General features: G+C 40.2%; 1 long non-coding RNA gene and 1 pseudogene across 2 annotated transcripts; one reads left to right on the forward strand and one right to left on the reverse strand.

The window, feature by feature from the left end:
• The first annotated feature begins 4,918 nt into the window (after window positions 1-4,918).
• LOC132481478 (transcription factor 7-like 1) lies at window positions 4,919-5,463 on the forward strand (annotated as a pseudogene).
• Window positions 5,464-21,446: 15,983 nt separating this feature from the next.
• Window positions 21,447-52,026, reverse strand: LOC132482130 (uncharacterized). Of its 2 annotated transcripts, XR_009530875.1 has the most exons (4): window positions 51,545-52,026; window positions 51,271-51,413; window positions 29,087-29,184; window positions 21,447-23,260 (listed from the first exon to the last, which is right to left on the reverse strand). It is a non-coding gene; the product is annotated as an uncharacterized LOC132482130 (long non-coding RNA). The 2 variants fall into 2 exon arrangements; XR_009530874.1 differs by lacking the exon at window positions 29,087-29,184 and having other exon boundaries at window positions 51,156-51,413.
• Window positions 52,027-72,089: the final 20,063 nt, after the last annotated feature.

Genomic DNA, 72,089 nt, shown 5'->3' on the forward strand with positions numbered 1-72,089 from the left:
CTTTAATTGTAAAGCAAACCAACAAATAAAAAATTCTTTGGGCTGTGTAAATAGGTATAATGTCTTTGTACAAATAAACATGAGTGGGTTTTTTTTGAGCATGGAGTAGGTTGTGGAAGGGTATGTATGAGAACGCTTGCCATAAGAACATTGGGGTGCAAACTGCAATCAGAAGGGTAATGAGGGACATCAATAATTTCTCTGAACCTAGTTTTCTACTGTGTCTCTAGCAATAATAACCAGATATCTTGAAAATAAATAAGTGTAAGAGGAAAAGACATGTTTAATAAACATCTTAGGAGAATTACTTTTTTCCAGCATCACTGAGATTTAATTACAAGTAAAAATTTATATCTTTAAAGTGTTCAAAGTGATGCTTTGATATATGTATATATTATGAAATGACTACCACAATCAACCTAATTAACATCGCACTTCACATAATTACCATTTTTTTCTGTGAGAACAATTAAAATCTACTCTCTTAGCAAATTTCAAGTTTACAATATAGTGTTAAGTATACTCACCATGCTGTACATTATATCTTCAGAATTTATTCATCCTGCACAACTGGAACTTTGTATATTGGTAATTCCCTGGTGGTCTAGTGGTTAAGACTCTGCACTTCTACTGCAGGGGGCACGGGTTCCATCCCTGGTCCTGGTCGGGAAACTGAGATCCTGTATGCCACGTGGCACAGCCAAAAAAAACCAACAAAAACAAAAACACAAAAAGATGTTCAACATCATTAGCCATGAGGGAAATGCAAATTAAGACTGCAATAAGATATCATTACATACTATTGGAACAGCTAAATTAAAAAACAGTGATGATACCAAATGTTGGCAAGGATGCAGAGAAACTGGATCTCTCATATGTTGCTGAGGGGAATGTAAAATGGTACACCTTCTCTGGAAAAAGTTTGGTAGATAATTTAAAAACTAAATATACACTTACCACATGACTCTTCAATCTTCCTCCTCAACATTTATCCCACAGAAATAAAAATTTGTCTACAAAAACTGTTGTACATGAATGTTCATAGCAGCTCCATTTATAATAATCAAAAAGTGGAAATAACACAAATGTCCTTCAATGAGTGAATGGTTAAACAAACTGTGGTACATATATACCATGGAGTGTTACTCAGCATTACAAATGAATGAACTATTAATACTCATACAAGTTAGATAGAGCTTAAGGTTATTACACTGGGTAAAAAAATAGAACCTCAAAATATTACATATTTATGATTTCATTTATATAACATTATTTAAATGAAAATAATGTAGAGATGGAAAACAGATTCCCAGGGTTTAGACATGGAGGTGGATGAGGAGTGTGTGACTGTAAAGGGGTGTATGATAGAGTTCCTTTGTGGTGATGGAACAATTATGTATCCTTATTGTGGTAGTGGTTATACAAATCCATATATGTGATAGCATTTCATAGAACTTACAGACGCACACATACACACACACACAGAGAGAGAGAGAGAGAGAGAGAGAGAGAGAGAGAGAGAGAGAGAAATGAGTGCATGCAATAACTAATGAAATCTGAATAAAGTCTGTAATCTAATTGATAGTATTCTACTAAAGTCAATTTCCTGATTTTGATAATGTACTATGGTTACACTACCATAGTACCTACCATATGGTAGTATGCTACCATAAAGGGAAGCTGAATGAAGGATACACAGGAATTCTCTGTACTATTTTCACAATCCATTATGAATGTAAAATTACTTCAACATATAAAGTTAAATAAAAGTAAATAATAATGAAAATAATTAGAACAATAATGATCATTTGTGTTAGTATTAATTGATGGATAATCTCATATGATCCTCACAGCAATCCTATGATTTAGAAAATATTATTAATTCTACATCACAGGATTGCCATGAGGTGTCAATGAGGAAGTCTTCTGGAAAATTAAAAGCAACATAGAATTATAAGCCATTATATTATCACAACACATCTCAAATTTTTGTATACAACCCCTATAAAAGTACGCAGCCATGCACACACACTTATATAGACACATTTACAAATCAAAATGGCCAATTTCACATATCAGAAAGGAGAAAACTCTGTCTTGGAAAGATCTTGCGTTTCCTTTAATTTAGTCATCCTAGAATAAAAGGCTGTCATGAATTTGTCAAATTAACACTTGTTAAGTGGAGCACAGAGTGTTGGATCACAGCAGAATTTGAAATAGAGAAGTTTATTACTCACAGGTCCTGGAGGAATTACTGGGCACCCCTTGAGGGGTCACATAGGGAGGTCAAGGCAGAGTGCAGCCAGAGGGAGAGACAAGACCTAGGGCACATGCCTTTATTAGGGTACATGGGTGGAGTGCTTTGGGGTTTCCAGGTTATGGTGGGATTGATCAATTCAAGTCAAAAGAGTGGAGTTTTGGTAAGCCTCATGGGTGTCTTATCTAAAGGGCACGTAAGAGGGGAGACTGTTGATCACAAGGACTCTTGGGGAAGTTGTATCAGGAACTTATATTTACTTATGACTTTGCCAGCTGCTATGTAGGGCATGTGCTTGCATGAGGGACTAGTGTCTGTATAAGGCCCCCTCAGGCGATTTGGTTGAACAAAATGGATGCCAAGGCAGCAATATCATGGAGTAGCTTAGCTAAACTCTCAACAAAAGCACAAAGTGACACTTTCATAAATATGGAAAGCCAATATTTAGATTAATATCTAAATTTAAAATATTTCATGAAATCCTTAAATAAAGAGGGTATAGCAGGCATTTGAAACACCAGATCCTCAATGGTATTGTAATGCTACAATAATGAAAACCTTGCACTATTGGCTCAATTAATGACAAAGATCAATATACTTAACTGAGAATTGAATTGCTCTTGCATAAAGTAGGTATTTAACAGAAATAAACATCCACAGATATACTGTCAATTTATAACATAGCCAAACTCAGTCCATGTGTGTTAAAATTTAGATTTAAAAAAAATTAGAATTGGGCTTCCCTGGTGGCGCAGTGGTTGAGAGTCCGCCTGCCGATGCAGGGGACACGGGTTTGTGCCCCGGTCCGGGAAGATCCCACATGCAACGGAGCGGCTGGGCCCGTGAGCCATGGCCGCTGAGCCTGCGCGTCCAGAGCCTGTGCTCCACAACAGGAGAGGCCACAACAGTGAGAGGCCTGCGTACCACAAAAAAAAAAAAAAAAAAATTAGAATTAAAAAAAGGCATCATTATTTACAATTGCTAAGACATGAAAGCAACATAAGTGTTCACAGATAGATGAATGGATAAAGAAAATGTGGTACATATCTACAATGAAATATTATGCAGCCATAAGAAAGAAGGAAACCTTGCCATCTGTGACAACATGGATGGATCTTGAGGACATTGTGCTAAGTGAAATAAGTCAGAGAGAAATAATCTCACTTATATGTGGAAGCTAAAAATAAATAAATAAAACCAAATTCATGGAAAAAGAGATCAGATTTGTGGTTACCTGAGGCAGAGGATGGGATTGGGAGAACTGGATGAAGGTGGTAAAAAGTTATACACTTACAGTTATAAAATAAGTATTGGGGATGTAATATAAAACATGATGACTATAGTTAACATTGCTGTGTGGTATATTTGATAGTTGCTAAGAGAGCAAATAATAGAAGTTCTCACAAGGAAAAAACATTTTTTATAACTATATGAGGTGATGAGTGTTAACCAAACCTCTTGTGGTCATCATTTTGCAGTATATGTGTGTCAAGTCATTATGCTGTACCCCTTTAACTTATACAGTGCTCTTTGTTAATTATATCTCAGTAAAACTGGAAAAATAAAATAATTTTCAACACTCCCCCCCAAAAAAAGGCATTACTTACTTTCACCCAGATGGAGGTTCATGGTGAGTTATTTAATGAAAAAGATGGATTATGTAAGATTGATTCTACTTGGTAAAAATGCTATTTTGTTTCAAGGTCTCCAGTAGGTCACCGGATCAAGATGTAGCCTTAGTCAAACTCTATAACCTCCCTTGGAAAATTACTCCAAACTGATTACCTGAAAGCTCAGGTAACAGCCCAGCTAATGGACAGGTGTTGAAGTCAGTGAGAAAAACACACATGATCCTATGTTTTCAGAAGCTACCAAGGCCAAACTTTATGGACTGGCTTTGAAGAGACAGAGAAACATAAATGCTGTTATCATCGCAATATTTGATTCTATACAATGACTTGAATGAATACATGCAATTTTGGAGTATTATATATATTTCTAAATGTGGCAAATGTTGAATAAAATGAACTAGGCAATTAATATTGATTAAAGAAGAAGTATGAAATGAAGGGTAATGGAGAAGGTATTACTTTTGTTTTTTTATGTTCCGTTGCCTGGTATCACTAGCAATGGTGAAAAATAATTTGCAATGTTATTAAGAAAATTATTATGAAAAATAATGAAATAATTGATACCATAGATCAGTTATTTGATATGCTGTTGCAAATGAGAGAAAATGATAATAATGATAATCATTAACACTTGATGCTTACTTACATTTTCTGGCAGAGAGCTTAGTGCTTATATGTAGATTATCACCCTTGACCTTCACAACAATCTTACTCTATAAAAATATTATGAATTGTGTATCACAGAATTTTCACGAGAATTCAGTTTGGCAACATATGTAAAGACCCTTTTGGAATCTGAAGGGTAGTAACAGAAACACAATAGGTTTTATTTATACTATCACAAAATTAAATTTCATTAAAAATACACATTTAATAATCACATTTGAGGGAGTTCCCTGGTGATCCCTGGTTAGGACTCTGCGCTTTCACTGCCACTGGGAAACTAAGATCCCACAAGCCACGCGGCACCACCAAAAAATGTTTTTAAAAATCATATTTTATTTGTTGTTTAGAATTCACCTTGCTATCTATGAGATATGAAGTTGAACTAGCCCGGGACAACTACGGTAAGAAAAAGAAGAGGAAGTGAGAAAAACAGCTGTCCCAGACCCCCTCCCAGCAGCAAGTCCAGGAGGCAGAAGGTGCTCTGGCCTCCAAAAGGAAGAAGCCATGTGTCAGGTACCTGCCCCCGAGAAGCCCTGTGACAGCCCTGCCTCCTCCCACGGCAGCATGCTGGACTCCCCAGCCAGCCCCTCAGCGGTCTTGGCCTCCCCGGCTGCCGCAGCTGCCACCCACTTGGAGCAAGCCCAGCCCCTCTCCCTCACCACCAAGCCAGAGACCCGGGCCCAGCTGGCTCTCCACTCAGCTGCCTTCCTGTCAGCGAAGGCTGCTGCCACCTCCTCTGGCCAGATGGGCAGCCAGCAGCCCCTCCTGTCCCGGCCCCTCCCCCTGGGGTCCGTGCCCACAGCTCTGCTGACGTCCCCCACTTCCTTCCCAGCCACGCTCCATGCCCACCAGGCCCTCCCTGTGCTCCAGGCCCAGCCTCTTTCCTTGGTCACCAAGCCTGCCCACTAAGCTGCCCCCTGACCTACGCAGGCTGTCATGTGACTCATCGAATAGTAATGATGCAGCAGAAGAAGAAGAAGAAGGAAAAAGGGAACTTTATTGGTCAATATTTGACCACTCCGGACTGTTCTGTAAAGTGACTGGTAACAGCAGCACTTTATGTTTTGTAGATGTAACCAGTAGCTGATCTTAAGGCATTTTTTAAAAAACAAAACAAAACAAAAACGAGAACTGAAAAGTAGTGTGTTATTCTTCCTATATGTGCAGTGGTGGATGGACATGGGCAGAAGGCACCTCTGTCTCTACCTCCTGGACTCTCTGCCCTCCTCTCTTTTCCCATCACCGCCCCCCCGCGTCCCAGCTTCCCCCACCCAGCCTGCATGTTGGCCGTTGCTGCCATTTCTAGCCTGCAGCCTCTTCATCTACATCCCATTCCTGGACATTCCTTTTTACTTGGCCCACGTTTTTCTCCTTTGCTCAGCTTTGTGGGTTCTTGCCTTCATCTTCGTCCTCTGCCCAGTGTAAGGCTGTCACCATGTGAGAAGACACCTCGGCCTCTTTGTCTCCACCCGCGTCCCCTTTCCCTCAGTGGCCTTAATGCCCCAACCTCCAGCTTTTGGTGGGGGAAAGAGGTCCTCTGCAATGGTTCTTCCCCGCATTTAAAGGGACTCAAGGTGCCTGCCACTTCCTCAGCGAAGAAGCCTGTGCTCCACCCGCTTACCAGTCGAGATGTCCCCTCACAGCCCCGGAGTGTCAGACAGGACCTGGCTCTGAGGTCTGGCTCCTGTCACCTGGGTCGGTCCGTGCTAACACAATCTGCCAAAGCTCTAAAGACCCTCCTCCCTCCCCCATCACCTCACACGCTTCTTCTGTATTTCCTTTCATTTTTATGGGGTTTTGGGGAACAATTTAAACTCCCAGTTGTTTATTTTCACAAAAGAAAATAAAATTGCCATTGCAAGAAAAAAAAAGTTTTTTTAAATCTTGTTTGATTTGTTTAGAATTCACTTTGCTATCTATGAGATATGAAGTTGAAGTAGGTTGTTAGTCATAGCCCCTAAAATAAAAGCACTGCTTATCTTGTTTCATATGATTATTCATGAAACATCCTGATTACGATGATGTAGTATGTAGTTTGGTTTTAATATCCCAATGCCCCAAACAAATGAATATTATTAATCACCTTAAAAAACTAAGAAAATCCACTGAAAAATTTTAAAAATCAGTAATATAGTTTGGTGAGAGAAGCAGTATTTACGGAAGTAAATACAACCAGTGGCTTCCCTATGTATCAGCAATAAATTTTTAAAAAATAACAATTCAGAAAAGAATCTATCCGCAGCAGAAAGAAAAAATTAAAAGATGTCAATGAATAAATTTAAGCATACAAAATGTCCTGGTTGTATATAAATACTATCCTCTTGTGTGTGTGTGTGTGTGTGTGTGTGTGTGTGTGTTCCAACATGCAATAGATCCTGGATGGAAAAACAATCTACTGAAAATAGTTAATCAAATTATAATTTGAAAGTGATTTTGTTTTTTAGACATTGGACATAGTATTGTTACAGTCTAAGCAAATGTGAATACCAATAAGAAAACAAATAATGCCAATGAATAATATTTAATACATTAAACTGTACTATAAAGCTATAATCATTAAAACAACCATTAGATCAATAGCTCAAATGGATATGGGGAAATTCAACACTTGCAACTCAATTCTCACTGTTAAATGGATACATTACACACATTTTTAAAGGTTGTATTTGAAAATATCCCCCAAATAAAAATCTACTAACAAGTACATCCTTAATGATTTGTTGAATGAGGAAAACAATTAGCAGATGAGTGTATAAGTTATGACTTCCTTTTTGTGAAATAAAAAAAGTTTAAAAAATGTCTGTCTGTTTACATATTATGGGTGAGTATATATAATTTTATGGGAGGAAAATGATGACGAGAAATTCTTACATGCTATTAGTAATTGTTAAGGCTAGGCTTCCACTAAGTTTGATAATTAAATGGAAGTATCAGGGTATATTCTCCATTGCAACTCAATCCATTCATTATTTATCAAATGTGTAATGTGAAAATAATATAATGACAGAGAAGTTAATTCCAACACTAGCATTTTACTTACTTTAAAATACATATTATACATTATTTCCAAATACCAGAGTTATTTTTCTTAAGTTATATGAAATACTAGTTACCCATACCAATTATGATACCTTTAAAAATTTTCTATTAAAAAAAGCTATCAGGGGCTTCCCTGGTGGCGCAGTGGTTGAGAGTCCGCCTGCCGATGCAGGGGACACAGTTTCGTGCCCTGGTCCGGGAAGATCCCACATGCTGCGGAGCAGCTGGGCCCGTGGGCCATGGCCGCTGAGCCTGCACTTCCAGAGCCTGTGCTCCACAATGGGAGAGGCCACAACAGTGAGAGGCCCACGTACCACACACACACACACACACACAAAAACAAAACAAACAAACAAACAAAAAACTATCAGCACCAAGTTAATTGGTTTCTTGACCCACTAGGTGGGACATTAAAATAGAACAATTTGGTAATTGTGGATTATTAAGATAGAAAATAATGGAGGAAATGTTTAAGAGTAATCCTGTATCTTTAACAGCAAAACAACAAAATAGCAATATATTTGAATGTTTGTTAATATATAGTGTTGTTGCTAAAAACTTAGTTTTGTACTTAAAGTTTTACACTTACTTAAAACTTACCAACATATAAGTAACTTGAGTAAATCTATTAACTAGCTAATACTAAGTCCCACTATTAAGTTGACATCTCAATGTTGTTTGGTTTTCAGGTGGCTGTCAGTGCAACCCTGGGTGAGTTGGCACCAAAGTCTCTACAAACTAGTTTTGTGAGGACCTGGATCCCAAAATACAGAAGAGTATCAAATGTCTAAGAGGCTCATGTTAGGCATAATACCAAAATAAGTACCACCTGAATTGTTTGAGAGAAGAACCTAAGGCACATATTTTGGGGATGATGTGTGTGGAGGATTATTTTAATTGTGATTCATGAAGAGAGCTATTACCATTCACTTAGGAAAACCAAGAAATTCACGTTGAAAAAAATTGAGAACTTATAGATTGCTCTGGAAGGAGGCAGGCAGACAGTAATTGTATAATAACCAATAGCTTTACCAATTATCAAAGTTAATCCATGAGTAATGGAAAAACAAAAACCAAAACAAAATGAAGAGATAATCTAAAATTCTAAAGGATAAACTTATCAGGTATTTTCAAGGACACTTAGGATGAAAAACGTTTTTTTCACAGAAAGATTTAGAAAAGAAGTTTCAAAAATGATAAACATATGGAAAAAGAGGCTCAATATTGTAAAGTTGTTAATATTTCATGAATTAACTTATAGTCATTTTAGAATTAAAAGTCCTAATATAGCCTAATGTAATTTTTGTAAGTTTAATTAAGTGAGGTAATGGTAATCTCCAAAAATAAATTGGTGGTATATGACACAGAAGCAATGGATAAGTAGAATAGGAAAAGCAATTGAATAATGGTTATTCTACTATAAAGCTATAATAATTTAGACAGTTTGCTGCTGGGTCAGTCATTGGTCATTGCAACTTATTTGAGAGGTAGCTGTAGCACAAAGTCAATATGTGTCAGAAAACCACACATAAATCCTCAGTTTAAATCATATGCCTGAATTCAGCCCACATGGGTTAAAATTTAAATTTCATAATTTTCAAACATTTCAGACATTAATTCATGAAGCAATCTGACTTAGACATCTGTGATGTACTTAGTTTTTATAGTGTGATGAAACATGAAAAAATAAATTTATACAATATTTCCCATTGTTAAAAAAATTCGCAAATACCTTAGAGTTTGTGTGTATGTGTGTGTATGTATGTATATATTAGGATTTCTTTTGAGCATACAGAAAGGTATGGAGGAAATACACTAAACAATTTGCATTGCTTATAAAAGGACTGGAGAAATATATAGAGTGTGATGGGAGATCATTGCACTTTCTTTATGTCTTTACATTATTTACTATTTCAAAATGAGCAAATATTTCTCTTTAATTAAGATACAATTTAAAAAGAAAATGCAGTGTGGTTAAAAATGAAAGGAAACTTTGCTTAATTCTTCTATACCTGACAAGAAGTACACTTTGTGCTTTTAAGTGGATTACCTTGCTCAGTCTTTACACACATACAAAAATATAGTATAGTTGTTAGTTCTACATTATAGACTGGTCAGAGTGACTAAAGAGATTGATACATGAGAAAATTATCACTGAAAGAGCTTACAATGTTCAGGTCCATCCTTAAAAATTAAATATAAATAAATATAAAATAGGTAAAAACATTTTCACTGTTGACTTATGAAATGTTATTTAGAATCTATGAATTTTTACTAAAGTTAATCACATTATCAACTTACAATTTTGGAAAGTAATTTACAGTCATCCTCAATTTACAAAAAAAAAAGGCAATAAAAAATCTTGTTTTTCTGGGTATATTTAAATACATACAGGCATATGTATTTTTAAGAGAACACTCAGGAAATATACCACATTGTTAATACTTCTTACTATAGGAGATATGAGGCAGAGAAGGTTGGTGTGGGTGAGAAGGATTGCTAATTTTTATTATATATCCTTAGCTAGTTCCGTTTGTGATAGTGAAAAGGAGCTATTTTGTTATTTAAAATAGTCAATAGAGATAGAGATAAAAATGAAAGGTTCTACAGGCAAATCATTTCATAAGAGAATTTTTAAAGTCACTTACCTTCTAGAAACTATAAGTTTTCTCTTCTGTAAACCAAAGATATTAACCATACTTAATATTAAATTTGGACAAAAGTAGCAGCACTGATGATATTATTAAGATTTACAGACTACTTACACGGCAGGCTGACTGCTTGGTGTGTATTTGTGGATAATCTCACTTGAACCTTGTAAAAGTTCTATGATACAGATGATATTATTAATTCTGATGATTCAGTTCCTCTTGGAAATTGAGAAGAGATAAAAACAAGCTATTAAATTATCACATTTGCTTCAAAGCCAAAATACACATATAATTATGTTCTCTTGATATCCTCTTTAGAAGCCAATTATCTATATATCAGGATGTGATTATCTAGACTACTCCTTCGTATTAGCTAGGCTTAATCACCCCTATTCCATTAATTGTCATTTTATGCCTCAAGATCTCAGATGAAACTGGAGTTCAAGAAACTTGAAACTCAGTTCAAGGAACTGCCACAGGTAAACACTGTGTATTGGCTGCCATGTGACTCCGAACTGACCACGTGAATACCAGAATTTTGGAATAGAGATGAAGATCCCAGGTCTAAAGAACATGGGGTAAGGAGTGGTTAGGAAGACCCAGTCTCTAAAACATGAATACAGTCTGAGTTGCTCTGTACTATTGTACATGTAATTTGCTGATTATAGTAATGCAGTAAACAGTTGGGGCAACACTTAACATTTAGTAAATCCAAGAAAATGCAATAAAGAATGATGGCCTTTGCTAAGATAATTTGGTAGAAGAAACAGTTTTATTGAGATATAATTTACATGTCACAAAATTCACCCATTTTAATGGTGTATAATTTAAAGATTCTTAATACATTTACAGAGCTGGGCAACTATCACCACAACCTAAGGCAACTACTAATCTACATTTTTTTCTTTATGGATTTGGAGTTTCTGGACATTTCATATAAATGCAGTGATATAACATGTGGCCTTTCTGTCTGGCTTTCATCTAACATAATGTTTTTGAGTTTAATCCACTGGCAGCATATACTGATACTTTATTCCTTTTTATTACCAAATAATATTCCAGTGTATGGCTATATCACATTTTGTTCATCCATTCACCACATTGCGTGGACACATGCTTTCACTTTTTGAGGTAAATACCTAGGAGTGAAATTATATGCCAAGTTAATGCTAAATGAACATTTAACATTTTAAGAAGTTGCTATACCATTTTTCCAAGTGGTTGCATCATTTTTCATCCCAACAGCAATGTGTGAGAGTTTCAGTTTCTTTACATCCTTTTCAACACTTGTTATCATCTGACTTTTATATGTAATATTTTGCTAGGTCTGAAGTGGCATCTTATTGTGGTTTTAATTTGCATTTCCCTAACGACTAACGATTTTGAGCATCACTTTATGTACTTCAGGCCATTCCTATGTCCTGTTTGTTAAAATTTCTATTTACATTTTTTGCCTGTTTTTAATGGGATTATTTGCCTTCTAATATATTCTGGGTACAAGTTATTTATTAAATACATCATTTAAAAATATTTTCTCGGGCCTCCCTGGTGGCGCAGTGGTTGAGAGTCCGCCTGCCGATGCAGGGGATACGGGTTCGTGCCCCGGTCTGGGAGGATCCCATATGCCGCGGAGCGGCTGGGCCCGTGAGCCATGGCCGCTGGGCCTGTGCATCCGGAGCCTGTGCTCCGCAACGGGAGAGGCCACAACAGTGAGAGGCCCGCATACCGCAAAAAGAAAAAAAAATATATATATATATTTTCTCCCATTGTATGAATTGTGTTTTCACTTTATTAATGAAGTCATTTGAAGTACAAATGTTTTTTTAATCCTGATGAAGTAAAATATAAAATTTTTAACATCTCTTGTGCTTCTGTGTCATAGCTAAGAAATATATGTCTAACTCAAGGTTTAAAAATTCACCATTAGCTTTTTTCTAAGAGTTTTAGAGTTTTAAGCTCTTAATTTACACCTATGATCCATTTTGAGTTAATTTTTAGGTTTGGTTTTAGGTAAGAGTCCACATTAATCCTCTTATATGTGGTTATCCAGTTGTCTCAGAATAACTTATTGAAAAGGTTATTCTCTTCCAATTGAAAGGTCTTGGTACCCTTGTCAAAAATCAAATAACCATAGATATACACTTTTACATCTGGACTCTCAGTTCTATGCCATTGACCTGTATGTCTATTGTTTTCCCAATACAACACTGCCTAGATTACTATAGCTTTGTAGTAAGTTGTAAAATTGGTCAGTGTAAGTTTTCCAATGTTATTCTTCTTTTAAATATTGTTTTGGACACAAATATAGATCAATGGAACAGGATAGAAAGCCCAGAGATAAACCCACGCACATATGGTCACCTTATCTTTGATAAAGGAGGCAGGAATGTACAGTGGAGAAAGGACAGCCTCTTCAATAAGTGGTGCTGGGAAAACTGGATAGGTACATGTAAAAGTATGAAATTAGAACACTCCCTAACACCATACACAAAAATAAACTCAAAATGGATTAAAGACCTAAATGTAAGGCCAGAAACTATCAAACTCTTAGAGGAAAACATAGGCAGAACACTCTCTGACATAAATCACAGCAAGATCCTTTTTGACCCAACTCCTAGAGAAAGGGAAATAAAAACAAAAATAAACAAATGGGACCTAATGAAACTTAAAAGCTTTTGAACAACAAAGGAAACCATAAACAAAGCAAAAAGACAACCCTCAGAATGGGAGAAAATATTTGCAAATGAAGCAACTGACAAAGGATTAATCTCCAAATTTTATAAGCAGCTCATGCAGCTCAATAACAAAAAAACAAACAACCCAATCCAAAAATGAGCAGAAGACCTAAATAGACATTTCTCCACAGAAGATATACAGACTGCCAACAAACACCTGAAAGGATGCTCAACATCATTAACCATTAGAGAAATGCAAATCAAAACTACAATGAGATATCATCTCACACCAGTCAGAATGGCCATCATCAAAAAATCTAGAAACAATAAATGCTGGAGAGGTTGTGGAGAAATGGGAACACTCTTGCACTGCTGGTGGGAATGTGAATTGGTACAGCCGCTATGGAGAACAGTATGGAGGTTCCTTAAAAAACTACAAATAGAACTACCATATGACCCAGTAATCCCACTACTGGGCATATACCCTGAGAAAACCATAATTCAAAAAGAGTCATGTACCAAAATGTTCATTGCAGCTCTATTTACAATAGCCAGGACATGGAAGCAACCTAAGTGTCCATCAACAGATGAATGGATAAAGAAGATGTGGCACATATATACAAGGGAATATTACTCAGCCATAAAAAGAAATGAAATTGAGCTATTTGTAATGAGGTGGATGGACCTAGAGTGTGTCATACAGAGTGAAGTAAGTCAGAAAGAGAAAGACAAATACTGTATGCTGACACATATATATGGAATTTAAGAAAAAAATGTCATCAAGAACATAGGGGTAAGACAGGAATAAAGACACAGACCTACTAGAGCATGGACTTGAGGATATGGGGAGGGGGAAGGGTAAGCTGTGACAAAGTGAAAGAGCGGCATGGACATATATACACTACCAAACGTAAGGTAGATAGCTAGTGGGAAGCAGCCGCATAGCACAGGGAGATCAGCTCGGTTCTTTGTGACCGCCTGGAGGGGTGGGATAGGGAGGGTGGGAGGGAGACGCAAAAGGGAGGGGATATGGGAACATATGTATATGTATAACTGATTTAATTTGTAAAATAAAATTAAAAAAAAAAAAAACTACAAATAGAACTACCATATGACCCAGTAATCCCACTACTGGGCATATACCCTGAGAAAACAATAATTCAAAAAGAGTCATGGACCAAAATGTTCATTGCAGCTCTATTAACAATAGCCAGGAGATGGAAGCAACCTAAGTGTCCATCATCGGATGAATGGATAAAGAAGATGTGGCACATATATACAATGGAATATTACTCAGCCATAAAGAGAAACGAAATTGAGTTATTTGTAGTGAGGTGGATGGACCTAGAGTGTGTCATACAGAGTGAAGTAAGTCAGAAAGAGAAAGATAAATACCGTATGCTAACACATATATATGGGATTTAAGAAAAAAATGTCATGAAGAACCTAGGGGTAAGACAGGAATAAAGACACAGACCTACTAGAGAATGGACTTGAGGATATGGGGAGGGGGAAGGGTAAGTTGTTACAAAGTGAGAGAGTGGCATGGACATATATACACTACCAAACGTAAAATAGCTAGCTAGTGGGAAGCAGACTCATAGTACAGGGAGATCAGCTCGGTGCTTTGTGACTGCCTAGAGGGGTGGGATAGGGAGGGTGGGAGGGAGGGAGACGCAAGAGGGAAGAGATATGGGAACATATGTATATGTATAACTGATTCATTTTGTTATAAAGCAGAAACTAACACAGCATTGTAAAGCAATTATACTCCAATAAAGATGTTAAAAAAATAAATAAACATACCTTTTGACTTCTAAAAAATATTGTTTTGGCTCTATAGATCCTTTGTGTTGCCATATGAATTTTAGAATGAGCTTGTCAGTAGCTGTGAAAAAGACAGCTGGGCTTTTAGTAGGGTTGTGTTGAATCTATAGATCAATTAGGGAGTATTGCCATCTTAACATTATTGATTCTTCCAATTAATGAGATGTTCCTCCATTTATTTAGATGTCCTTTAATTTCTTTCAGCAATGTTTTATAGTTTTCATTGTACAAGGTGTGGACTTTTTTGTTAAACATATTCTTCAGTATTTTATTCTCTTTGATGATGTTGTGAATGGAATTTCTTCATTTTCATTTTGTTTTTTGTTTTTTTGGCCACGCCACAAGGCTTGTGGTCTCTTTGCTCTCCAGCCAGGGATGGAACCCAGGTCCTAGGCAGTGAAATTGTGGAGTCCTAACCACTGAACCACCAGGGAATTCCCTTCATTTTCTTTTTGGACTGTTAATTGCTAGCATTTACACATACTATGACGTTTGCATGGTGACCTTGGGTGCTGAGACCTTGCTGAGCTTGTTTATTAGTTCTTGGTTTTTGTGTGTGTGGATTCCCTAGGATTTTCTACATACAGGGTCATGTTTTCTGCAAATAAAGACAGTTTTAATATTTCCTTTCCGGTCTGGATTTTGTTTCATCTCTTTTACTTACTTAACTGCACTGGCTAAAACTACCAGTACAATGTTAAATAAAAGTGGTAAGGGTAAATATCTTTCATTTGTTCCCGATCTCAAGTGGAAGGCATTTAGTCTTTCATCATTATACACCATGTTTTTAGTGGTGTTTTCTTGTGAATGTCAATCCCTGCTGTACATGATCTTGCTCACCTTCTATCAGTAGACTTCTGTAGCTTGTTACTTACTGCATGCTAGCCTGATGCTGGGGGTCTTCTCTGTTTCCCTGGTACAAGCTAAATCTTAGGTAGGCGAGATATTAGGTTCTTGTGGTCAGGCCTTTCTCAGCAATGTTGTCCCTCCCCCAACTGTAGGAAACCTCTAATGATCTGAGCCCAGATCATTGTTTTATCTCTCCCCCAGGAGTAAAGAATATTTTACTTTCCTGTACACCCAGTTTCAATGGGTCTTATTCTGTGCCCTGGGTAAAATAAGATTAGCTGCCCTTCTCCTAGAATCTTAAGACATTTGCTCCATAGTAGAGAAGACTTGGGGCAGAGTTTCATGACTTTCTCTCAGCAATGGCTGCTCATTTCCTCTAACACTTACCCACTCTTTCTCATGCATTTCATGGACATTACCTTGCAAAGGTTCACGATCTGTCTCCAAGATTCTTATACTCTCAAGTAGTCAACACTCATTCTTTTGCATTTCACCAAAAAAAAAAGCTAAAATAATTAGTTGAATATTTCTTACCTGCTTACCAACATAGGACTGGAAATTCTATCCAGCACAATAAAACAGAAGAAATAAACAAATATAATACAAATCAGAAAAGAATTATAAAAAGAACTTCATTTATTTACAGAAAGCATGGTTTTCTATGTAGAATATCCCCCCAAAATATTCTGAAATTAATAAGTGAATTTAATTACATTGCAGGATATAAGATCAATATATAAAAATCAGTTGTATTTTTATATACTAGCAATGAGCATGTGGAAATCAATATTTGAAATACAATACCATTATAATCACTCAATATGAAATACTTAGGTGTAAATCTAATAAAACATGTCCAGAACTCATATGCGGAACTTATAAAATGCTGATAAAAAAATTCAAAGATCTAAATAACTGGAGACACATATTCATGAGCTGGAAGAGTCACCATGGCAAAGGTGCTAATTTGCCCCAACTTGATATACAGGTTTTAGGTAATTCCTATTAAATTTCCAGCAAGACTTTCTTTAGATACAGACAAGAGTATTCTAAAATCTGTATTGAAAAGACAAAGAAACTAGAATAGCTAAAAGACATTCTGGAAAAAAATACAGTAGGAGGAAATACTCTAGCCAAATTCAAGACACATTACACGGTTACACTCATCAAGACTATGAGGTATCAGCAGAGAGACAGACACGTTGATAAATGGAACACAATAGACAACCTAGAAGTAGCCCACACACAAGTATGGACAACTGATTTTTGACATATGTGAAAAAGCAATTCAGTAGAGAAAGAATGGTCTCTTTAACAAATGCTAGGCAAATTGGATATCCATAGGAAAAAAGAAGAAAAAAAAAGAACATGGACTTAAAATACATAATTCATACAAAAATTATCTTATTCCAACCAAATAACATAATCCATAACTCATATAGGTTTTAACTAGCTTACTTATTTATGGTCGTTAAGTTACAACATAAACTATGATCCCTGACACTCACTCAGTAAGAAAAACATGACTTTTTAATTACATTTTTAATGAGAAGTTAACTTTTATTTTAATATAAAACATGCAATGGAAATTGTATGTGCCTGTTAATATTTACAAATATATTATATCCTGATAACTTGTTTATATACCAATGTAATTATTTTTATGTATTTATAACAGTTTATGCATAGGTTTGCCTACAATACCAAGTAGATATGTTAATTGTGGTTTCTGCTACTCTAAATAATTTTAATAAAATTTGCTATTTTTCTAATGAAAAAAGACTTCCAAGCCTATATGATAATTTCATGTTATTTTAGAAGATAAATAGCTGTCATATATTGATCTCTGCAGTCCCCATAGTAACCATGAGATATTAATCTCTTTAATATTAAAATATCAGCCAAACTACTGCACATTGTGCAAAGTAAATACAAAAGATATGATTTTATTGAAATAATTTATTAAGAAGGAAATTCTCCATAAGGATTTTTAGGATTTTTGGTTAGAATTATAGTCACAATAATATGGAGTAACTTATTAGAATAATAGGTTTAAAGAACCATGTAAACTCAAAATTACCAGAGTCAGTTTTTTTAAAAAAGGAAAATTATAATGTTCTTCAAGAATATTTATATACTTAAAAAGGCCTTCATAGAAACTAATAATCTCAAATATTTTTGAGTTTGCAGATTGTTATTCATTGACATTGTAATAGTAGTAAATAGAAAATTAAATGTCTAAAGTTTTCTCTAGAGATCTTTTATATCTTCCTCATATTACTGAAAAGAACATATTATATTTATTAATGGGATTATGGGGAAATATCTCAATGTGAAATAATTATGTGACATCAGGCATTACTCAGTGCTCTTGGATTCTTTCAGCATCTGTTTTCACTAATATAAAATTGGGAGATAAATGTGCTGTTAAATAACTTTCTTAAACTTGTATATATAAGGCAGATAGTGGTGTTTAAAATTATAAATAGATATAAATGTTTACTTATTTAACTTGAGGTCATTTTATGCCTGTAAAATATAATAATGAAAATGCTTCCATTGCTATATAAATTATTCATTTTGACTAGATAAAAGGTTTCAGTTGGGTAAATAAGGCTGTAATTCAGCTCCATATTCTTAATGTTTCTGTTTAGATCAAAAGCCTGCACTGAATTAGTAAATATGTTGCACCTATTTCTTTAAGCAAAGCATGCCTACTTTTGTAAAGTTATTGTGGAAAATGATAAGAAAAATTACCATTAGTCAAATATTTCACAGGATATACTTATACATTATACAATATATATTATATAAATATAATTATATATTATTTTGTATTATCTATTATAAAACATAATTATTTTATAAAATATGTAACATACAATATATATAAAATATATATTATACAATAGATACTCTTTTGGCATATCTAAAATTTATATGTAACTGGGTATCCTCTATTATTTTGGGGTAAATATGACAACCCTACCATTGAATAATACAGAATTAGGAAAACACACACTATTGTGAGTCAGCAGCTATATAAAATATTACAGTGAACATGATACTCCCAAATCTTCTTTCCAGTTATATGGCAGAAACTGTTTCTCACCTGTGTCTCTTTGCTCAGAACATATTAGTTAGTATTTAGAATGATTAATTACCAGGTATAGTGAGAGAAAATAGAGACATCATGTTAATAAATATGTAGTCAACTTAGGTAGAAGGGAGAAGAGTGCAAGTTTTGGGAGGATGGTATGAGGCAGATAAAATAAATTCTGGTTCCTCAGGAAATAATATTTTAAAAGTAGTAAATGTCTCAGGGACTACATTGAGATAGAGAGCAAATAAAAGACCATAACTAGTACACATAGAAAAGGTCATTTTTCATAGGGGTTCATGTACAGGAAAACAATTTGTCTTAAGGAGTTAGAGGAGAAATAAGCAATCTGTATTTTCCCCTTGTGTCTTGCTCTGAGTTAAGAGGATTATAAATTTGCTTTCATCATTTTGATACTTGAAATGAAATACCATAATAGAGGATTTTTAGCATGAGCACATTAGTTTAAAGTCACTTATCTTCCTTCTCCTCTTGGAATTCACAAGGAGAATAAGGCAACAGAAATGCATACCTCTTATATGATGCTAGGAGCAGGTGAAACCTTAAATAATAAAATGATGTCTGTGCTGCCATACACAGCAGATATAGGACAGTAGTATGACCTGGAGTAAGTAGAGGATATACCACAAATGCAGATCCCACAGTCATCTGACAATGTACAGTTCTTGAATTTGAAGACAGGAGCCTGAGCTGAAAATAATAGATCCCTGTGTGCAATATTGGGAACAGTGTGCAAAGGCTGGAGGTATGGTTTTGTTCTGAGAAGCTGAGAGCAACCACATAGAGGGGGGGAGGAGGAGGAGCAGGAGGAGGAGCAGGAGGAGGAGGAGCAGGAGGAGGAGGAGGGGCAAGAGGAGGAGCAGGAGGAGGAGGAGGAGCAGGAGGAGAAGGAGGAGGAGGAGCAGGAAGAGGAGGAGGAAGAGGAGAAGGAGGAGGAGGCGGAGCAGGAAGAGAAGGAGGAGGAGCAGGAGGAGGAGCAGGAGGAGGAGCAGGAGGAGGAGGAGGAGGAGGAGGAGCAGGAGGAGCAGGAGGAGGAGAAGGAGTAGGAGGAGCCTGCCACTGTGCCATTGGGTCCTCCCCAGAGTCCTCAGAGCTCCTTCTCCGTCATGCCATGGAGCACATCAGATGGAAGCTCCAGCATCCAAGGAGAAGAGGGTACACGCTCTCTCCAGGCCTCAGCACACACCAAATCCTTGTTCAGAGACCTGATGGATGAAAAGGTGGATGATTTGGTGCATTTCACGGTCCTCAAATATCGACTGAAGGAGCCCTTAACAGAGGCAGAAATGCTGAAGGTTGTCATCAAAAAGTACAAAAACCAATTCCCTGTGATCTTCAAGAAAGCTTCTAAGTGCCTAGAGGTGATCTCTGGCATTGATCTGAAGGAAGTGGACCCCAAAATCCACTCCTATGTACTTGTCAACTCACTGGACCTCACCCATGATGAGATGCATAGTGATTACCAGAGCATGCCTGAAAATAGCCTCCTGGTAATCATCCTGGGTGTGATTTTCATAGAGGGCAACTGCGCCCCTGAGAAAAACATCTGGGATTTCTTGAATATGATAGGCATGTATGCTGGGAGGAAGCACTTCATTTATGGGGATCTCAGGAGGAGGATCAGGAGGAGGAGCAGGAGGATGAGGAGGAGAAGGAGGAGGAGGAAGAGGAGGAGGAGGAGCAGGAGGAGGAGGAGGAGCAAGAGGAGGAGGAGGAGGAGAAGGAGGAGGAGAAGGAGGAGAAGAAGTAGGTCATAGATACAGAGGTGGTGGGTGGGGTGTGGGCAAAATGTGTGAAAGGGGCCAAATGGGACAAACTTCCAGTTATAAAATAAATAAGTCATGGGGAGGTAATGTACAGCATGGTGACTATAGTTAATAATACTGTATTGCATATTGGAAAGTCGCTAAGAAGAGTAAATAATAAAAGTCCTCATTACAAGAAAAAAAATTTTTTGGTAACTGTGTATGGTGATGGATATTAACTAGACTTATTGTGGTGATCATTCTGAAAACCCAAAGGTTTGTTATAATACAAGCTGATGGCTGCTTCTAATATTTATATGGAAATGCAAAAGACCTGGAATAGCCAAAAGAATTTTTATTTTATTTATTTATTTTTAAATTTTATTTATTTATTTATTTATTTTTGGCTGCATTGCGTCTTCATTGTTGCGTGTGGGCTTCCTCTACTTGCAGCGAGCAATAATCAACACAGTGTTGTATTGGTATAATGATAAAAATATATAACTGGAATGTGATACAGATTCCAGTAATAGAACCATACATATATATGCATATATAGACAAATCGATTATCAACAGAGATTCGAGGTAGATTAGAGAGGATAGTCTTTGCAAAATCTGAGTCTGGAGCAATCAATCGCATATCCACATGCAAAAAAATTAATTTTGATCTCTACATTTCACCACATAAAAATGAACTCAGAATAGATCATAGACCTTAATAATGCTTCTATATGAAAACCCAGGGAAAATATTTGTTGCTTTGAAACCATTTCTTATGTACAAAAAACCCAGTCTATTAATGAAAAAAAAGATATATTCGATTTAATTCAAATTACAATCTTTGAAAAACACTGTAAAGAGAATGAAAAGACAAATCACAGATTGTGAGAAAAGGTTTGCCAATCACATACCTGATAAAGGACTTGTGTCAAGAATATATAAAGAATTCTCAAAACTCAATAATAAGAAATCAAACAATCCAATAAAAAAACAAGCAAAAGATTTGAACAGACACTTCATCAAAGAAGATATAGGGGTGGCAAATAAGCACATGAAAAGATGCTTAGTCATTAGGGAAATGCTATATCACAATTAGATTCTACTGTGTACTTATTAGAAGGTCTAAAATTGAAAATACTGCTGATATTGTGTCCGTGAGGATGTAGCTCACTGGAACACTATTACACTTCTGGTCAGAATGTAAATGGCACAATCATTTTGGGAAACAATTTAGCAGATTCGTGAAAAGCTAAACATTTACTACCACATGATCAATCCGTTCTAAACCTTGGTATTTATCCAAGAGACATGAAAACATGTGTGATGCAAAGAACTATACACAAATATTCATAACAGATTTACTCATAATTGCAAAAAATATAGAAACAACCAAAATGTACATCAACAAGGGTATGGATAAAGAAAATCTGGTATATCCATACAGTGGAAAACGTTTCAGCCATAGAAATGAATAAGCAAAAATACACACAGCTACATGGATTAATCGCAAAATAATTACGCTGAGTGAAAGAAAGAAGACAGAAAAGAATGTGTATTGTTTGATTCCATCTATATAAATTTCCAGAATATTTAAACTGATCTATTGTCACAGAAAGCATATCAGTATTTGCCTTGGTTTGAGGTTGGAGAAAGGCAGCAGGGATTAACAGGAAAGACGGGGTTACAAAGTTGCATGAGGAAAATTTGGAGATGATGGATAGGTTCCCATCTGTATATAAATGTCAAAAATTATCATAGTTCACATGTTAAATATGTGCAGTTTATTATATATCCTTTATACCTCAAAAAAGCTGTGAATATATTTTTTAGTTTTTATTTATTTATTTATGGCTGTGTTGGGTCTTCGTTTCTGTGCAAGGGCTTTCTCTAGTTGTGGCAAGTGGGGGCCACTCCTCATCGTGGTGCGCGGGCCTCTCAGTATTGTGGCCTCTCTTGTTGCGGAGCACAGGCTCCAGATGCGCAGGCTCAGTAATGGTGGCTCATGGGGCTAGTTGCTCCGCAGCATGTGGGCTCTTCCCAGACCAGGGCTCGAACCCGTGTCCCCTGCATTGGTAGACAGATTTTCAACCACTGCACCACCAGGGAAGCCCAAGCTGTGAATATTTTTAAAAGCTAGTTAGCAGCAGAAATAAAATGACCCAAGTCAAAAACTCTGCCCTGTTCCATACATAAAGGGATGATGAAAAATATGATTTCTACCAAAAATAAATTAAAATATATATTGTAGGGTCAGGTTTTCCTACTCTGTATTTTTCCATTGTACTCTGTGGTCATAACAATTACTACTTTATTAAAAGTGCATTATGGCTACTAGGTAATTCACATATAATTATGTTTCTATCAAGATGATAAAAGAATTTCTGTTTATGAATTTGTCTGTATTTCAAGTTTTAGTTGTTTCAAATGTACACAATGGTATTTGCCATATACACACAATCCTACAAAAGCAAACTCAAAGACTCATATGATCCATTTGTCTACATTAACCAAGGGTAATTCCTTCTTAAAAATATAACCAAACTGTAGAAATTCAACAAACCGACATTGCGGAAGGACCATGCATTGGCTCCGACCACGCATGCGCTCCACGCGGGCAGCAATAGCAGGTTCGAGCGCCCCCTGCTGGCCGTGTGGGCACAGCGCAGGAAGCTCAAACCTAGTTGTTCATGGGTGGTGGTGTCCCTTCTTGGTGGTCCAGGTGAATCACTGAAATTCAGTTTTCAGATGATTCAGTGCCATGATTTGGGAAGCTCAAGAAGAAATGGAGCCCATTGTTCTGTTAGAGATAACATGAAGCTATGTTCAAAGTCAGTAAACAAAATTCAGTTGATTTTTCTATATACCAGTAATAAATAACTTGAATATGAAGTAAACAATACCATTTACAATACACCAAAAAAGAAAAAATATCCTCAAGTATAAATCCAATAAAATATTTACAAATCTTTGTGGAAAAAAATATGAAACACTCTTGAAAGCAATGAAAAAAATATTGAGATATATTCCTTTTTTTTTTTTTTTGCGGTACGTGAGCCTCTCACTGTTGTGGCCTCTCCCGTTGTGGAGCACAGGCTCCAAACGTGCAGGCTCAGCGGCCATGGCTCACAGGCCTAGCCGCTCCACGGCATGTGGGATGTTCCCGGACCAGGGCAACAACCGGTGTCCCCTGCATCGGCAGGCGGACTCTCAACCACGGCGCCACCAGGGAAGCCCCACTGAAGGGTTTTAAGGGTGAAATTCATAGCATCCTCTGTCATTTTTTACGGATTCAGGATTGTTTCTGGGGAGAAATCCCGATACAGTTTCAGACAGAGGGAAACACATAGAGACGGGAAATTCATATTAAAAAATTGGGGTCAGCCAGCCTTCTGTGGAGCCATAGCATAGCCTGAGGCAAAGGAAAAAATGTTTCACCCCAGTGCGTTCATTCACTCATTTGTATTATTAATTTTTCTACCAGGGACTCAAGCGAGAGCAGCTCTGTGCTTTACCCCCACTGTGTTCCCAAGGCCACCCCCAGTGTTACTTTGTTGAGCATTTCTCCACTCAGAAAGTTGCAGTTCACATTGTCATCAATGCAAGGCCACCTTCCTGAGTAGAGCGCTGCAGGTAGTGTGGCTGAGCATGGCAGCCCTGGTCTTTAAAAAAAATTAGAGGTATAAATTACATACCATAAAATTCACTGGTTTCATGTAGTACAATTCAGTGAGTTTTAGTCAGTTTAGAGGTGTACACCCATCACCACAATCAAATTTACAGCATTGCCTTCAACTCAGAAAGAAACCTAATGCTCAGTTGTATCCCCCCTGGTAACACTTGATTCACTTGGCCTCCAAGGCACTTATTTTCTCTTAGTCTTCTGCTTAAGTCACTGGCTTTTCCTTCTTAGCCTCTTTCGCTGGATTCTCTCTTCCTTGTTGTCATAAGGTTGGAATGCCTTTGGGTTCAGCTCTGGGATCCCACCTCTTTTCTCTCTCCGTACTCACCCTGAATGAACGTTTCCAGTCTCATGGCTTTAAATACCATCTGTATGCTAATGCCACCTAACTTTATATTTCCAGCTTAAGCTTTCCTCCTGAACTCCAGAGGACACACTTGCCTATTCAGCATGTCTGTGTGCATGGCTAACAGTCATATTAAATTTAACTCATCTCCTAACCAGCCCCATATTCTCCTTGAACTGGAGACCTCTCTATCTCAAATACTGGACATTCTATTCATTAGTAAAACCTGTAGGCACTCCTTTTAAAAATATATACAAAATAATTGTTTTAACTGGTAAGTCAGATAAATACTTTGCAGCACCAAACCTGCAGTGGCTCCCCTATTGAACTAGGATTAAAAGCCAGTCAGTGCAGTGGCTTACAGAGCCCTGTTTAACGAGCTTCCCTTTATTTTCCTGAACTTCATCCCTAAAGACTCTCCCAGTGTGCACTCCAGCCACACTGGCCTTGATGTTCTTAGAGCCGAGCAGCCACTCTCCTCAGGGCATTTGCATAGGATGTTCCTTAGGTGCGCTCTTCTATGCTGGCTCATGTTATTCCTCTCTCACATCCTTCACATGTTCTAGATATTTGCTCAGAAATCACCTTCTCATTGAGACTATAGAGGAGGACAAATAATTTTTTCTCTACCCATCTGAGTTCTTGGTGGAGACCCAAGTCATAAAAGACAGATTAACAAGAGAAAAACAAGCAAGTTTATTAACATGTATACCTCCTGTACACATGGGAGATACTCAGGGAGAGTAACTCAGAGGTGCTTAGAATTCAGACTTAAATACCATCTTAATAGGGAAGGCGGAGATGGTATGTAGGCCTCTTAGGGGAGAGTAAATAATTTTTAAGAAAGGTGAAGGGACCTTTAGAAGAATAGATGGGAAGTGTGATGGTTTGTGAGAACACTTGTCTGGCTGTAGTGTTGATGTCTAGCCTCCTATCCTGTGATAAAAGTCCGTCTTACCTGGTTGATGAAACTCCGAGGGAGAGGGTCTATGACAGTTGAGTTCCTTTTGGAGGATCTCTCAATAGGCAGATAAGGGGAGTTCAGAAAAAGCCTCTTCCTAAAGTTGCTATTGTTTTCAAAAGCCTACAGCTCAAAATAATCAAAATATCAAAGTGGCATAGTTTGGAGTGGCATATTCTCTTACCCTTCAAGACTTCCCTTGATCACTTTCCTTCATTTTACAACCAGTCCCCATACCAGAACTCCACATCCCCTTTAACATGGATGCGTATTTTTTCCCCTTGACCTTTATCACTTTCTAATGGTAGATAATTTACTTATATCTGTGCCACCTCCACCCTCCTAGAATGCAAGTTCTCTGAGGACAAGTATTCTTGGTTCTTTTGTTTAATGATGGCATGTAATTGGCACCAACAAATATTTGTTGAATGAATACCAAGTGGCAGGGCATAGCTATCATAATTAAAACAGTTGAGTATCTGGTTCAAGAAGTGACTGAAGGGGAGGGGGAACTGGAGGAAGACAGTCAAAAGGTACAAACTTCCAGTTATAAGATAAATAAGTACTAGGGCTGTAATGTACAATATGATCAATATAATTAGCACTGCTGTACATTATATATGAAAGTTGTTCAGAAAGTAAATCCTAAGGGTCCTCATCACAAGGAAATTTTTTTTTCTATTTCTTTAATTTTGTATGTATATAACATGATGGGTATTCACTAAACTTATTGCAGTAGTCATTTCATGATATATGTAAGTCAAATCAGTATGCTGTACACCTTAAACTTATACAGTGTTGTATGTCAATTATATCTTTTTTTTTTTTTGCGGTACGCGGGCCTCTCATTGTTGTGGCCTCTCCCATTGCGGAGCACAGGCTCCGGACGCGCAGGCTCAGCGGCCATGGTTCAATGGCCCAGCCGCTCCACGGCATGTGGGATCTTCTAGGACCAGGGCTCGAACCTGTGTCCCCTGCATTGGAAGGCGGATTCTCAACCACTGTGCCACCAGGGAAGCCCCAAGCCCATGCATCTTTCATTCTTATTCAGATTATGTAGTTGGAGCTGTTAATGGCACTTTTCATTCATTCTTCTATTTATTTATTTTGTGTAGGATATCTTGGGATAATTTATTGCAAGGACAGAATCCTAAAAATAGCAAGTTTCTGAAGTGAACTTTTATAACATTATGTTAATTATTTTGATTTTTATTCAGCTGTGGAAAACTATTCATCTGTTCTATTCAAGCAATTTTTCTGATTACTGAAAATGAAAATATAATTCTTATATTTTAACTACCATCAGTACTTTTTCTGGGATAAAAATATTGCTGTTTATACAATACAACTTTTGACTAATTAATTAGAATGTATGCCCATATTATCACGAATGTTTATATTTGGAAAGAGGACAAGAACACTTTTAGACTTCTAATTTAACATGTAAATTCTTGGCAGGCCTGGTTCCATAGCTAGTCTGGGCCTTATCAAATCATCTTGAGAGTAAATTGCTTACTGATAATAAATGATGAATAACTCTTAAGTATTTAGTGTCTGGTAACCTGAAATCTTTCTTCCTAAATGATGAATGGTTAGCAGAAAATAAAAGATACACCATGATATCATTAAACAGGTAATCAAATTAGTTGTGATATAGTTTTCAGGAGCCAGGAGAGTATAGCAAGGAGCCTTTCCAACCCTGTGGTTAGTTTTTAGAGTGCTTTGTTGGCTAACGCAGGATCAGGGGTAAGATGATTACAATCAAATTTCAATGATATACAAAGAATCAAGCCAGAAAGCGATGGGAGTCAGAATCAGAGACAGAAGAAAAATGAAAAAAGCAGGCCTTGAGAACAGTAGTCCAGAGACTAAAATCCATAGGGAGAGGCAACATGTGAGATGCAGATAATACCAAAGAGGTCTCAGGAAGAGGGGGAGCAGGTCCAAGTGAGGCTATAATACTGTAAGAGACCACTTTGATTGGGACCAGCATCTATAATTTAGGCTTAAATTTTCCCTTTGCTCACCTACTCATAGGAAAATCCTCAAGAGATCATAGGTTCAGGTCGAAGGATACATAGTAGACACTTACCACTCTGCTCATGCAATTTATTTGTGCTGTCAGTGGCTGGAAGTTAAGTTTGACACTTGGCCATCTGGGGCCCACTAGGCAACCAAGCAAAAAATAGTTTATGGTGTTTGCTGGGTGATTGACATTATGTAGAAGAGTAAAGGTACTGAAACATGGTGCAGCAGAGATGACCATGAAGGGAACTTGGGGAAATCTCCTGGGGTGTTCTGTTGTTCTATAAGTATGCTAATAGGTAAAGCATAATGGTCCATTAATGAAACTATGCAGGTAGGGCAACTGAGAGTTCAGATCCCTCAGGAATGAAAATTGGATCATACCACCCAGGTAAACATCCTAAATAGTAAATAGCTGCCTACCAGCAGTATTGATAGGTACCAGAAAAATGGTGTTTATAAAGTCTTATGAATTATATATTTATGCATATTTAATGCAAACAATATTGAGCATGAAGTATTTAAATATTAATATCCCAAACTACTTTGCCTTGGATGGTGGTCGTCTGTATTTCATTGTGTTACCCAGGAGGTATCAGAGCACTTTACAAAAGGAAACTCTTTTAAATTTGGATTCCAAGTATGAAGACACTTTCAGCCAAAGAGGATATAAATTCCTCTTTCCTCCCTGCCTCTACCCCACTCCCACCTCCTGTCACTGTGTTCAGAACCATGTGGTGTGTTGGAGAAAGAATAGAGTCATCTAAAAGTCTACAAACACAGAATGCTCAGGTTAAGGAAATATAGTTATTCTCACCCCTTAATTCCCACCTTCTATTCCTCTCCTGAGGTCTATTGTTCTTGCTCCCATGGCCTGTAATGAGGTTAGCCTGTGTCCTGAATTTGTCCTATCATATGCTGATGGTAGACATCACTAATCAATTATGGCATGATTTCCTATTGAGCTAGACCGGTTACATAGCTACTACAAATTGTTTGGGTTGGAAGTTGAGATGAAATCTATTTGATGCCTCGGGTATATAGTATCAGAAAAAAGAATTAGAAACAACTATAGGAAGGCCTGATCACCTGCTCACTCATTTCTTAGTAGGCTGACAGCAAAAGTTTAAGGGTAAACAGTTGTGTCTATATAATCTAATGCTAGGAGACAAAAAAATACACGCGGGGTGAAGGCAGTAGACCAGAGAGCAAAATAAGCTATTTACTAAACGAGGGCAGGGTTTTTCTAATTCACCCAGTACTAGGAAGTACTGCTGAATAAGCACCCATAGTATTAAATCAATAGGTTATTATCCCATTTGATAAAAAGTGACCAGTTAAGAAGTGCAAGAAAGTGCAATTATATGGCCACCCAACACCTAGAGGAAAGGTAGGGTGATTACAAGCATAAAATAAAACATACTACAGCATGCTTAGAAAGCCTATTACACTATGGGCTTATAATACAAATAACTGACAATAAAAATATCCTATTAAGAATACCAGGGGGATGTTCAAGATGGCGGAGGAGTAAGATGTGGAGATCACCTTCCTCCCCACAAATACATCAAAAATGCATCTACATGTGGAACAAATCTTACAGAACACTTACTGAATGCTGGCAGAAGACCTCAGACTTCCCAAAAGACGCCCTCAGGCGACCTACACGCAGAGACAGGGAAAAAGCCAAAGCTGAAACCCAGGTGCTGTCTGAAAAAAGAAGAGAAAGGGAAACTTATCCCAGCATCCTCAGGAGCAGTAGATTAAATCTCCACAATCAACTTGATGTACTCTGCATCTCTGGAATAATTGAATAGACAATGAATCATCCCAAAATTGATGTGGTGGACTTTGGAAGCAACTGTAGACTTGGGGTTTGCTTTCTGCATCTAATTTGTTTCTGGTTTTATGTTTATCTTAGTTTAGTATTTAGAGCTTATTATTACTGGTAGATTTGTTTAGTGGTTTGGTTGCTCTCTTCCTTTATTTTACATGTATTTTTTTTCTTTCTTTTTCTCTTTCTGTGAGTGTGTATGTGTATGCTTCTTTGTGTGATTTTGTCTGTATAGCTTTGGTTTTACCATTTGTCCTAGGCTTCTCTGTCCTTTTTTTTTGTTTAGTATAGTTTGTAGCGCTTGTTATCATTGGTGGATTGGATTGGTTGCTCTCTTCTTTCTTTCTTTTTGCTTTTAATTACTTTTTTACATTTAATAATTTTTTATTTTACTAATTTTATTTTATTTTATTTTATTTTTTTCCTTTTTTCCTTCTTTTTTTTTCCCTCCCTTTTTTTCTGAGTTGTGTGGCCGACAGAGTTTTGGTGCTCTGGCTAGATGTCAGGCTTGAGCCTTTGAGGTGGGAGAACCGAGCTCAGGACAGTGCTCCATCAGAGACCTCTGGCCCCACGTATTATCAAATGGTGAAAGCTCTCCCAGAGATCTCCATCTCAGTGCTAAGACCAAGCTCCACTCAATGACCAGCAAGCTACAGTGCTGGACACCCTATGCCAAACAACTAGCAAGACAGGAACACAACCCCACCCATTAGCAGAGAGGCTGCCTAAAATCATAATAAGGTCACAGACACGCCAAAACACACCCCCAGACGTGGTCCTGCCCACCAGAAAGACAAGATCAAGCCTCACACACCAGAACACAGGCACAAGTCTCCTCCACCAGGAAGCCCACACAAAACGCTGAACCAACCTTACCCACTGGGGGCAGACACCAAATACAATAGGAACTAGGAACCTGCAGCCTGTGGAAAGGAGACCCCAAACACAGTAATTTAAGCAAAATGAAAAGACGGAGAAATACATAGCAGGTGAAGGAGCAAGGTAAAAACTCACCAGACCAAACAAATGAAGAGGAAATAGGCAGTCTACCTGAAAAAGAATTCAGAGTAATGATAGCAAAGATGATCCAAAATCATGGAAACAGAATGGAAAAAATACAAGAAATGTTTAACAATGACCTAGAAGAACTAAAGAGCAAACAAACAATGATGAACAATACAACAAATGAAATTAAAAATTCTCTAGAAGGAATCAAGAGCAGAATAACTGAGGAAGAAGAACGGATAAGTGACCTGGACCATAAAATAGCGGAAATGACTACCACAGAGTGGAATAAAGAAAAAAGAATGAAAAGAATTGAGGACAGTCTCAGAGACCTCTGGGACAACATTAAATGCACCAACATTCGAATTATAGGGGTCCTAGAGGAAGAGAAGAAAAAAGGGACTGAGAAAATACTTGAAAAGATTATAGTTGAAAACTTCCCTAATATGGAAAAGGAAATAGTCAATCAAGTCAAGGAAGTGCAGAGTGTCCCATACAGGATAAGTCCAAGGAGAAACACACCAAGACAAATATTAATCAAACGATCAAAAATTAAATACAAAGAAAAAATATTAAAAGCAGCAAGGGAAAAACAACATATAATGCACAAGGGAATCCCCATCAGGTTAACAGCTGATCTTTCAGCAGAAACTCTGCAAGCCAAAAGGGAGTGGCAGGACATACTTAAAGTGATGAAAGGGGAAAACCTACAACCAAGATTACTCTACCCAGCAAGGATCTCATTCAGATTCGACAGAGAAATTAAAAACTTTACAGCCAAGCAAATGCTAAGAGAATTCAGCACCACCAAACCAGCTTTACAACAAATGCTAAAGGAACTTCTCTAGGCAGAAAACACAAGAGAAGGAAAAAACCTACAACAACAAATCCAAAACAATTAAGAAAATGGTAATAGGAACATACATATCAAGAACTACCTTAAATGTAAATGGATTAAATGCTCCAACAAAAAGACACAGACTGGCTAAACGGATACTAAAAAAAAGAACCGCATATATGCTGTCTGCAAGAGGCCCACTTCAGACGTAGGGACACATACGGACTGAAAGTGAGGGGATGGAAAAAGATATTCCATGCAAATGGAAATCAAAAGAAAGCTGGAGTAGCAATCCTCATATCAGACAAAGTAGACTTTAAAATAAAGACTATTACAAGAGACAAAGAAGGACACTATATAATGATCAAGGGATCGATCCAAGAAGAAGATATAACAATTGTAAATATTTAGGCACCCAACATAGGAGCACCTCAATACATAAGGCAAATGCTAACAGCCATAAAAGGGGAAATTGACAGTAACAAAATCATAGTAGGGGACTTTAACACCCCATTTCACCAATGGACACATCATCCAAAATGAAAATAAATAAGAAAACACAAGCTTTAAAAGATACATTAAACAAGATGGACTTAATTGATATTTATAGGACATTCCATCCAAAAACAACAGAATACACTTTCTTCTCAAGTGCTCATGGAACATTCTCCAGGATAGATCATATCTTGGGTCACAAATCAAGCCTTGGTAAATTTAAGAAAATTGAAATCGTATCAAGTATCTTTTCTGACCACAATGCTATGAGACTAGATATCAATTACTGGAAAAAATCTGTACACATGGAGGCATATTCTAATACAAACACATGGAGGCTAAACAATACACTACTAAATAAACAAGAGATCACTGAAGAAATCAAAGAGGAAATCAAAAGATACCTAGAAACAAATGAATGAGAAGGAAAACATGACAACCCAAAACCTATGGGATGCAACAAAAGCAGTTCTAAGAGGAAAGTTTATAGCAATACAATCCCACCTTAAGAAACAGGAAACATCTCGAATAAACAACCTAACCTTGCACCTAAAGCAATTAGAGAAAGAAGAACAAGAAAACTCCACAGTTAGCAGTAGAAAAGAAATCATAAAGATCAGACTAGAAATAAATGAAAAAGAAATGAAGGAAAAGATAAAAAAGATCAATAAAACTAAAAGTTGGTTCTTTGAGAAGATAAACAAAATTGATAAACCATTAGCCAGATTCATCAAGAAAAAAAGGGAGAAGACTCAAATCAACAGAATTAGAAATGAAAAAGGAGAAGTAACACCTGACACTGCAGAAATACAAAGAATCATGAGAGATTACTACAAGCAAATATATACCAATAAAATGGACAACCTGGAAGAAATGCACAAATTCTTAGAAAAGCACAATCTTCTGAGACTGAACAAGGAAGAAATAGAAAATATAAACAGACTAATCACAAGCACTGCAATTGAAACTGTGATTAAAAATCTTCCAACAAACAAAAGCCCAGGACCAGATGGCTTCACAGGCGGATTCTATCAAACCTTTAAAGAAGAGCTAACACCTGTCCTTCTCAAACTCTTCCAAAATATAGCAGAGGGAGAAACACTCCCAAACTCATTCAATGAGGCCACCATCACCTTGATACCAAAACCAGACAGGAATGTCACAAAGAAAGAAAACTACAGGCCAATATCACTGATGAACATAGATGCAAAAATCCTCAACAAAATACTAGCAAACAGAATCCAACAGGACATTAAAATGATCATACCCCATGATTAAGTGGGGTTTATCCCAGGAATATTCTTCAATATATGCAAATCAATGAATGTGATACACCATATTAACAAATTGAAGGATAAAAACCATATGATCATCTCAATAGATGCAGAAAAAGATTTCAACAAACTTCAACACCCATTTATGATAAAACCCTCCAGAAAGTAGGCATACAGGGAACTTACCTCAACATAATAAAGACCATATATGACAAACCCACAGCCAACATCGTTCTCAATGGTGAAAACCTGAAACCATTTCCACTAAGATCAGGAACAAGACAAGGTTTTGCACTGTCACCATTATTATTCAACATAGTTTTGGAAGTTTTAGCCACAGTGATCATAGAAGAAAAAGAAAGAAAATGAATTCAAATCAGAAAAGAAGAAGTAAAACTGTCACTGCTTGCAGATGACATGATATTATACATAGAGAATCCTTAAAATGCTACCAGAAAACTACTAGAGGTAATCAATGAATTTGGTAAAGTAGCAGGATACAAAATTAATGCACAGAAATCTCTGGCATTCCTATACACTAATGATGAAAAATCTGAATGAGAAATCAGGAAAACACTCCCATTTACCATTGCAACAAAAAGAATAAAATATCTAGGAATAAACTTACCTAAGGAGAGAAAAGACCTCTATGCAGAAAATTATAAGACACTGATGAACGAAATTAAAGATGATACAAATAGATGGAGAGATATACCATGTTCTTGGATTGGCAGAATCAACATTGTGAAAATGACTCTACTACCCAAAGCAATCTACAGATTCAATGCAATACCTATCAAACTACCAATGGCATTTTTCACAGAACTAGAACAAAAAATTTCACAATTTGTATGGAAACACAAAAGACCCCGAATAGCCAAAGCAATCTTGAGAACGAAAAATGGAGCTGGAGGAATCAGGCTCCCTGTCTTCAGACTATACTACAAAGCTACAGTAATCAAGACAGTATGGTACTGGCACAAAAGCAGAAATATAGATCAATGGAACAGGATAGAAAGCCCAGAGATAAACCCATGTACATATGGTCACCTTATCTTTGATAAAGGAGGCAAGAGTATAGAATGGTGAAAAGACAGCCTCTTCAATAATTGGTGCTGGGAAAACTGGACAGCTACATGTAAAAAATGAAATTAGAATACCCCCTAACACCATACACAAAAATAAACTCAAAATGAATTCAAGACCTAAATGTAAGGCCAGACCCTATAAACCTCTTAGAGGAAAACATAGGCAGAGCACTCTCTGACACATATCACAGCAAGATCCTTTTTGACCCACCTCCTAGAGAAATGGAAATAAAAACAAAAATAAACAAATGGGACCTAATGAAACTTAAAAGCTTTTGCACAGGAAAGGAAACCGTAAAAAAAATGAAAAGACAATCCTCAGAATGGGAGAAAATATTTGCAAATGAAGCAACTGACAAAGGATTAATCTCCAAAATTTACAAGCAGCTCTTGCAGCTCAATATGCAAAATACAAAGAAAGCAATCCAAAAATGGGCAAAAGACCTAAATAGACATTTCTCCAAAGAAGATATACAGATTGCCAACAAACACATGAAAGAATGCTCATCATTAATCATTAGAGACATGCAAATCCAAACTACAATGAGATATAATCTCACACTAGTCAGAATGGACATCATCAAAAAATCTACAAACAATAAATGCTGGAGAGGGTGTGGAGAAAAGGGAGCCCTCTTGCACTGTTGGTGGGAATGTAAATTGATACAGTCACTATGGAGAACAGTATGGAGGTTCCTTAAAAATCTAAAAATAGAACTACCATATGACCCAGCAATCCCACTACTGGGCATATACCCTGAGAAAACCATAATTCAAAAAGAGTCATCTACCAAAATATCCATTGCAGCTCTATTTACAATAGCCAGGACATGGAAGCAACCTAAGTGTACATCGACAGATGAATGGATAAAGAAGATGTGGCACATATATACAATGGAATATTACTCAGCCATAAAAAAACACGAAATTGAGTTATTTGTAGTGAGGTGGATGGACCTAGTGTGTGTCATACAGAGTAAAGTAAGTCAGAAAGAGAAAAACAAATACCGTATGTTAACACATATATATATGGAATCTAAAAAAAGAAAAAAAGGTTCTGAAGAACCTAGGGGCAGAACAGGAATAAAGACACAGACGTAGAGAATGGACCTGAGGACATGGGGTGGGTGAAGGGTAAGCTGGGATGAAGTGAGAGAGTGGCATGGAAATATATACACTACCAAATGTCAAATAGATAGGTAGTGGGAAGCAGGCACATAGCACAGGGAGATCATCTCCGTGCTTTGTGACCATCTAGAGGGGTGGGATAGGGAGGGTGGGAGGGAGACACAAGAGGGAGGAGATATGTGGATATATGTATAGCTGATTCACTTTGTTATACAGCAGAAACTAATACACCATTGTAAAGCAATTATACTCCAATAAAGATGTTTTAAAAAAAAAAAAGAATACCAGAAGCCAGCGAATTCCCTGGCCGTTCAGTGGTTAGGAATCTGTGTTTTCACTGCCGTGGACCCAGGTTCGTTTCCTGGTCAGGGAATTAAGATACCACAAGCCACGATGCAAAAAAAGAAAAAAAAAAAAGAGTGTACCAGAAGCAAGAAAAAATCCAAACTCAACAATTTCCTTTAATGTTAACCCTAAATAAGCTTTACTTACCCATTACTGAGCTACAACAACTATGTCACTAACCATCAACGTCAATGGAATCAAGACTTTTCCGATCCAGCTGTCTTTCCAGCTCCACCAGCCTCAGTAGCCCTACACTTTCTGAAAGCACACTAAGGTGAAAGTGCTCTATCCATGCCTACTTTCTGGAGGGTTTTTTTTATCATAAATGGGTGCTTACATCTGATGGAAATCAAGAGCTGGATTTTGATAGACTATCTAAATTCGGTGGAAACTTTTTTTTTTTTTTTTTTTTTTGCTGTACGCGGGCCTCTCACTGCTGTGGCCTCTCCCGTTGCGGAGCACAGGCTCCGGACACACAGGCTCTGCGGCCATGGCTCGCGGGCCCAGCCGCTCCGCGGCATGTGGGATCTTCCGGGATCGGGGCACGAACCCGTGTCCCCTGCATCGGCAGGCGGACTCTCAACCACTGCGCCACCACGGAAGCCCGGTGGAAACATTTATCTCAGCAGTGTTGCAATGGACAAATATGGTACTTAAGTTAAAAAATCAGAAAAGTTAACTTCCAAACTGTTCTAATTCAAAATATGCAGCAGGCAAATGAAATATTTTTGGAATTCCTTCCTGAGAACTGCTTCATAGAATGCCTATGAGCTAAAGAATTAAACGTAGTCTTGCAATATCCTAATTTATTTTTTAACCTAGAAAGATAATGTCTGGTTTATTCACCTTCTCTTTGACTACGGTTGGCTCTGAAAGACTTTTGGTAGTTTCCAAAAGGTAAATTCATCCTTAAGAACAAAAGAAGGTCAAACTATGTCCCCAGTGTTTGAAGATCCTAATGAAGATCCCCCCAAATACTTTGTGCAATAGTTGCTTCCCTGAAATGTGTGTAGCTTCCCCATGTAAAAAAAATGTATTATTTATTCATTTATTCACCCACTTAGTTACTTGACAAATGTATACTGATAGATATTTTCCAGGTAGATTTCCTCTAGATGCTGGAGATGCAGGAGTCAAGAAAAAAAGACAAAGATTTCTGCCTTCATGTAGCTTATAGAAAGGTGAGGTGAGACAAACAATAGACGATAAACATAATAAATAATAAATAGTATGTCAGGAGGTGATATCGTGCTACAAAGAAAACAAAAGGTGAAGAGGGGAAGGGGAATGGGAGCAATGAAGGTTAGGGGTGGAAAGTAATGAAAAGGTGACAATTTGAGCTAAGGTTTAAAGTAGTGAGAGAGTCTGCCTTCTGGATATCTGGGGTAACTGCTATAGGCAGGGGAAAAGAAATAAAGAAAATGCCTGATATCATGAAGGAACAACAAAAATCAATGAGGATTAAATGGATTGAATAAAGGGGAGAGTAAAAGGAGATGAAGGCAGAGTAGTAATCGAGAGGGCCAGATTATATAGAGTTATATAGGTCACTTGGCTTTTATTCTGAATAATTTGGGGAGCTATTGCAGGGTTTTGAGCAGAGGTATTACATGGCTTGATTTATGTCTAAAAGGATCACTCTGGGAGTTCTATTTCTAGTAAGTCTGAGTACTTCCTACTGGACCTGGCTCTCCATAACAACTATAAACTCTGGAAAATATTGAATGCACAGGAAAGTGAACAAAAGGTGGGGTGCTGGGGGGACATGTTGGAGGGGTTGACACTCGGAAGAAGCAATGGCAGGGGGTGAGAGTCCCATTCTCAGGTTTCAGCCCAAGAGCAGGCTGAATGCAGCACCATAAAGTGGCTAGAACTCTGACTGAAAACCTGTAGTCTTTCCAGCCTAAATAATTAGAGTACAGAGTCTGGGCAATTACAGCCTCTGCACCTCTGGCTGAATCGCATGTGTGCAGGGTAGACTCAAAGCAGCTGAGCTAGAGGTTAAAAGAATAGAGAAGAAATTAAATGAGACTTGAACTATAGTCCAAGAGACAGACTTGGTGGACAATCAAGGGGAACACCTACTTATGGATGAGACAGCAGTCCTTACTAAAGAGGCAACATTTATGCTGAAATCTAAAGGATAAGGAGGAGCAAGCCATGTGAAGGCGAGGGTGGGGGGAGTGAGAAACAGAATTCCAGGCTTTGGAAACACCATGGCCAGAAACTCAAAGGCAGGAAAGAGTATGGTGTTTTCCAGGAAATGCAAGGAGACCAAAATGGGGAAACTGGTAAATTTATACTAAAACAATAAATGCTCTAAATATGAGATAAGGAAAAAGCATTAAAGTTGATCTCTTTCCTCAAGGTATTTATAATCATATCAGGGAGACAAACATGCTAATGTCAATGAAACAACTAAAATTCAATACTAGACAGTATGTAGTTGACCAGCACTTTGAGTTTTCAAATCACATTTGCAAGAATCACCTTATTTGGTCCTCACAATAATAGCCCGATGTGGCAGGTACTCTTATTGCTACTGTGCTTATTTAACCTGGTTATTTTCTCTCTTTCCCCTGATGATAAGAGCTATGAGGGCAGGGCCATACCTGTTCTCCTACCACTGCACCCCCAGCATCAGGCAGAGCTTTGAGTTCAGAGAAGTACTAAGTAAATCTTTGTTGAATGCATGGGTTTAACAGATTGGAAACTCAGGCTTTGAGGGGAAAGGACTTAAATGCTCAAGGGAACACAGCATGTCCATGACAGAATCATCTAGAATTATGGCTCTCGTCTCCTGGGCCAATATTATAACTTGGCCAGTGATTTTCAAGTCTCTTCCCCACCCCCACTACTCTTCTCCCTTTTTTACTCCTTTTCCTCCTTCCTTTTCTCTTTCCTTCCTTCAAGCAGCAGAACGCTTTGTATTCAAACAAAATTTTTTCACTTGGATATGGAAACCAAAACTTCAGTTATCAACACATTATAAATATTTTATAAATTCAATGTTATAGGATTTATTATGTCAGTCACAGAGAATGATGACAGTTGTTTGGATGGACACAGAAATTAGACATCATGTGGCCATCATATGACAGTCTCACCATCCAATTTATTAAGGAATTTTGTTTTGAATGCCCAGTATTGAGAAAATCCAGATGAATCCTAAGACGTGTAATAGTTGAAAATGGTAACAGGTGTTAAATTGTGTGCCAGCCATCTCAGTATGCTTAAACTCAACTGATCCTGAGGATTAGGAAAGGATATCTTTATTTTAAATTTGAATCACTAACAACATCTAACTGTTAACTGCCATGCTGTACCGTTAATATAGAAGTCTGACAAGAAGCCCCTATGGAAAACCTGCTGCAGCACTTTATAGTATGATAATACTTTCATAATGTAACATGTTACGTGTACCTTTGTAGTTGCACAACTGACTACCATGCGGAAAGTGAGACCAAGCACTGATGACGTGACTGTGCCTTGTCTTGCATTTCATTGGGTCCAGTACATGTGTTCTATGATCCGCTTCTTATTTGTACAATTTTGTGTGAGTGAACCCACACAGGCCTGAAATAAAATGGTGAGTGGAAACCTATAATTTCTTCAATCAGTGATATATGTCCAAGAAGTTCAAATCCATGCTAGATGTGACAGGAAGAGTTATATTCTGAGATCTGCCCCCAAAACCTGTTCTGTACTACATAAGGAAACACATCTATGGCTTTCAGTGTGCTCAAACATGGTACATTTGAGTGAGCTTATTACGTTTACTATAGTTTAACAAGGAATTTAGAGTGCTTTTCTAAAATTAAATTCAATCCAAAATATTTGTACTCTTGAAGCACTTCAAAGCAGTCCAAGGGTTCTGTAAAACTCTGTTGGTAATCCAAGCCCTCTAGCACTATGCTTCACCCTAAACGACCTCAAATTTAGGTGGGCTGACTTTCTGGTGGTGTAGGCAGGTATGGCCTGGATAGCCCTGGCAATGAGGCATTATGGGAATTTTCCTGCAATGTTCATGACATGGATGTGCATTTTGCCAACTATCTCGGGCACAGCCCCTGGAAACAAAGCTATAGCCTTTTGCTCTCCAGTTGAAATGCAATTGCTGTGTTCCTCAAAATTTAGTTGGGGAACTGAAGGAATATTTGAATTTTTATAGTGTTGTTAATATTCTTTCCCTTTCCAGTTAGCTTATCATCAATCTGTAAGGAGAGATTCTGGAATGTCAAGAGTTGAAGGCTATGTGATTAAATTAGGTCATTTGGTTTCATTAACTTAATAACTGCATAAATAATTTCTCAGAAGGATCTGTCACTAATGCTTATTTGTCTTTATATTAATATTTTTTCAATGAAATAAAGTTGTTTTTACTGTTGTAAAATGTACAAGTTCAGGCTTACAGGAAAAGGGCATTGAACCTATTTTGTGGGGAAGGATAAATGTGTGAGAGCGACAGACAAGGGAGTTAGACTCTGATTAAGTGGTTGGCCTTTTTGTACTTTAACAGACCTGAGGTAAAAGATTCCTCTTAGTAATGATGGTTCACAATGCAGTGATTCTCAGAGTCAGTGTGGAAATGGAGCCGTATAAAATTCTGAAGGGCCTCAGGTGTGTAGCTTGAAAAGCCCGGAATTTAATATGAATGCTTTCTCATAGGTTCTCAGCCTACTGAAATCCTACCTAGCTTTTGGGAGTGCCTCCATAAAAACTTCTCAGACCTTTGTTATTTCTTATTCATGGACCATTCATCCCTTCTCTGAACTTCTACAGAAGTTATAGGGCCCACATTACTTCACCTAGCTTAATAAGCAGACTGAATGGTATGACTCAAGAAAGTGTACTTTATCAGGAGTTCAAAGACATAGATTTTGGTTTGTGCCCATGTGGCCCCACTGGGCAAGTAACTCACTTACTCTGATTCCTGTCTGTTAAATGGGTATGGTAGTAATAATTCTACCTGCCTCATACGGTTGTTAGGAGGGTTAAATGAGATGATTCTTACAAATGTGTTTTGGAAACTCAAGGCACTGAGCAGCTACACGCTGTCTAGTATTGAAGTTTAGTTGTTCCATTGACATTAGCACTTTTGTCTCCCCAATGTGATTGCAAGCACCTTGAGGATAAAGATCAACTTTAAAGTTTTTTCTTATCTCCTTACAGTGCTGCGTGTATAATAAATATTTAGAGCAGTTATTGTTTTTATAATTATCAATTACATTAACATAGTGCTTCATAGTTGCTAAAACATTTTCACATACATTATTATCCATGGTGTACCTCCATTTTTATATTGCCACAGGACTGAGATTTCGGGAGGAACAGTGACTTTCCCAAGGTCATACAGTTAGTGGAGTGGTTGCAACTATTACACAAGTCTGCAGGTTTGCAGTCTGTGGCTCTTTTCACTGTGTGATTAGACCTTTTGTAATCTGGGCACTATCAAAAAGGTACTTTAGTCTAGGTAGTTCATGCAGTTCTGGTTGTAGAAGAGATTTGACTTTGTAAACTACATAAGTCTTCTGGGAGTCACATTATTGATTCTCTACTTTACAGCCGGTTCCATCTGCACCTTTGACAGCATTATTTTATCTTTCAGTATAACAGCAAGTGTAGTTAGAGTATGGAACCTGCCCAGAGTGATGCGTGGTTTGGGATTTCTCCATTTTAATGAAGCCAATTCTTAATTTTCGAAATTGTGGATTTTCCAGGGTCTCTGTTGGGCTGGTCTTTTCCCTTTCTGCTATGGCCCACTTTTTGTACATGTCATGGTGAGCTAGAATTCTGATCAGAAGGAAATCCAGCAAGGGGAAAAGAGGGTGACCAATTTCAGTCCTAAAATGTGATACTTTTTCATCACTCTGCACAGAATACTTTAGAGAAGAGGTCGAAGTTATTGGACAAGCACTCATTTTAAAATTATCTAGGTATTTTCCCCCTCCACGTTCTCCTGGTCCTAATTTAGTACTGACTGTGCCATCCAAATTAATCCCAAACAAAAATAAACAGTCAATGTATCATTGTATCCCAATTATTATAATTAAAACGTGAATTTGGGTCAAAATATGCTCTTTAAATCACCTAGAGTTTGACTAGGAATGATAGTAATTGTGATGCAGTGGGCTATTGACCAGACCTTCACAAATTCTCATCAATTTCTGTAGTGATTTTGACATTTCCTCAAAGCTCAGGAGGAAATTGAGCAATTATTTATTTGATTTTAAAAATCACAGGGCGTCACAATGTACTCAAGTGACTACAAATGAAATGCTTTAAAAAAGAAGAACTGCAGTGGGTGCATCACAACTGAAATTAGAGCAAGTGTCAGTATGTCAGCTGCAAATTGACAGGTCTTGCACAAGGCACTTAAGGTTAATGAGTGATATTTAATTTGGCCAGAGTGACCAAAAAACTTCAAAGATGTGAGGCCATCTTAGAAAAGGGCTACTTAAAGCAAGAGTCTAGAGGAAGCTGATGTAGCTTTAAAAGCAGCAAATGTACATCACAATATAATAGTACTGGTGTATTAGTGTTAGTATAGGTGTTAGTATTGCGTTGGCCAAAAAGTCCGTTCTGGTTTTTCGTAAGCTCTAATGGGAATAATAATAATAATGCAACTGTCATTTGTTTGGTGCGTACCATGTGCCAGGCACTGTACACTAAAGCATGTACCCGTACAATCTCATTTGTCCTCAGTTCAACCTTAGGTTGCTCCATTTACAACTGAGCAAGCAAAGGTTCAGGGAGTGAAAAGCTGGGATTTTAACCCGTGTCTGTCACATTACAGAACCCAGTTTTCTAACCCTTTACCTATTACATGGGTCTTGTGTCAGATCTAACGTTTACTGTACTGGTGTGTGACCTTGGAGAAGATGCTTTCCCTCGCTCAAAATATCTCCATCTGTAAAATGAAGGAACTTGACTGTGAGTTTTCCTATCTCTAAAGTCTTTTAAGAATGAAAGTGAAAGAGCGGCATGGACATATATACACTACCAAACGTAAGGTAGATAGCTAGTGGGAAGCAGCCGCATAGCACAGGGAGATCAGCTCGCTGCTTTGTGACTGCCTGCAGGGGTGGGATAGGGAGGGTGGGAGGGAGACGCAAAAGGGAGGGGATATGGAAACATATGTATATGTATAACTGATTAAATTTGTTATAAAGCAAAAAAAATTAAAAAAAAAAACTAAAAAGAATGAATGGGTACAAGATCTTTGGATGGAGTGAAGTGTTGTGGAGGAGTAGGGGGAACTGGTGTGAAAATGGTGTGCAGGTGAAACAGGACCTTAGAGCTTGGATGGGCACTCTTGCTCTGTGATACGAGCCACTCCTCTGCTCTGGGCCAGTTTGTACCTTTCTCAACAAGCTTTGTTATTCTGGGCTTCAGAAAGGCCTAGAGGGAGGGAGAAGAGTTTCTGGACATTAGGAAAGAAGGTTCTTTTTTGGATTCTCCTCTTATTAGCACACTAGCCTCTGGAGGTGAGCACATCCCAATGGCCTGGATCTGAAGGCATGAAGACAACTCAAAAGCCCTACACTGAAAGTCAAGAAACTGGCGGTTGAGCAGTGCTGATGTGGAGGTAAAAACAAGTTTTTGTTTTTCTCCAGCCATTAACAAATTTTCAATGTAAGTAATGTAAATATAATATATAATGTGCATTTTTTTTTGGCTGTGCTGGGTCTTCATTGCGTGCGTGGGCTCTTTGTTGTGGGCTTCTCTTTAGTTGCGGCACACGGGTTTAGTTGCCCCGCGGCACGTGGGATCTCAGTTCCCTGACCAGGGATTGAACCTGCGTCCCCTGCATTGGAAGGCAAATTCTTCACCACTGGACTACCAGGGAAGTCCTTAATGTGTTTTTAATATTTAATTTTGTAGAAAATTAGATATATGTATACATAAAAAACAAATTAAAAGCATCCACAATCCAACTGCTTAGAGAACAGCTCTTAATAGTTTCATATTGTTACAGACTGCAGATTTTAAAAAACAAACTAGACTGTCACTAGTTTCTCTGTTTCTCAGCACCTTTGGTCAGGAGTGGGGTGGGGGTGGGTGTGGGGGGACCAATCCCGTTGTTCAGATTGTTCTTTTTTTTTTTTTTTTTTTTTTGCGGTATGCGGGCCTCCCACTGCTGTGGCCTCTCCCGTTGCGGAGCACAGGCTCTGGACGCGCAGGCCCAGCGGCCATGGCTCACGGGCCCAGCCGCTCCGCGGCATATGAGATCCTCCCAGACCGGGGCACGAACCCGTATCCCCTGCATCGGCAGGCGGACTCTTAACCACTGCGCCACCAGGGAGACCCCAGATTGTTCTTTTTTTACAGTGATTGATTGTTTGATATTAGTAACCTAGACTGAGAATGGAAAAGATAATATGGATAATTCTGGATTATCAGTCTCTGACCTATGATTGGCAGCTCATTGTTTATTCACCAGTTGTCTTTGCTGATAATGCTTTTAATCAGTTAGTGACTGATTATGTTCTTTTATTCCTCATTACATCTATAAGAAGGAAATTCTTCAAGAACCGACTCCAAATTATACTATTTTTTTCCTTTATCTCAATTTGCCTTTTATCCTGAGAGATTTTTTTAAAGTGTAATTGGTGTTATTTTGTGTAACCATTTGTTCTCTAAGGTGGGTCTCTTTCATTTTTAAGGATGACTTTGGTCTTTTCAAGGTCAGGCCAATTTTAAAACAGAATTTTCCTGAATATTATATTTTAGTGTTTTGAGAAAGGCAGTTTTCACACTCCTGAGGGACAAACATTTCTGAAAACTGTTTTGATGGAAACTACGGTTCATAATGATCAAAGTCTCCTCCGAACCTGTTACTTTTTTAGAAAAGCTTAAAAGCACATTGTTCCTCCCCCGAGTGTATCCCCTAGAGAAATTCTTGCACATCTGCACAGATGGCATGTACCAGGATGTTCATTATTAGTGATAGCAAAAATTGTAAGTATCTTAAGTGTTCTATCAATGGGAGCACAGATAAATAAATTATATATATTTGTATATGCTCCATCCATCAGCATGGGTGCATCTCAAAACTGTCAAGCAAAAAAGTTGCTGATGAACCTAGGGGCAGCACAGGAATAAAGATGCAGACGTAGAGAATGGACTTGAGGACACGGGGAGGGGGAAGGGTAAGCTGGGACGAAGTGAGAGAGTAGCACTGATGTATATACACTACCAAATGTAAAATAGATAGCTAGTGGGAAGCAGCCACATAGCACAGGGAGATCAGCTCAGTGCTTTGTGTCCACCTAGAGGGGTGGGGTAGGGAGGGTGGGAGGGAGATGCAAGAGGGAGGGGATATGGGAATATATGTCTATGTATAGCTTATTCACTTTGTTATACAGCAGAAACTCACACAACATTGTAAAGCAATTATACTCCAATAAAGATGTTAAAAAATGCTGAATGATAAATATGGTAGGATACCATTTATACAAAGTTTAAAACTATGCAAAATGTATCTGTTTGGATAAGCTAGGTTATGCTGCTTTAAGAAACACTCCCAAATCTTAGTGACTTACAGCCATGATATGGCTGGCATAGATTACTTTGGGCCTCTGTTCATGAGTAATTCAGAGTCGCAGGCTGATATAAGCTTCATTTTATCACATGCTTCACTGATCACTTTACCAATGGGAAGCAGATAAAGTGACTTGCATGGTAGTTCTTAAAGCTTCTCCTGAAAGTGGCACATTTCACTTTCACTCATATTTCATTGTCCAGAACAAGTCACATAGCTACACTGAACTTTAAGGGGACTGGGAAGGATAATCTTACCATGTGCTTTGAGGGTAAGATCACCCCAAGTATTTGGTGAATAACTCTAGTAACTACCAGACTAAACAATACTCTGTAGTGCATATGGATATATACAAGTATAGTAAAAGTACACAGATTTGAATGGAACTATTGAACTCCAAATTCAGATTAGTGATACCTCTGTGGAGGGAGGGAAGGAGGAGAGTGGGATGGGATGAGAAAGCTGAATAACTGGTATCTACCCCTTCAGTTAACTCTTTTCTCCACTCTGATCTCTGCCAGGGGAGGCTGACCTGTATCAGCCTCATCAGTGGGTTCTCCATGTTCTGTGACTTCAGGATGGGTTTGGACAATGGGAAAGCCAGTGGGAGATCAGAAAGAGACTAGAGAGTATTCTTCTGGCTCCCTCTCCATGAGGTCACCTCAAACTGACTATGTCCCTTGACCAGAGGTCTCTGCTACTTTCAAAGAGGCCAATTCTACATGATTATTCTTTGGATTCCAGGCATCTCTCCTTTTCTTATCCCTTTGGGCCTAACGGTGGTAACAGTTTAGTTGCTACTAGTTGCAAGTTTCTGCACTGTCCATTGTAGCTCTCTTATACCCAATCAAAAAATGGGCAGAAGATCTAAATAGTCATTTCTCCAAAGAAGACATACAGATGGCCAACAGGCACATGAAAAAACACTCAACATAGCTAATTATTAGAGAAATGCAAATTAAAACTACAATGAGGTTATCACTTCACTCTGGTGAAAATGGCCATCATCAAAAAGCCTATATAAAATATTTCATAATTAAAGAACAAACTGCAAAATTTATGTCAAACACACTGTAAACATCACAATGCCCTCCCCCCAAAAAACCTTTAAAATTCTATTTTTTAAACCTATTCTATTGACAGTTTCTAAAGTATGATTAAGTTGGTTTTTGTTCCTTTTTCCTTTGTGATTTTTGTGTTTCATAAAACAAACAAACAAACAGAAAAACTCCCAAACAGTAGGAGTTCTGTAAGCTGACCGCTGAGTGGTTTCTGGTTCCTCTATGATACATGTAATACTTACAGCACATGTAAAGTTCATAGCTGGTAAGCATCTCCCTATGCGCCTATGTGGCCCTTTTCCTACTGACTGAGGTGTATGCTTATCAAGAATCATTTGTATGCTCACAATCTTTTTATATGCTAATTAAGCTTGGTATCGTAACTATTTAATGAAATGTCAAGAAAACCAATGAGATATAACTGTAAAAGAAAGATTTTTTTCTTGTAGGAATGCCCAGATAAAAGCCTTGGAAAGACACAATAAAGGTGAGCCTCTAAAATAAATCTGTATTAATTAGGTATGAGCAAGAAAATTAAAAGATTTGTAAAAATATTATAAAAATTAGAAGGCCTCCCTCAGACTGTTTGGCAGGCATTTTTTAAAGTTATTGCTCCAATTCAAACAAAATGTAACTAGAAATTATAGTGTATTCACTATGAGTATGTATTTCATAAGAAAGATGAACAGAACTCTGGATACATCTCAAGAGAAGACCTTGGCTTCACACGACAGGACTGGTTAAGGAATGTACACTTTCATGTTTTATGTTAAAAATATGGAAAACAACTACAAAACTCTAATGAAAGAAATCAAAGATTTAAGTAAATGGAGATATTCCATATGCATGGATAGGAAGAATCAATATTGTCAAGATGTCAGTTCTTTCCAACTTGTTTTATAGATTCAAAGCAGTCCCAGTTAAAATCCCAGGAAATTATTTTGTGGACATTGACTTTAGAATCAGTTTGTCAACATAGAAAACCTAGAAGACCTTGGATATGACAATGACATTTTAGATACTACACCAAAGGCGTGATCCATGAAAGAAATAATTGATAACTTGAACTTCATTAAAATTATAAACTTCTGCCCTGAAAAAGATGCTGTCAAGAAAATAAGACAAACCACAGACTGGCAGAAAATACTGCAAAAGACATATCTGATAAAGGACTGTAACCCAATATATAACTCAAAATATACAAAGAACTCTTAAAATGCAACAGTAAGAAAACAACACCCCAATTAAAAAATGGGCAAGAGACCTGAAGAGACACCTCATGAAAGAAGATATACAGATGGCGAATAAGCATATGAAAAGATGCTCAACAACATATATCATTAGGGAATCGCAAATTAAAACCACAATGAGATACCACTACACAAGTATTAGAATAGCCAAAATCCAGAACATTGACAATGCCAAATGCTGATGAGGATGTGGAGTAATAGGAACTCTCATTCATTGCCGGTGGGAAAGCAACATAGTATGGCTACTTGGGAAGATTGTTTGGCAGTTTCTTACCAAACTAAACATACGATCCAGGAATCATAATCCTTAGTATTTTCCAAAAAAGTTGAAAACTGATGTGCATGCAAAAACCTGCACATGGGGCTTCCCTGGTGGCGCAGTGGTTGAGAGTCCGCCTGCCGATGCAGGGGACACGGGTTCGTGCCCCGGTCCGGGAAGATCCCACATGCCGCGGAGCGGCTGGGCCCGTGAGCCATGGCCACTGAGCCTGCACGTCCAGAGCCTGTGCTCCGCAACGGGAGAGGCCACAGCAGAGAGAGTCCCGCGTACCGCAAAAAAAAACAAAACAAAACAAAAAACATGCACATGGGGGCCTCCCTGGTGGCGCAGTGGTTGAGAGTCCGCCTGCCGATGCAGGGGATACGGGTTCGTGCCCCGGTCTGGGAGGATCCCATATGCCGCGGAGTGGCTGGGCCCGTGAGCCATGGCCACTGGGCCTGCGCGTCCGGAGCCTGTGCTCCGCAGCTGGAGAGGCCACAGCAGTGAGAGGCCCGCATACCGCAAAAAAAAAAAAAAAAAAAAACATGCACATGGATGTTTATAGCAGCTCTATTCATAATTGCCAAAACCTGCAATCAACCAAGATGTCCTTCAGTAAGTGAATGGATAAATAAACGGTGGTACTTCCAGACAGTGGAATACTATTCAGAGCTTAAAAGGACTGACCTATCAAGCCATGAAAAGAGATGGTGGAATCTTGCTGGAAGTGCACATTACTAAGTGAGAGAAGCCAATCAGAAAAGACTACATACTGTATGCTCTAAAAAATAAACTCTATTAAAAATATTTAGTATAATTTTTAATTCCTCTTTTAACTGACTTTTTAGACTGCTTACAATAAATAAGAGGTCTTCTGTATTTGCATTAAAAAAGACTGAGAAGAAGTACAGTTGACTCTTGAATAACATGGGAGTTAAAGGGACTGACCCTCCACTCAGTTGAAAATCTGCTTATAACTTTATAGTCCACCTCTGTAACTACATGTCCACATCTGCAGATTCAACCAACAGTGGATGGTTAGTACTATACATATTTAATGAAAAAAAATCCACATATAAGTGACCCATGCAGTTCAACCCATTTCAAGGTGCAACTGTTTATCAGTATTTTCAAGTCCCTTATCCCTGGGTGGTATATTACAGGTGAATTTATTTTCTTTACATGTTGTTTTCATTTTCCATATTTTCTATAATAAACATTTACAATTTAAAGGGTTATCTTTAAAATAGTGAAAATAATGTGGAAGAGTAAAAGTAGCCTAGACTACAGGGTAATTCTTTAGTATTTACTGCAAGAATCCTTCTATTATTTTGACAATTGTAACATTTAAACTATACTTGAAATTAATATCCTATCCTGGTGTAACTACTTTGATATCCCAGCAGGTTTTTTGGTTTGTTGTTTTGTCCTTTTGCCATGAGGAAATAACTGCCTGAAGTTCCTTTCTGTTGTCTATATGATGTGTTATGGATGCCAGAAAATTTTATGTCTTCTTGTAAGTATGGCAAAAATTGCCTGCTTGCTGTAAATATCAGTTTGCTGGGAGATATTCATAATGTTGGGTTTATGCACTGTCTGTAAATCCATTCCTTCCTCTTTTGCCTAAAGATATACTTGGAAATAGAGTGTTTCATCAGTTAAGTAATTTTACACAAAATATCAGAAATAAATAAGAGGAGAGAGAAGTACACTCAAGTGAAATGTATTGAGTATAATTATGTAAGTATACTACAGAAAGTGAACTTGAGAGAGAAAAGAGCACATTTTTTCACAAGATGCTCCAAGTGGAAAAGAAGATGCCACATTTTAGTATAGAGAGAAATTTAGGAATGAAGTGTTCAAAAGCTGGAACAACAAATGGATGCAACTTTTAAGAATTACTTGTTTCTAATAAAATACCAGTTAGTGACAGAAGCCAGGATATGGTCATCCTCAAGTCATCTTGTCCTCAGTTGGACTGCAGTAGTCAGTCACCTTTGGCTACCATTGTGCCATCCAGACTTCTAGCATTATGATTCCTATGGTGAAGAGGGGCATGGGTATTCTGATGCTGAAGGCAATCTTTGGTGCCCCCATCTCAGTTTACTTCTACTCTTGAGTACATTTCATGTGTCAGTATGTGCACTTAATTCTGGAATGTACAGTCTAGAAGGGAAGACTCACATATACTTAAATCATGCCAATCCTGGGCAAACTGTAGTTGGCAATAGAAGGGCAAAGTACTGCCAGTACATGTGGGTAAAGAGGGAATATGGTTTGGAGAATGGAGAGGGAGGTAGTGGCATCTGAGCTGATCCTTGAAGGACAATGTGCACTCAGGGTCTGGTGAGAAGCTCATTTTGTTTGGCATTATGGCTTCCTGAGGCTTATCTCACCAGAGTAAGAAGGTTGATTTTTGAGTCAAGGTTAGAGCTGGTAAGAGCTGCCTTTTTTAGAAAGAATGCTCTGCCCTTAAGAGTGGAATGCACTGGGGAAAAGGCAACACTGGAGAAATCACCGTTTTCTGTTAACCCTCCAAACCTATCACACCCTGCACCCTAATATGCCTCCATTTGGCTTACTCTCCAAATGAGTAGAAAAATTATAGCACTTAATTCTGTTCTATCTAGCATCCGATCTTTGATAAGATGCTCACATTAGGACATTCTTCAGATTCTCACTTACCTGGATCATCCTGTGGGTACAAGAGGAAAAATAAAATTATGTCATCTTAAAAAAAAAAAGTCAGGGGCTTCCGTGGTGGTGCGGTGGTTAAGAATCCGCCTGCCAATGCAGGGGACACGGGTTCATGCCCTGGTCCAGGAAGATCCCACATGCCACAGAGCAACTAAGCCCGTGAGCCACAACTATTGAGCCTGCACTCTAGAGCCCACGAACCACAGCTGCTGAGCCCGAGTGCCTCAACTACCGAAGTCCGTGTGCCCAGAGCCCGTGCTCTGCAACAAGAGAAGCCACCGCAATGAGAAGCCCACGCACTGCAATGAAGAGAAGCCCCCGCTCGCCGCAACTACAGAAAGCCCACGTACAGCAACGAAGAACCAGTGCAGCCCACAAATAAATAAATAAATAAATAAATTCATTTAAAAAAAAAGAAGCCTGCTGCAGACAGAGGAGGTACCACGGAATATAGCCCTTTACTTGCTTTCAGCCCTGGGAGGTCCTAAAGCATGGTGGCCATATGTGGGGTCTGCTGACTTCCCATTCGGGCATCAGAGAGAGATGAGGACCTTGCTCTGAGGGGCCCTGCTTCATGTGAGGAGAGGGGAGGGGGCCCAGGCCCTGCCAGGCATCCAGAGGAGGATCTTGAGGCAAGACCTGGGCGACCCCCTTCCCAGACAGTGCGGGACCCACAGGAAGCCGCCCACACAACCAGCACAGGCCGTCCGGGGCCGCCCAGTCGGGCAGAGCACCCCTCCCCCACGTCCTCTATGGAGGGGGCGGTCTCAGGGAAATGGGGACCTTGGACCGAGGGACGCATCATCAGGTCAGCAAGAGGGAGGGCCCATACAAGCCCTGTCGGGAGTAAATATAAATACTACCTCGGACAAGTCTGCGGGTATGCCTACAATCTCAGAGCGGGAGGGTAGCTTGCCTGCCTCTACTGTCAACCCTCCGCAGCCGTGGCACGTTGTAGCTGACATAACGTTCGCTCACTTCTGCCTTGATGTTCTCGGGGAGCATCGGCTTGTTCTGGAGCCCACGAGGGAAGCAGCCCAGGCAGTGCCGGAGTCAAGGTGAGGACTCTGAGCCAGGACTGAGTGGCTTTTCCACCCCAGAGCAGGGATCCTGTCAGCGCCCTGCAGAAAGAGTGAGAATCCCGTCAGTGCCCCGCAGAAAGAGCAGGAACCCCGGGCCCCGCCCTGCCCCTGCTGCCATCCCTGGGACACCCCAGGCAGGGTCCCTGGACGCAGCGTGTGGGGACTAGCACCTCAGGAGTCTGCAGGACAGGAGGTTGTCTCTGAGACGTGCAGACTGAGACCAGAAGAGAGAGGATTCCTACGCTCTGCCAAGCTTCTGGGTGAGGCCCCTGAGGAAGGAGGGAGAGGCCTCCACCGCAGAGGCTTCGCCCCCCCCTGTGCCAGCGGTCCTGGAAAGCCGCCAGCACAGGCCGTCAGCTGTGGCGCTTCGGGCGCTGCCGGGAGTCTGAGGGACACAAGGCTAGGCTGAGGGCTCGCGGGAGGGAGGAGCCCCAGGCATTGTCTGGTGTAAGGGGAGGACCCAGAGGGATGAGAAGCCCACTGCAGGGGGGTTCCGCCGCACGCTCGCTGGCCGCTCTGAGGACACGCAGGCAGGCTTCCTGGACATGTGGTGAGGCTTGTTAGTGGGGACTGGACTGGGCAGCAGAGGAACGAGCCCAGGCCCCGCCGGGCGGCAAGGCGAGGGTCCACAGAGAGGAGAGCGGCCCTCTCAGGTGCCCTAGACGGGCCCCTCCCACCCGCTCTGCCCCTGCCGTCTTTCTCGCGAGAGGCCCGGGGCAGGGGTCCCGGATATGACGTGTCCTGATTTCCGGCCGGGGGCTGAGAGACCGAGGCGTCGTCTGCTGGGGCTGGTGTTGCGGACTTGGGTCGGCGGAGACGGAGACCCTCGCTGGCCAGCAGAGGTGAGGACGGGGAGGAAGGCCCGGGGACCGCTCTCCGCAGCCCCCGGCCCGCCCTGCGTGGCACCCCGGGCAGCCCAGGCCGGGCCCTCGGAGGTGTTCTCCCTGGGTCTCCGTGTCAGGAGCGTCGGGGCTGGACTCGGGTTAGAAAAGCGGGGGTCCCGGCTCTGCCAGCTGTTAAGGGGGGCCCTCGTGGAGGGCCGAGGGAGCCTCGCAGTCCACACAGGGGCTCCCGTGGGCGCCCGCCCCGCCCAGTCCGGCTGGCTGTGCGCCCTGAGCCGACTCGGGCGGGGCTGTGGGCCGCGGGGTCCCTCTCCGTCTCCTGACGTCTCTGCCTGGCGACCCGGGGCCGTGGTGGCCGTGGGCTGAGGCAGCGGCCTCGGGTCAGAAGTAGGGAGGGGGCCGGGCCGCATGGGGACTGCGTGGGAAGCTGTGAGGATGGACGAGGGCACCTTCCGCGGACGCGGAGCCCCACGAGCCCCCCCGGGAGGGCTCAGCGATGCCCCCTCGTTCCCTCAGGACGCCGTGGGGCTGGTCTCCGGGAGAGACGCCTTTGCCTGAGGGCCGACTGCGGCACCTTGAGGGGGGACGGGAGTTCCCCCCGCCACCGAAGAGATGGCGTTCAGCCCCTGCTGTCAGCCCTAGGAGGTCCTGGGCAGGGGTGGCAGGATGTGGCCTCTTGTTACTCTTTTTTTTTTTTTTGTGGTACGCGGGCCTCTCACTGCTGTGGCCTCTCCCGTTGTGGAGCACAGGCTCCGGACGCGCAGGCTCCGGACGCGCAGGCTCAGCGGCCATGGCTCACGGGCCCAGTCGCTCCGTGGCATGTGGGATCTTCCTGGACCGGGGCACAAACCCGCGTCCCCTGCATCAGCAGGCGGACTCTCAACCACTGCACCACCAGGGAAGCCCTCTCGTTACTTTTATCTGGACCTTCTCAGGGCAGCGAGGCCCTAGACCTGAAGGGGCAGGGACAGCTCGGCAGAGGGAGGAGTCCCAGGCTTTCCCCAGGCTCAGATTAAGGACTGAGGGCACCGCGAACACCAGAACAGATGGGGCCCAGCAGTTCTCTGCCCTTGCTGTCGACACGGGAGAGCCAAGGATCGTTACTGGATGTGGGCCCCGGCTCACTCTTTTTCTGGGGGGTTCCCAGGGTGGTGAAGACCTTGGTCTGGTGGGCGTGCCTGAGTTTAGCCCCGGGAGAACTACCACATGCTGCCAGGCGTCAAGATAAGGACCCTGAGGGAAGATTTGCTGGGCCTCCCACCCTGTAGAGAGGGGTCTCACAGCAACCTGCCCCTGCTGTCAGCCCTGGGAGACCACATAACAGGGTTGCCAAATGTGGCGTTTATTGACTTCCACTCTGGGAGTCTCAGGGAAGTGATACTTTTTCTGAGGGGTGGACCTCAGGGTAATAGAGAGGACTGTGAGGGAGGATTGAGAGGACCTCCCTCCCAGGTATATTTGGCCTCTGTCTGCCCTGAAAATACCCGTTTTAGAGAGAAGGGGCCCCAACCCAGCCCTGCCCCTCTTGTCAGCCCCAGGAGACCACAGGCAAGGTTGGCCGGATGTGGCGTTTCCTGAGCTTTGCTGGGGGGAGGGTCTCAGACAGGTCACAGCGTCGGTCTGAGGGGAAGCCACATCAGTTCAGAAGAGGGAGGCGTCGCAGGCTGTATCAGAAGTCAAGGGAAGGACCATTGGGAGGCCTGAAGGCCCCCTTTCCCTGAAAAGAAGGATGCCACAGAATCTCAGCGCTGGGAGGATCAGAGTAGCAGTAAGCAGATGGGAGGAACTCTCACTTCTCTGCAAGCTCTACCAGGAGTCAAGGGGGTGGAGTGTCTCAGGGAGGTAAGGGCTGGGTTGGAGCAGAAAACTTCAGGTCAGCAGAGGGTAGGACAAGCCTTGCCAGGAGTACAGATGAATACCTTGAACGAGGAGTGAGTGCATTCCCCATGCTAGAACAGACCCCAGGCAGGTGTGGCTGGATTTGGTGTCTTTTTACTTTGTCTGGGGTGTCCCAGAGAGGTGAAGGCTTTGGTCTGAGCTGATGACACCAGCAAAGGGGGGAGTCCCAGAATCTGAGGAGTCAAGGTAAGGTAAAGGCCTTGAAGGAGGACTAAGGTTACCCCCTAAGACAGACAGAAGAGGTGTCACAGAAATTCCACCCTGTCCCCACTGTCCACCCTGGGAGGATCCTGGCAGGAAAGCCCAGATGTGGTGTACCCTCACTCCCTGCAAGGGGTGCGTGGAGGTGTCCCTGGGAGGTATAGCCTTGGTCTGAGAAGGATGATTTCAGGTCACCAGATAAGGTGGGCCCAGACCCTCCTGGAGTAAAGAATACATTGAGGGAAGACAGAGGGATCTCCTTATACCAGAACAGAGGGAACCCAGCTCCTGCTGTCAGCCATGGGAGACTCCAGGCTGGGGTGGCTGGATGTGATGTCTCTTCACTTTTGCCTAAGGGTCTCAGGGAGGTGAAGGCCTTGGTGTGAGTGAGAAGACAGGTCAACTGAAGGAGTCACATCCGGTCAGAAGAAGGAAGAGTCTCAAGCTCTACCAGAGTCAAGGTAAGGACCCTCGGTGAGGACCAGAGGTACTTCCAACCCCAGAAAGAAGAGACCCCATTGAGTCTTGCTATCTCCTGTTCTCAGGCCTGGAAAGACTCAGGCAGGGTTGGCTGTACAGGTATGCCCTCACTTTCTCCAAGGGTGAGAGAGGTGTCTCTGAAAGGTGAGGTCGTCAGTAGGGGGTAGCTTAGGCCCTGTCAGGAGTAAAGATGGATAACGTGACGGAGGATTGAGGATAGCCCCACCACAGGACACATGGGGACCAGCTCTTGCTTTTGGCAGTGGGAGGACATAGCAGGGGTGGTAAGATGTGGTGCCCCATTTTGGTCCATGGGTTCTCAGGGAGGTGCGGTCCTCGTTCTGAGGAAGTGGCAGTCTGAGGGGAAGCCACATCAGGTCAGCAGAGGGAAGAGTCCTAGACTCTGCCAGAGTTTAAGGTGGGGACCCTGAGTGAGGCCTGAGGGCACACCCTCACCCGAGGACTGAAGGCACACCCAGCTCGGCCCTTCCCCTGTTGTCAGCTCTGGGAGGCCCTGGGCACAGTGGTCAGATATGGTGTACCCTCACTTCCCTCTTGGTGGTCTCAGGGCTTGTTCTGAAAGGGCCAGACTCAGGACAGCAGAGGGGGGAGTCCCAGAACCTACGAGGCATCAATGTGAGGAATGAGGGTAACACTCAGCTAGGAGAGAGGGGTACCCCACAAACTTCATTCACCTCTTTCCGTTACCCCCGGGAGGCCCTGGGCAGGTGTGGTCGAAAGTGTTACCCCTTCACTTCCTTCTCATCTGTTTAAGGAATGTGACCTCTTGCCTTAGGCTAGCAGAGGCGCAGGAGGAGAGGGCACAAGCCTCCTTAGAGGAAAGGTAAGAACCTTAGCATGGAGGGGATCATCACTCCAGAACAGCGGGGACCTCACAGAACTCGGCCCCTCCTCGCCTGTCAGGGGCTTCAGGAGCCATGAGGTGAGGGCCTGGGTGTGAGGCACATGTCCTCAGGTCAGCAGATCATAGGAAGCCCAGACAGTACTGGGAGACAAGGTGAGGTGCGCACCCTGAATGTCTGCCAAGGACCCCACAGTGCCTGACCCACCTGCCCACAGTCAGCCCTGGAAGCCTCGGTTTGTACTGGTTGGCTGCACCCTGAGGAGCTTTCTCGCATCTTCCTACAGGTCCCTAGGGGACAAACTGTCCAGGGAGACCGGAGCCCTGTGAGGCCCTAGAGCACCCCCTAAAGAGGGCATCTGAAAGCCAGCCTTTGTCAGAGCTGCCAAGGGTGCATTTCTCTGCTGAGGCTGCTGAACCGATCCCTCTCTACCCCAGGCCCTCGGATCCCATCTCCCACCATCCTGCTTACACTTCTACCCGCTGCCTCCAACGAGAGTCATCATGTCTCACTCTCCAAAGCATCTGTGCCTCACATTTGAGCCAGGCTTTCAGACCCTAAGTGACATGCAAGACCTGCTGATAGTACAGGTTCCCCCAGCTGAGGATGAGGAGGAGACCACCTGTTTCTTCTTCCTCTTTCACTTTCTCCTACCCCTCAACTTCCCCCCTTCCTTTCCTCTGCTACTGGGCACCCCAGAGGAGGAGCAGGAGGAGGAGGAGGAGAAGGAGGAGAAGCAGGAGGAGGAGGAGGAGCAGGAGGAGGAGGCGCAGGAGTAGATGGAGGAGGAGAAGGAGGAGCAGAAGCAGGTCAGATACAGAGGTGGTGGGTGGGGTGTGGGCAAAATGTGTGAAAGGGGCCAAAAGGTATAAACTTCCAGTTATAAAATAAATAAGTCATGGGGAGGTAATATACAGCATGGTGACTATAGTTAATAATACTGTATTGCATATTGGAAAGTCGCTAAGAAGAGTAAATCATAAAAGTCCTCATTACAAGAAAAAAATTTTTGGTAGCTGTGTATGGTGATGGATATTAACTAGACTTATTGTGGTGATCATTCTGAAAACCCAAAGGTTTGTTATAATACAAGCTGATGGCTGCTTCTAATATTTATATGGATATGCAAAAGACCTGGAATAGCCAAAAGAACTTTTATTTTATTTATTTATTTTTACAATCTATTTATTTATTTTTGGCTGCGTTGCGTCTTCGTTGTTGCATGTGGGCTTTCTCTGGTTGCAGCGAGCAATAATCAACACAGTGTTGTATTGGTATAATGATAAAAATATATAACTGGAATGTGATAGAGATTCCAATAATAGAACCATACATATATATGCATATATAGACAAATCAATTATCAACAGAGATCTGAGGTAGATTAGAGAGGATAGTCTTTGCAAAATCTGAGTCTGGAGCAATTGCATATCCACATGCAAAAAAATTAATTTTGATCTCTACATCTCACCACATAAAAATGAACTCAGAATAGATCATAGACCTTAATAATGCTTCTATATGAAAACCCAGGGAAAATATTTGTTGCTTTGAAACCATTTCTTATGTACAAAAAACCCAGTCTATTAATGAAAAAAAAGATACATTGGATTTAATTCAAATTACAATCTTAGAAAAACACTGTAAAGAGAATGAAAAGACAAATCACAGATTGTGAGAAAAGGTTTGCCAATCACATATCTGATAAAGGACTTGTGTCAAGAATATATAAAGAATTCTCAAAACTCAATAATAAGAAATCAAACAATCCAATAAAAAAACAAGCAAAAGATTTGAACAGACACTTCATCAAAGAAGATATAGGGGTGGCAAATAAGCACATGAAAAGATGCTTAGTCATTAGGGAAATGCTATATCACAATTAGATTCTACTGTGTACTTATTAGAAGGTCTAAAATTGAAAATACTGCTGATATTGTGTCCGTGAGGATGTAGCTCACGGGAACACTATTACACTTCTGGTCAGAATGTAAATGGCACAATCATTTTGGGAAACAATTTAGCAGATTCGTAAAAAGCTAAACATTTACTACCACATGATCAATCCGTTCTAAACCTTGGTATTTATCCAAGAGACATGAAAACATGTGTGATGCAAAGAACTATACACAAATATTCATAACAGATTTACTCATAATTGCAAAAAATATAGAAACAACCGAAATGTACATCAACAAGGGTATGGATAAAGAAAATTTGGTATATCCATACAGTGGAAAACGTTTCAGCCATAGAAATGAATAAGCAAAAATACACACAGCTACATGGATTAATCGCAAAATAATTACGCTGAGTGAAAGAAAGAAGACAGAAAAGAATGTGTATTGTTTGATTCCATCTATATAAATTTCCAGAATATTTAAACTGATCTATTGTCACAGAAAGCATATCAGTATTTGCCTTGGTTTGAGGTTGGAGAAAGGCAGCAGGGATTAACAGGAAAGACGGGGTTACAAAGTTGCATGAGGAAAATTTGGAGATGATGGATAGGTTCTCGTGTATATAAATGTCAAAAATTATCATAGTTCACATTTTAATATGTGCAGTTTATTATATATCCTTTATACCTCCAAAAAGCTGTGAATAGTATTTTTTAATTTTTATTTCTTTATTTATGGCTGTGTAGGGTCTTCGTTTCTGTGCGAGGGCTTTCTCTAGTTGCGGCAAGTGGGGTCCACTCGTCATCGCGGTTTGCGGGCCTCTCACTATCGCGGCCTCTCTTGTTGTGGAGCATAGGCTCCAGACGTGCAGGCTCAGTAATTGTGGCTCACGGGGCTAGTTGCTCCGCGACATGTGGGATCTTCCCAGACCAGGGCTCGAACCCTTGTCCCCTGCATTGGTAGGCAGATTCTCAACCACTGCACCACCAGGGAAACCCCACTGAAGGGTTTAAGGGTCAAATTCATAGCATCCTCTGTCATTTTTTACGGATTCAGGATTGTTTCTGGGGAGAAATCCCGATACAGTTTCAGACAGAGGGAAACACATAGAGACGGGAAATTAATATTAAAAAATTGGGGTCAGCCAGCCTTCTGTGGAGCCATAGCATAGCCTGAGGCAAAGGAAAAAATGTTTCACCCCAGTGCGTTCATTCACTCATTTGTATTATTAATTTTTCTACCAGGGACTCAAGCGAGAGCAGCTCTGTGCTTTACCCCCACTGTGTTCCCAAGGCCACCCCCAGTGTTACTTTGTTGAGCATTTCTCCACTCAGAAAGTTGCAGTTCACATTGTCATCAATGCAAGGCCACCTTCCTGAGTAGAGCGCTGCAGGTAGTGTGGCTGAGCATGGCAGCCCTGGTCTTTAAAAAAAATTAGAGGTATAAATTACATACCATAAAATTCACTGGTTTCATGTAGTACAATTCAGTGAGTTTTAGTCAGTTTAGAGGTGTACACCCATCACCACAATCAAATTTACAGCATTGCCTTCAACTCAGAAAGAAACCTAATGCTCAGTTGTATCCCCCCTGGTAACACTTGATTCACTTGGCCTCCAAGGCACTTATTTTCTCTTAGTCTTCTGCTTAAGTCACTGGCTTTTCCTTCTTAGCCTCTTTCGCTGGATTCTCTCTTCCTTGTTGTCATAAGGTTGGAATGCCTTTGGGTTCAGCTCTGGGATCCCACCTCTTTTCTCTCTCCGTACTCACCCTGAATGAATGTTTCCAGTCTCATGGCTTTAAATGCCATCTGTATGCTAATGACACCTAATTTTATATTTCCAGCTTAAGCTTTCCTCCTGAACTCCAGAGGACACACTTGCCTATTCAGCATGTCTGTGTGCATGGCTAACAGTCATATTAAATTTAACTCATCTCCTAACCAGCCCCATATTCTCCTTGAACTGGAGACCTCTCTATCTCAAATACTGGACATTCTATTCATTAGTAAAACCTGTAGGCACTCCTTTTAAAAATATATACAAAATAATTGTTTTAACTGGTAAGTCAGATAAATACTTTGCAGCACCAAACCTGCAGTGGCTCCCCTATTGAACTAGGATTAAAAGCCAGTCGGTGAAGTGGCTTACAGAGCCCTGTTTAACGAGCTTCCCTTTATTTTCCTGAACTTCATCCCTAAAGACTCTCCCAGTGTGCACTCCAGCCACACTGGCCTTGATGTTCATAGAGCCGAGCAGCCACTCTCCTCAGGGCATTTGCATAGGATGTTCCTTAGGTGCGCTCTTCTATGCTGGCTCATGTTATTCCCCTCTCACATCCTTCACATGTTCTAGATATTTGCTCAGAAATCACCTTCTCATTGAGACTATAGAGGGGGACAAATAATTTTTTCTCTACCCATCTGAGTTCTTGGTGGAGACCCAAGTCATAAAAGACAGATTAACAAGAGAAAAACAAGCAAGTTTATTAACATGTATACCACCTGTACACATGGGAGATAGGGAGAGTAACTCAAGAGGTGCTTAGAATTCAGTCTTAAATACCATCTTAATAGGGAAGGCGGAGATGGTATGTAGGCCTCTTAGGGGAGAGTAAATAATTTTTAAGAAAGGTGAAGGGACCTTTAGAAGAACAGATGGGAAGTGTGATGGTTTGTGAGAACACTTGTCTGGCTGTAGTGTTGATGTCTAGCCTCCTATCCTGTGATAAAAGTCCGTCTTACCTGGTTGATGAAACTCCGAGGGAGAGGGTCTATGACAGTTGAGTTCCTTTTGGAGGATCTGTCAATAGGCAGATAAGGGGAGTTCAGAAAAAGCCTCTTCCTAAAGTTGCTATTGTTTTCGAAAGCCTACAGCTCAAAATAATCAAAATATCAAAGTGGCATAGTTTGGAGTGGCATATTCTCTTACCCTTCAAGACTTCCCTTGATCACTTTCCTTCATTTTACAACCAGTCCCCATACCAGAACTCCACATCCCCTTTAACGTGGATGCGTATTTTTTCCCCTTGACCTTTATCACTTTCTAATGGTAGATAATTTACTTATATCTGTGCCACCTCCACCCTCCTAGAATGCAAGTTCTCTGAGGACAAGTATTCTTGGTTCTTTTGTTTAATGATGGCATGTAATTGGCACCAACAAATATTTGTTGAATGAATACCAAGTGGCAGGGCGTAGCTATCATAATTAAAACAGTTGAGTATCTGGTTCAAGAAGTGACTGAAGGGGAGGGGGAACTGGAGGAAGATAGTCAAAAGGTACAAACTTCCAGTTATAAGATAAATAAGTACTAGGGCTGTAATGTACAATATGATCAATATAATTAGCACTGCTGTACATTATATATGAAAGTTGTTCAGAAAGTAAATCCTAAGGGTCCTCATCACAAGGAAAATTTTTTTTTCTATTTCTTAAGTTTTGTATGTATATAACATGATGGATGGTCACTAAACTTATTGCAGTAGTCATTTCATGATATATGTAAGTCAAATCAGTATGTTGTACACCTTAAACTTATACAATGTTGTATGTCAATTATATCTTTTTTTTTTTTTTTTGCGGTACGCGGGCCTCACATTGTTGTGGCCTCTCCCGTTGTGGAGCACAGGCTCCGGATGCGCAGGCTCAGCGGCCATGGCTCACGGGCCCAGCCGCTCCGCGGCATGTTAGATCTTCCTGGAAAGGTGCACCAACCCACGTCCCCTGCATTGGCAGGCGGACTCTCAACCACTGCGCCACCACAGAAGCCCTGTCAATTATATCTTAATGAAACTGGAGAAAAAAGAAGTGACTGAAGGATAAATATAACAAAATAGAAAGCTCAAATATTACAAAGCCCAGTTGCATATTAGTGTGCGCACACACACACAAGTAAAGTTAAAAAATCTCACATTCGTAGTATTTACCCAAATAAATTCCATATGGGTTAAAGAGATAGAGTATAAAATATGAGCCATAAAATCCCACTGATCCCAAAAAGGACATGCACTATCTCTTGTTAAGGAAAGAAAGCAAGTTGCAGAAAAATGTTCTTATAGAATGAGCTCATACTTGCACAGACAAAGATGAGGTGGATAAAAAAAGCCTTAAATGTGTACATACGAGTTAGTAGATGGTTGTGTGAGCAAGGAAAACAGTGTGGACAGATGAGTACAGGGATTTTGGTAATGGCTGAGGCTGGGTATAGGAATTGATTACTAATATTTTTTCTTTATATATTTGTGAATTGTTTCAAATATTAGAGTAAGCAAGTAGTGTCTTTTAATTAAAATTTCATGCATTTTAAAAAATTAAACTTAGCTTCTACCACATTAAACAAATTAAAGTCTTCAAGTCTCAAGCTTCCCAGTCTGTAAAAAGGGATAATTTCTGGCCTTATGACTGATAATGACAATTAAGATGACAATTGTTAACATTTACCAAGTTCTCACTGACATTTCAGGCACTGTGCTAAGAGCTTTTATGTGGTTCTGCTCATTTAATCTGCATAATAAAAGTCATGACAGATAATGTTATTACTTCTGCCTCAATGATCTGTTAAGAGGATTAAATAAGAGCCAACACACATGAAGATACTGCTATAAACCGAACACAATCTAGACATAATTTTAATATGCAGTAACACATCTAACAAAGCAAATGTATTGATAGTAGTTTGTTTAGTCCTTGAGAACTAATAGCTTATGAGCACTGTGAACAATCCAACCCATTAGCAAGCTTAATCACCACTACAGTGTCACCATGTTGTTCAGTATGGTAGCCACTAGCCACGTGTCTATCAGCACTTAAAACGTGGCCAGTCCAAGGGGAGATATGATGCAAGTGTAAAATACAAACCAGATTTTAAGCACTTTGTGTGAAAAAAGAAAGGAAAATATTTCATTATTATGCTGCTTATATTGATTACCAATTGAAATTATATTTTGGATGTATCCAGGTAAATAAAAATAGATTACTAAGGTTGTTTCAACCTGCTCCTTTTGTACTTTTAAAATGTGGCTGCTAGAAAATTTAAAATTATGTATGTGTCTCTACATGTTTCTATTAGACAGTGACACTTTATACAGAATTGTTCCTAGTGAGATTGGTTTTCATGTGGTTACTAGAACATTCCTTGATCAGTTGGCACCTAAACCCTCCCAAAACATACTTAACCTGAGGCCCTTCTCAGAACACAGTTGAAACAATCTGGAGTAAAGGAAATGGTTGGGGTGGTGGGATAAGAAATGTGGTATAAACCCTAAAGCAAGGAGATTGAAAAAATTTTCAGTTTCAGAACTCATAAACAGCATTTACTGAATGTGATGATCATCACATCAGTAATGTGATCATACTGATCATCATCAGTATGTTTCCCGGCTATGTGTCTAAGACATAGGTAACATTAACAATATAGAACATTCAGTAGCACTCATTGAAAAACAATGAGAACTACTAGCAAGCCATTTCTTAAAGTTGGACAGAAAAATTAAAAATATACACTTAGATCTATAGTTTTCTTATATACCAGCAGTAATCAACTAGAATACACAAGGGGGAAAACTCCACTCAGAATAAATTTGTCATTAAGACTTCAGTGACAATATTGAAAAAATCAAAACTTTACAAAAAAATTAAAAAGATATTTTGAGTCAGTGGATGAGCATTTTCAATACCAGACAGTAAATTCTGAATCAAGGCACTATATAAGGTATTGTTACCAGGGACTGGGAATGGGGGAAATAGGGAATTGCTGTTCAAAAGGTATAGATTTTCAGTTACGCAACATGAAGAAGTTTTAGAGATTGGCTCTACAACACTGTGCCTATAATGAACAGTATTGTGTACATAAACATTTAAGGGGGTAAATCTCATGTTAAGTGTGCTTATCAGAAAGTTAAAAAAAATGTCGACTAAAGAATTCAGAGATATCATTGGAACAGAACTGGTAGTTAAAATGGAATAAGGGAAATACTAGATTTGTGGAGAAAAGGCCAGAAAATATTCTTCTTTTCACATACTCAAATGCATTCCTCCTAGGTTAATCAACTGAATGTTAAAACATGAAAGAGTATTTTCCAAGGGTAATAGCTTTGGAGTGATATTAAGTGAGAGATCATTATGAACAACATGTTGAACCTCATAGCAGGACAAAATAAAATCATCGATATGTTTGAATATGCTGAAGAGGAAGAGAGGAATGACAGTGGGAGGAGAGGAGAATGAGTAGCAGAAAGAAGGGGGGAAGAGGTTGGAGGAAGGAAGGAAAGAAAAAAAGAGAAAGCAGGGAAGGGGAGACAGGAGGAGAGGAACGCAGAGGGGAGAGGAAAGAGGACAGGAGACAGGAGAGAAGAGGGGAGGGAAGGAGAGGAGATCAGAGTGAAGAAGAAACCAGAGAAGGGAGAGGAGAGGAGAGGAGAGGGGAGGGGAGGGGAGGAATGAAGAGGAAAGAGAAGGAGGGAAGGAAGGTTCACAAAAGAGGAGGAAAGAAGGGGAGGAGCGTGAAAAGGTAGGAGAGGGGAGAAGGGAGGGGAAAGAAGGAGAGGACTCGAGAAGAGAGGGAGAGAGGAGGGAAGGGGAGGGAAGAGGAGGGGTAAGGAAGGGAAGAAAGAAGGAAGGAAGAGAGGGAGGGAAGGAGGAGAGGGGAGAGCAGGGGAGAGAAGAGAGGAGAGGATGGAAGGAAGGGAGAGAGAAAGGAGGAGGATATTAGGAGAGGAGGGGAGGGGGCTGGAGGAGAAGTGGAGAAATAACCATAAGATGAGGCATTTGTCCCATATTTGCTGAAGTATCAGACTTTGCATGAAGCGCTTTGACCAGGATGATCTCATCTGTTGCTCACTGAATACACCTGAACACTGTGCACTGTACTCTAATGTACATGTGGATAAGTGGATTCTGTTATTACTTCTAACTTAATTTTCATTGTGAGGACAAAGTGAGCCAACAAATGTGAAAACAGTTCTGTAAATTGGGAACTGACCTAAAAAAGTGAGGGATGGGGCTTCCCTGGTGGTGCAGTGGTTGAGAGTCCGCCTGCCGATGCAGGGGATACGGGTTCATGCCCCGGTCTGGGAAGATCCCACATGCTGTGGAGTGGCTGGGCCCATGAGCCATGGCCGCTGAGCCTGCACGTCCGGAGCCTGTGGTCCGGTTTGGGAGAGGCCACAACAGTGAGAGGCCCGCGTACCGCAAAAAAAAAAAAAAAAAAAAGGTGAGGGATGATTATAGTGTTGTTTTGGGGCCTAACTAACCACTTTACATACATGTTTTCTCACTAAGAGCCCACCTGCCAGGCTCTGAGCACCAGAGATGAGCCCCTTACAGGCTCCATTTCACCCCCAGGGTCTAGTGACAGTTCTTTTCACCAACAGGTCACTAGTACATTGGGGTCTCCCGCTGCTGCCCTGAGTACCTGGGGGGCCAGGGGCCACCACCATCCCCTCCAAGTGCCAATTCCGTAGGGGAAGGTCCCTATCATGTCAGCCAAGGAGCTGCAAACCCAGGTGCACAGAAAGGGGGCAGTGCTGGGGGCTGGGGACCCCCTTTCTCCAGGTTCAGGTCTCCAAATGCCCCCCATGGAAAGGATAAAATTACCCCCCTGAAAACTCAAGAACTTCAAGTGAAACTCCCTGAGAACTCAAAAGATGGTCCAGCAAGGCGGGCCGACAGGAGAAGACTCAGCAAAGAGCGTGGAGAGCAGCCCTTCACAACGGGAAGAAAGAATGTAAAACCCCAGTGAGAAGCCGGCTCCGATGTGTCCAGAACAAGAATGAAGACACCCTCGAACTTGCACGAGGGCTTGAAAGGAGGGAAGAAACACACGTGGCCCCGCTGCCTGGCGTGGGTCCAGGCAGCCCAGCGCCCACGGCTCTCAACTGGAATTCTGCTCTTGGAGGCAGGACATTCCAAATGATTTATGTGCCATACGGTATTAAACCCTGCCTGCCACAATAAGGTGGTGAGAAGATTCATGAAACTGGCCACAAAAGCAAAGGAATGAGGGGCACTGGCCGTGGCAAATTGTGCTCTACAATGAAGATAGTACTGGGGAGACATGGGTGTTGACACGGACAACGGATCAGAATGGAGCCCAGTGGAAAACAGGCATATGGAATCATATGGAATGTTTGTGTCTGAGGCAGGGTGAGGGGGGAACGGGCAAGTTAATCCCCATGTCTCACCAAAATTCTCAGAAAAAAATCCATAAAGTGTTTTGAGACGTCTGAAAAGATTCGGCACAAGATCAGGAGTTGCACTTTACAACATGAAGCATAAAAGTGTGGTGCACGGGGTTCTCCTCAGTGACCAGAACAAGTCATAGAGCAGCCTGCAGACTAGGATGCGACGCCCAGCGTGACTCAGGCCTTGCCCATCCGCACTCCCAGTGGGAGATCCCTGCTTCCAGCTGGAGACCATGGAGCTGCCCAGCAGGGAAGGCCAGGCCGGAGCAGCAGATCACACTGGGTGTGAGGGATGGGCAGCCATGGACGACCAGGGTTGGGGAGACCACCGTATGTCTGCTCCTGCATCTTTGCAGCACTGCATCCCTTAGGATGAGCAAGTGATACTTAACGTAAGTAAAATATCAAGGAAAATACGCAGCAAGATAAATGTGAATGCACATGTGTGTTCCTACCGAGCCCCTCAGTTTCTCCAGATCTCAAATTCTCCCACCTCTAAAAATCAGATAACACCTGCTCTTTGAATAACAACGACAAAGTACCTTCGAGAAGCTATAAAATAAAGCTTTACAGTGTTGCTGAGGGATTTAGCAAAGCTTTGAATCAATGGATGTATCTCCATTTCTGTACAGCAAGATTATGCATTTAAGATGTTGATTTTTATTTCATTTGCGTTAGAAATGTTTTACCTCTGTGCTGCCCAAGATGGCAACCACTAGCCACAGGTGGCTGGCTCTGAACCATCTCCGGATGGAAGTACATTTCGTTTAGTTTAAAATAAATTCAAACTTAAACAGTCACCTGTGTCAGCTTTGGGGAATTCATTCACAAAATGAAATTAAAGAGTAATGAGAGATATTTCTTTTACTGGATATTAAAATGGAATTATAAGACTACCAAATTAAAACAAATTAAAAATTAAAGCTGCCCATCCCTCACACCCAGTGTGATCTGCTGCTCCGGCCTGGCCTTCCCTGCTGGGCAGCTCCACGGTCTCCAGCTGGAAGCGGGGATCTCCCGCTGGGAGCGTGGATGGGCAAGGCCTGAGTCAGGCTGGGCGTCGCGTCCTAGTCTGCAGGCTGCTCTATGACTTGTTCTGATCACTGAAGAGAACCCCGTGCACCACACTTTTATGCTTCATGTTGTAAAGTGCAACTCCTGATCTTGTGCCGAATCTTTTCAGACGTCTCAAAACACTTTTCGGATTTTTTTCTGAGAATTTTGGTGAGACATGGGGATTAACTTGTCCATTCCCCCCTCCCCCTGCCTGGTTTTGGATCAAGAACTGACAGAATTGAAAACAGTACTAAGATTAAATGCTGTGGGAAAATTAGATATTTGTGGAAAAATTAAACTGTTAAATCAGCACTTCCCAATTTACACTCAGTATATTTTCACGGGTTAGAACGTTGAATTTTAAAATGTAATACAAGATACAGCTATTGATCTTGAAGGACTTTCATGGCATATTTTAAGTGAGAACAAATTAGAAAAGTTTAAATGCATAGCATGACCCCTGTTTCTAAAAGAAAACAATTCTTTTTTAAAATTAATTAATTAATTAATTAATTTTTGGCTGCGTTGGGTCTTCTTTGCTGCACGTGGGCTTTCTTTTTTTAGTTGCGGTGAGCGGGGGCTACTGTTCATTGCCGTGCGCGGGCCTCTCATTGTGGTGGCCTCTCTCGTCATGGAGCACCGGCTCTAGGCACGCGGGCTCTAGAGCGCAGGCTCAGTAGTTGTGGCACACGGGCCTAGCTGCTCTGCAGCATGTGGGATCTTCCTGAACTAGGGCTCGAACCTGTGTCCCCTGCATGGGCTGGCAGATTCCTAACCACTGCGCCCCCAGGGAAGCCCAAGAAAACAATTCTTAAAGATTACAGTGACATCTAGGCAGGTTGAGGTGGAAGAGCAGGTCAGCCCAGGCGAGGCAGATGTGGAGGTGGGAGAGTTGGGTGCTGATGCTTATATGCACATATGTAAGTGACTGTGTCTGTTTATCTGATCCACTTTTCACAGTGAATGATATGTATGTAAGGTGCTTAGCATTATGTCTGGCTATTAGAAAACACCCAAAATGCAAGCAATTAACATTATTAGGTCACCTATTAAACAAAATGGATTAAAAGATTTTTTCTAATATGCTTAATTAATAAAGGAGTTAATTTATGTGATAAACACTCTGGAAAAGTAATTTATGGTAAGGGGCATAGGGCATAGTAGAAGGAGAGTGGTTGCCATTTTGTATGCAGTGATCTTTTTCTTATAGGGTGATATTTGAGCAAAGATCTGAAGGAAGTGAGGGAACAAGCCATGCAGATATTTGGAGACAGAACAGAATGCTCTAGTCAGGGAAAGCTCCAAACGCACCAAAATACCATGCATGATGTGTTTGAGTTAAGTTAGGGTTGGGTTAGGATTAAGGATACCAACCAGTCAGTACAGGGATGCATGGTAGAAGATGAGTTCAGAGAAGTAGCCAGAAGGTTGATCGTGCAGGATGATCATGTAATAGAGTATGGATTTTGAATTTTATTCAGAAAAAAGTAAGAAGCTATTTCAAAGTTTTAAGCAGAGGTGCAGTCTGACATGTTTTAACCAAATAACCGAATATCTCTGGCCAATGTATTATGATCAAATTGAGGCCTGGATCAAAAGGGCAGAAGCAGGGAGATCGGTTTGAAGGCTATTGCGATAATCCAGTTAAGAGATAATATTTGGACCATAATGTTACTGGAATGTGGTGAGAACTGACTTGTTTCTAGATATCTTTTGAAGTGCTAATGGACTAGATTGGTTTTGTGAACAAAATTGGCTGTGTCAGAGTTAACTCCAATGTTTTTGCCTGATCATTTGGTAGAAAGGAATTACCATTAAGGGAGATAAGCTAGGGTGATGGTGTGTGTTCAGGGACATGTTATGGATTTGGCAAATTCAAGGTACCTGTTAGATATCCAAGTCAAATTTAATTGAATATTTAATTCTAGAGCTGAAGGGGGATGTTGGATCTGGCCTAGAGCCGTGTAATTGGGATTTATGAGACCATAGGTGAATTTAATGTCATGAGAAAAGATAAAATCACTTAGAAAGTGAATGTACACAGAGATCATAGATGGATGCAAATTTGGGGAAGAGCTTCTTGACTTGGCGCTTAACCCCATCCCCCAGTCCTGCACCATCATATTGTTGGGAGAATATCATCATCCACCCCATTCCTACTGCAAGGAGGGAAAGCTACACCTAGCCCAGCACCAATGCAATTCCAGCCAAAGGCGGTGGGATACCACCGATTGCTACTGGGACCTGCAGCCTGACTGCAGTGGAGAACCAATAACATGTGCAGGCAAGGGGGCCAGCTCCTAAACTTCCTCTCCTCATCCTGCCACCACCCTACTCTACAGGTTAGGCAATTGCAACAGTAAATTATATGGTTACCCTATTGCTGAAGCACTTAAAACAAAAGTGCACATAAAATAAAAATAAAGGGATGGCAAATTATGAGACACATGTAAGCTAAAGAAAAGATATTATAGCAATTTTATGTCACATAAAGTAGAATTTGAAGTGAAAACATCATAAAAGACAAATGGGGTGTTATTTACTGGTAACAAGAAAAATGGATCAAGAAGATACAAGGATCATGAGAAAAGCACTATAAAACTGTAAATGACAGAACCACAGAGAAAAGACAATTCAGAAATTTTAGTTGGTATTATTAACACAGTTCTATTGGAAATTGATAGACAAGGCTACAGCTACCAAAAAAACCCCAATGAACTGGAAGACATAAATAACACAGTAAGAGCACGGACTCTGACAGCAGACTGGCTGCGTTCACATTCTACCTTTATTCTTGGCTAGCTGTGTGACTTCAGTAAAATTATTTAACATTCCTTTGCAGCAGTTCCTTTGTAAAATGGACATGATAATACATACCTCACAAGGTTTTGGTGAGGAATGAATAAATTATTATATTTAAAGTGCTTAGTATCAGATGCAATGAATTATTATCAACAAATGTATATAAATTTATAGCTAACAACACACATTATTTTTTAATTGAGATGTAATTGACATATGACATTGTATTAGCTTTAGGTGTACAAGAATATACATTATTTTTTAACACAAATGAAACATTCACAAAATTCGATTGACACAAAAGAAGTCTAAATAAATTCTAAAGAATCAGCGTCAAACAGGATATGTTCCCCTGACCACAATGAAATGAAATCAGATATCAGTCAGAAGAGATGACAGAAAAAGGCCTTGTCTGGAAAAATATACTAATAAGTAACACTTGAATTTATAAGTATAGATAAGGGAAATAGTGAGATACTTAAATGGGGATAATAAAAAATGCTACATGTCAAAATGTAGTGAACAAAGCTAAAGCAGAACTTAGGAGGGGAAATACATATATAATGATCTTCCATAGGTGAGGAATTGGAATCTTACTTCAAGGGTTGGGCTCGATGTCACTATACAGCACAGTGCCACAGTGCCACAGTGTTCCTGAGCAACAGGAGTTGTTTTCCCATTGCTGGGGTTCCCGCACTGGCTTTCATAGCTACATGTTGCATAGTTTATCTGTGTGGTATGTTCTAATTCTGTATAAGGAGGGCTGCTGCTAGCAATCTAAACTTGAATTGGCAAGGTGGGACTTTGGTTACATATCATCTGTCTCTTTTGTTATTAGATTAAAGAATAATATAAATTAAAGTTTTCCATTATAAAGATGAACTTTACTGATACTGTTGCCCCACTCTTACATGCCACCATCTGTTACAAAATCCTCAACCACAGGCTCCTGTCCCACTATTCTGTTGGTGCATTAAGTTTTAATTTGAGCTGAATCTGTAAAAGTAACTGAGAGAGGATAAAAGATAAAAGAATGACATATGTGCCAGCAAGGATGGCTTTTACTAGAAATGTATTTCAAATTGGTTTCAAAGATAAAACAAAGCCAGACACTAATTAAAGTGGTAAGGACAGATTTTTAAGCAGTAATATACTATTGCAATAGGGAAGAAGGTCCAGTGTAAACAGAATTCAACTTTGATTTGTACAGAGATGACAGGGTGTTTCAAAGGGAGAAGTGAAGAGAGAGAAGGGATGGCAGGGGCTTGTGGAGACTCAGGGAAGTGGGAATGTACAAAAAGCAGGAAGAAATGGTTGGTCCCTGTGCAACGTATCTGGGTTTGCTAACTGGTGCTTATCAAAGTTAGGCTCCTCTCCTCCCACAGAGGCTGGGAGACAGAGGCTGTATCTTCAGGTGCTGGCTGGAACAAAGGGTACATTCTTTTGGCAGCCTTGACTTTTTTCAGGCAGGTACTTTTAGGAGGGCTGTGTCATGCTAAGGATGTGGCCTTAGGCTGTTAGGTACTATGTTAATGTTTGTTCAAGTTTTTTAATGTGTGTGGGAGATGGACAAAATAATTTGCTCTGAGAGTCTCTGTATTGTTATCAGAGTGATCATAGGACAAAATGGATCAGGAAATGCTGTTCTAGGAGAGCAAGCACAGAGGCCTAATAGGTAACCTGCCTCCAATATTTCCCCCCTCAAATCTCTTCTCCATACTGTCATTTTAGTAATCTTTCTAAACCTATGACCATGTTACTCGTTTTCTTGAAACATGCCATGTGTTTGTAATCTGTACCCCTAGATCATGAGCATGAGAAACTGTCTTTTTCACCTTCAGCTTACAAATGGCTAGCACATAGTAGGTGTCCACTGCATGTTTATTGCATAGAATTGATATGGGATAAAAGTTCATTATTTGTTTATGCAAAAAGATTGACATCCAAAAAATAATGGCAATGGAGAAAGGAGAGGAGACATGGGGTTATAAATCCATAGAGATCATAATGCCTTGGGGGATCCCTGTCTCCAAAATCATTTCCTTCTAAATAGTTTTAACTTAATTTTCCTCTCATCTCAGAAATCTAATCTTCACAAAGTCTTACTGGTCACCTGAAAGAGGTACTTTAAAAACTAAAGTTGCCCAAGGAAAATGACATCCTAATCATTAAATTTGATTGAGGTTCAACAGTCTTGCACTCTCCTCTGCTTATTTTTGTTTATTCATTAAGTTAAAATGAATAGACAGGTAGATGATAGACAGACAGACAGACAGGCACACACACGCAGGCAGTGTCTTGCAAATTTGTTCTATGGCTAATTCTAAAGAGCAGTTCTTCTAGAAATTACTTTATGAATCATAGAATGTTTTTATTTTAGTTAAATGATTTCCTTTATCTAATTTTGTTTTTCTTCAGCTCATGTTTACATTTGTTTGCATCCTCTAGCACAAGAGAAAAGCAGCATAGGTGACTACTCAGTAGCAGAGG

The sequence above is a fragment of the Mesoplodon densirostris genome, chromosome X (genome assembly GCF_025265405.1).
Source record: "Mesoplodon densirostris isolate mMesDen1 chromosome X, mMesDen1 primary haplotype, whole genome shotgun sequence".
Classification (NCBI taxonomy): domain Eukaryota; kingdom Metazoa; phylum Chordata; class Mammalia; order Artiodactyla; family Ziphiidae; genus Mesoplodon; species Mesoplodon densirostris.